This window comes from Dendropsophus ebraccatus, chromosome 9, assembly GCF_027789765.1.
Source record: "Dendropsophus ebraccatus isolate aDenEbr1 chromosome 9, aDenEbr1.pat, whole genome shotgun sequence".
NCBI lineage: Eukaryota > Metazoa > Chordata > Amphibia > Anura > Hylidae > Dendropsophus > Dendropsophus ebraccatus.
In genome coordinates, this window is record NC_091462.1 from 120,104,432 (window position 1) to 120,176,520 (window position 72,089).

The window sequence follows — 72,089 nt, forward strand, 5'->3', positions numbered from 1 at the left end:
GACGAGGGGCAAATACCCCGAAACTGCAGTCTGTGGATGGATGCCTAGCCTTGGTAACCCTTGTCTTATGTCGTTATACTCGCCACAGAGTTAGACTTTGACTCACAGGGGCCACCCTGGTGTTTCCCTATTTAGGTCCCAAAGCTCGCAACAGAGTGAGGACCTGAGGGACTACGTATCAGGGTGGTTTGGTGCTCTCCCCACTAGGAGGCGCCCCTTGGCAATGGGCTTCCTTCTCTGGAAAGAGGGATATCTGGCTTTTCCCGTGTTTTGAGACTCGTAACTGAGGCTCAATGGACCCCTTTTTTGCATATTCAATTTTGTATGGGACAATCAATGGAGACTCGTAAATGAATACTCCATTGGAATTTTTCACTGTTCTCCCTTAGTTCAGTGATTGTTGTGTTATTTTTGGTATATACTACAGGTATACAGGGCCCCTGAACTATACAGTACAGGTATACAGGACCTTCACCAACTATACACTTCAGGTATACAGGACTTCCCAAACTATACAGTACAGGTATACGCCCCCTCCCCCCACCATACACTACTGGTATACAGGACCTCCCTCAACTATACACTCCAGGTATACAGTCCCCCCCAACTACACACTACAGGTATACAAGACCCCCCAACTATACACTATAGGTATATAGCCCCCCCACCCCCAAACTATACACAACATATATACGGGACCCCTAAAAACTATACACTTTAGGTATACAGAACCCCTCCAACTATGCACTACAGGTATACAATAATTCAACTGATTAACTCAGATGAAACAATGCCTTTTAGAAGATTGCAGTTTCCTGTTAAGCACCATTTGCAATGGCAATAAACAAGGCCCAAGGCCGATCACTGCAGGTGGCGGCATAAATCTGAATTCTGCATGTTTTCCGCATGGACAATTGTATGTTGCTGCTCCAGAGTTGTATCAGGTAAAATCTTTATGTCTATGCACCTGGCAATAGCACTGCTAATGTTGTATATAACCAGGCTCTGTATAACACTGCCAATGTTGTATATAACCAGGCTGTATATAACACTGCCAATGTTGTATATAACCAGGCTCTGTATAACACTGCCAATGTTGTAAATAACCAGGCTGTATATAACACTGCCAATGTTGTATATAACCAGGCTCTGTATAACACTGCCAATGTTGTATATAACCAGGCTCTGTATAACACTGCCAATGTTGTATATAACCAGACTCTTTATATTACACTGCCAATGTTGTATATAACCAGGCTCTGTATATAACACTGCCAATGTTGTATATAACCAGGCTCTGTATAACACTGCCAATGTTGTATATAACCAGGCTCTGTATAACACTGCCAATGTTGTATATAACCAGGCTCTTTATATAACACTGCCAATGTTGTATATAACCAGGCTCTTTATATAACACTGCCAATGTTGTATATAACCAGGCTCTGTATATAACACTGTCAATGTTGTATATAACCAGACTATTTATATAACACTGCCAATGTTGTATATAACCAGGCTCAGCATAACACTGTCAATGTTGTATATAACCAAGCTGTATATAACACTGCCAATGTTGTATATAACCAGGCTCAGCATAACACTGCCAATGTTGTATATAACCAGGCTCAGCATAACACTGCCAATGTTGTATATAACCAAGCTGTATATAACACTGCCAATGTTGTACATAACCAGGCTGTATATAACACTGCCAATGTTGTATATAATCAGGCTGTATATAACACTGACAATGTTGTATATAACCAGGCTCTGTATATAACACTGACAATGTTGTATGTACAGTCTGATGTTGTATACAGTCTGATCACATGACATCTCAGTTTGACTATTAGGTATTTAGGATGTTTAAAGTTTTTAGTTTATTTCTAATGTGCATAAGCTACAATTTACATAAACAGTGCAGAACTGTCGGGGTATATAGCGTATAAAGGGGCATATAGGGCTCCTGGTGATTTCCCCTTAAACAAAAAAAAACAAGGACATAGCTTGGCCTCCTGGGCACCTTGGAACAAATGTAATTAATACCCTGACACTTTATACCTTTATACTTTTTTCTAGTGTCTGATAAATCTCCCCCGATGTATTGTTGAGCAAACAGTATTCTTCGGTGGGGGGATAGACCGTTCTGTCTGGAGGGGTGGGAGCAGTTGACTGGTGCTGTGGGAGGGGTGGGAGCAGTAGACTGGTGCTGTGGGAGGGGTGGGAGCAGTAGACTGGTGCTGTGGGAGAGGTGGGAGCAGTAGACTGGCGCTGTGGGAGGGGTGGGAGCAGTAGACTGGTGCTGTACGAGGGGTGGGAGCAGTAGACTGGTGTGTCTGGAGGGGTGGGAGCAGTAGACTGGTGTGTCTGGAGGGGTGGGAGCAGTAGACTGGCGCTGTAGGAGGGGTGGGAGCTGTAGACTGGCTCATCTGGAGGGGTGGTAGCAGTAGACTGGCGCTGTGGGAGGGGTGGGAGCAGTAGACTGGTGCTGTGGGGGGATGGGAGCAGTTGGTGTGTCTGGAGAGGTGGGAGCAGTAGACTGGTGTGTCTGGAGGGGTGTGAGCAGTAGACTGGTGCTGTGGGGGGGGGGAGCAGTAGACTGGTGCTGTGGGGGGGGGGAGCAGTAGACTGGTGCTGTACGAGGGGTGGGAGCAGTAGACTGGCGCTGTGGGAGGGGTGGGAGCAGTAGACTGGTGTGTCTGGAGGGGTGGGAGCAGTAGACTGGTGCTGTGGGAGGGGTGGGAGCAGTAGACTGGTGTGTCTGGAGAGGTGGGAGCAGTAGACTGGTGTGTCTGGAGGGGTGGGAGCAGTAGACTGGCGCTGTGGGGGGGGGGGGAGCAGTAGACTGGTGCTGTGGGAGGGGTGGGAGCAGTAGACTGGTGCTGTGGGGGGGTGGGAGCAGTTGGTGTGTCTGGAGAGGTGGGAGCAGTAGACTGGTGTGTCTGGAGAGGTGGGAGCAGTAGACTGGTGTGTCTGGAGGGGTGGGAGCAGTAGACTGGTGTGTCTGGAGGGGTGGTAGCAGTAGACTGGTGCTGTGGGGGGGGGGAGCAGTAGACTGGTGCTGTGCGGGGGTGGGAGCAGTTGGTGTGTCTGGAGAGGTGGGAGCAGTAGACTGGTGTGTCTGGAGGGGTGTGAGCAGTAGACTGGTGCTGTGGGAGGGGTAAGAACAGTAGACTGGCGCTGTGGGAGGGGTGGGAGCAGTAGACTGGTGTGTCTGGAGAGGTGGGAGCAGTAGACTGGTGTGTCTGGAGGGGTGGGAGCAGTAGACTGGTGTGTCTGGAGGGGTGGGAGCAGTAGACTGGTGCTGTGGGAGGGGTGGGAGCAGTAGACTGGTGCTGTAAGAGGGGTGGGAGCAGTAGACTGGTGCTGTGGGAGGGGTGGGAGCAGTAAAATGGTGTGTCTGGAGAGGTGGGAGCAGTAGACTGGTGCTGTGGGAGGGGTGGGAGCAGTAGACTGGTGCTGTGGGGGGGGGGAGCAGTAGACTGGTGCTGTGGGAGAGGTGGGAGCAGTAGACTGGCTCTGTGGGGGGGGGGGAGCAGTAGACTGGTGCTGTACGAGGGGTGGGAGCAGTAGACTGGCGCTGTGGAAGGGGTGGGAGCAGTAGACTGGTGCTGTGGGAGGGGTGGGAGCAGTAGACTGGTGCTGTGGGAGGGGTGGGAGCAGTAGACTGGTGCTGTGGGAGGGGTGGGAGCAGTAGAATGGTGTGTCTGGAGGGGTGGGAGCAGTAGACTGGCGCTGTAGGAGGGGTGGGAGCTGTAGACTGGCTCATCTGGAGGGGTGGTAGCAGTAGACTGGCGCTGTGGGAGGGGTGGGAGCAGTAGACTGGTGCTGTGGGGGGATGGGAGCAGTTGGTGTGTCTGGAGAGGTGGGAGCAGTAGACTGGTGTGTCTGGAGGGGTGTGAGCAGTAGACTGGTGCTGTGGGGGGGGGGGGAGCAGTAGACTGGTGTGTCTGTAGGGGTGGGAGCAGTAGACTGGTGTGTCTGTAGGGGTGGGAGCAGTAGACTGGTGCTGTGGGAGGGGTGGGAGCAGTAGACTGGCTCTGTGGGGGGGGGAGCAGTAGACTGGTGCTGTACGAGGGGTGGGAGCAGTAGACTGGCGCTGTGGGAGGGGTGGGAGCAGTAGACTGGTGTGTCTGGAGGGGTGGGAGCAGTAGACTGGTGCTGTGGGAGGGGTGGGAGCAGTAGACTGGTGCTGTGGGGGGGTGGGAGCAGTTGGTGTGTCTGGAGAGGTGGGAGCAGTAGACTGGTGTGTCTGGAGGGGTGGGAGCAGTAGACTGGTGTGTCTGGAGGGGTGGGAGCAGTAGACTGGTGTGTCTGGAGGGGTGGTAGCAGTAGACTGGTGCTGTGGGGGGGGAGCAGTAGACTGGTGCTGTGCGGGGGTGGGAGCAGTAGACTGGCGCTGTGGGAGGGGTGGGAGCAGTAGACTGGTGTGTCTGGAGAGGTGGGAGCAGTAGACTGGTGTGTCTGGAGGGGTGGGAGCAGTAGACTGGTGTGTCTGGAGGGGTGGGAGCAGTAGACTGGTGCTGTGGGAGGGGTGGGAGCAGTAGACTGGTGCTGTAAGAGGGGTGGGAGCAGTAGACTGGTGCTGTGGGAGGGGTGGGAGCAGTAAAATGGTGTGTCTGGAGAGGTGGGAGCAGTAGACTGGTGCTGTGGGAGGGGTGGGAGCAGTAGACTGGTGCTGTGGGGGGGGAGCAGTAGACTGGTGCTGTGGGAGAGGTGGGAGCAGTAGACTGGCTCTGTGGGGGGGGGAGCAGTAGACTGGTGCTGTACGAGGGGTGGGAGCAGTAGACTGGCGCTGTGGAAGGGGTGGGAGCAGTAGACTGGTGCTGTGGGAGGGGTGGGAGCAGTAGACTGGTGCTGTGGGAGGGGTGGGAGCAGTAGACTGGTGCTGTGGGAGGGGTGGGAGCAGTAGAATGGTGTGTCTGGAGGGGTGGGAGCAGTAGACTGGTGCTGTGGGAGGGGTGGGAGCAGTAGACTGGTGCTGTGGGGGGGTGGGAGCAGTTGGTGTGTCTGGAGGGGTGGGAGCAGTAGACTGGCTCTGTGGGAAGGGTGGGAGCAGTAGACTGGTGCTGTGGGAGGGGTGGGAGCAGTAGACTGGTGTGTCTGGAGGGGTGGGAGCAGTAGACTGGCGCTGTGGGGGGGGGAGCAGTAGACTGGTGCTGTGGGAGGGGTGGGAGCAGTAGACTGGTGCTGTGGGAGGGGTGGGAGCAGTAGACTGGTGTGTCTGGAGGGGTGGGAGCAGTAGACTGGCGCTGTGGGAGAGGTAGGAGCAGTAGACTGGCGCTGTGGGAGGGGTGGGAGCAGTAGACTGGCGCTGTGGGAGGGGTGGGAGCAGTAGACTGGTGCTGTGGGAGAGGTGGGAGCTGTAGACTGGTGCTGTGGGAGGGGTGGGAGCAGTAGACTGGTGCTGTGGGAGGGGTGGGAGCAGTAGAATGGTGTGTCTGGAGAGGTGGGTGCAGTAGACTGGCGCTGTGGGAGAGGTGGGAGCAGTAGACTGGTGCTGTGGGGGGTGGGAGCAGTAGACTGGTGCTGTGGGATGGGCGAGAGCAGTAGACTGGTGTGTATGGAGGGGTGGTAGCAGTAGACTGGTGTGTATGGAGGGGTGGTAGCAGTAGACTGGTGCTGTGGGGGGGGGGAGCAGTAGACTGGTGCTGTGGGGGGATGGGAGCAGTTGGTGTGTCTGGAGAGGTGGGAGCAGTAGACTGGTGTGTCTGGAGGGGTGGGAGCAGTAGACTGGTGCTGTGGGGGGGGGGAGCAGTAGACTGGTGCTGTGGGAGGGGTGGGAGCATTAGACTGGTGCTGTGGGAGGGGTGGGAGCAGTAGACTGGTGCTGTAAGAGGGGTGGGAGCAGTAGAATGGTGCTGTGGGAGAGGTAGGAGCAGTAGACTGGTGCTGTGGGAGAGGTGGGAGCTGTAGACTGGTGCTGTGGGAGGGGTGGGAGCAGTAGACTGGTGCGTCTGGAGAGGTGGGAGCTGTAGACTGGTGCTGTGGGAGGGGTGGGAGCAGTAGACTGGCGCTGTGGGAGGGGTGGGAGCAGTAGAATGGTGTGTCTGGAGAGGTGGGAGCAGTAGACTGGCGCTGTGGGAGGGGTGGGAGCAGTAGACTGGCGCTGTGGGAGGGGTGGGAGCAGTAGAATGGCGCTGTGGTGGGGGGGGGAGCAGTAGACTGGTGTGTCTGGAGAGGTGGGAGCAGTAGACTGGCTCTGTGGGGGGGGGGGGGGTGGGAGCAGTAGACTGGTGTGTCTGGAGAGGTGGGAGCAGTAGACTGGCTCTGTGGGGGGGGAGCAGTAGACTGGTGCTGTGGGGGGGGGGGAGCAGTAGACTGGTGTGTCTGGAGGGGTGGGAGCAGTAGACTGGCGTTGTGGGAGGGGTGGGAGCAGTAGACTGGTGCTGTGGGGGAGGGAGCAGTAGACTGGTGCTGTGGGGGTGGGAGCAGTAGACTGGTGCTGTGGGAGGGGTGGGAGCAGTAGACTGGCGTTGTGGGAGGGGTGGGAGCAGTAGACTGGTGCTGTGGGTGGGATGGGAGCAGTAGACTGGCGTTGTGGGAGAGGTGGGAGCAGTAGACTGGTGCTCTGGGGGGGTTGGAGCAGTTGGTGTGTCTGGAGGGGTGGGAGCAGTAGACTGGTGCTGTGGGAGGGGTGGGAGCAGTAGACTGGCGCTGTGGGGGGGTGGGAGCAGTAGACTGGCGCTGTGGGGGGGTTGGAGCAGTTGGTGTGTCTGGAGGGGTGGGAGCAGTAGACTGGTGCTGTGGGAGGGGTGGGAGCAGTAGACTGGCGCTGTGGGGGGGTGGGAGCAGTAGACTGGCGCTGTGGGGGGGTGGGAGCAGTAGACTGGCGCTGTGCGAGGGGTGGGAGCAGTAGACTGGTGCTGTACGAGGGGTGGGAGCAGTAGACTGGCGCTGTGGGAGGGGTGGGAGCAGTAGACTGGTGTGACTGGTGGCGCTGTCCCATCAGCTTACATTGCACTGACAGTAGGTGGCGCTGTCCCATCAGCTTACATTGTACTGACAGTAGATGGCGCTGTCCCATCCGCTTACATTGCACTGACAGTAGGTGGCGCTGTCCCATCAGCTTACATTATACTGACAGTAGGTGGCGCTGTCCCATCAGCTTACATTATACTGACAGTAGGTGGCGCTGTCCCATCAGCTTACATTATACTGACAGTAGGTGGCGCTGTCCCATCAGCTTACATTATACTGACAGTAGGTGGCGCTGTCCCATCAGCTTACATTGTACTGACAGTAGGTGGCGCTGTCCCATCAGCTTACATTGTACTGACAGTAGGTGGCGCTGTCCCATCAGCTTACATTGCACTGACAGTAGGTGGCGCTGTCCCATCAGCTTACATTGTGCTGACAGTAGGTGGCGCTGTCCCATCAGATTACATTGTGCTGACAGTAGGTGGCGCTGTCCCATCAGCTTATATTACACTGACAGTAGGTGGCGCTGTCCCATCAGCTTACATTATACTGACAGTAGGTGGCGCTGTCCCATCAGCTTACATTGTACTGACAGTAGGTGGCGCTGTCCCATCAGCTTACATTATACTGACAGTAGGTGGCGCTGTCCCATCAGCTTACATTGTGCTGACAGTAGGTGGCGCCGTCCCATCAGCTTACATTGTACTGACAGTAGGTGGCGCCGTCCCATCAGCTTACATTATACTGACAGTAGGTGACGCTGTCCCATCAGCTTACATTGTACTGACAGTAGGTGGCGCTGTCCCATCAGCTTACATTACACTGACAGTAGGTGGCGCTGTCCCATCAGCTTACATTATACTGACAGTAGGTGGCGCTGTCCCATCAGCTTACATTGTACTGACAGTAGGTGGCGCTGTCCTATCAGCTTACATTATACTGACAGTAGGTGGCGCTGTCCCATCAGCTTACATTATACTGACAGTAGGTGGCGCTGTCCCATCAGCTTACATTGTACTGACAGTAGGTGGCGCTGTCCCATCAGCTTACATTATACTGACAGTAGGTGGCGCTGTCCCATCAGGTTACATTATACTGACAGTAGGTGGCGCTGTCCCATCAGCTTACATTGTACTGACAGTAGGTGGCGCTGTCCTATCAGCTTACATTATACTGACAGTAGGTGGCGCTGTCCCATCAGCTTATATTGTACTGACAGTAGGTGGCGCTGTCCCATCAGGATACATTGTACTGACAGTAGGTGGCGCTGTCCCATCAGGTTACATTATACTGACAGTAGGTGGCGCTGTCCCATCAGCTTATATTGTACTGACAGTAGGTGGCGCTGTCCCATCAGCTTACATTGTACTGACAGTAGATGGCGCTGTCCCATCAGCTTACATTGCAGTGACAGTAGGTGGCGCTGTCCCATCAGCTTACATTATACTGACAGTAGGTGGCGCTGTCCCATCAGCTTACATTGCACTGACAGTAGGTGGCGCTGTCCCATCAGCTTACATTATACTGACAGTAGGTGGCGCTGTCCCATCAGCTTACATTGCAGTGACAGTAGGTGGCGCTGTCCCATCAGCTTACATTATACTGACAGTAGGTGGCGCTGTCCCATCAGCTTACATTGCACTGACAGTAGGTGGCGCTGTCCCATCAGCTTACATTATACTGACAGTAGGTGGCGCTGTCCCATCAGCTTACATTGCAGTGACAGTAGGTGGCGCTGTCCCATCAGCTTACATTGTACTGACAGTAGGTGGCGCTGTCCCATCAGCTTACATTGTACTGACAGTAGGTGGCGCTGTCCCATCAGGTTACATTATACTGACAGTAGGTGGCGCTGTCCCATCAGCTTACATTATACTGACAGTAGGTGACGCTGTCCTATCAGGTTACATTATACTGACAGTAGGTGGCGCTGTCCCATCAGCTTACATTGTACTGACAGTAGGTGGCGCTGTCCCATCAGCTTACATTATACTAACAGTAGGTGGCGCTGTCCCATCAGCTTACATTATACTGACAGTAGGTGGCGCTGTCCCATCAGCTTACATTATACTGACAGTAGGTGGCGCTGTCCCATCAGGTTACATTGTACTGACAGTAGGTGGCGCTGTCCCATCAGCTTACATTGTGCTGACAGTAGGTGGCGCTGTCCCATCAGCTTACATTGTGCTGACAGTAGGTGGCGCTGTCCCATCAGCTTACATTATACTGACAGTAGGTGGCGCTGTCCCATCAGCTTACATTGCACTGACAGTAGGTGGCGCTGTCCCATCAGCTTACATTATACTGACAGTAGGTGGCGCTGTCCCATCAGCTTACATTATACTGACAGTAGGTGGCGCTGTCCCATCAGCTTACATTATACTGACAGTAGGTGGCGCTGTCCCATCAGCTTACATTATACTGACAGTAGGTGGCGCTGTCCCATCAGCTTACATTGCACTGACAGTAGGTGGCGCTGTCCCATCAGCTTACATTATACTGACAGTAGGTGGCGCTGTCCCATCAGCTTACATTATACTGACAGTAGGTGGCGCTGTCCCATCAGCTTACATTATACTGACAGTAGGTGGCGCTGTCCCATCAGCTTACATTGTACTGACAGTAGGTTAGTTTTTATTCTGGAAGTTCATAGAAAAACTGATCAAAATTGAGGCACATACAGAGGCTTCCTTTTTTTCGGCCATTTTTAAAAAAACGGATGGGGAAAAAAAATAGTAATAACTGCAAAAACAGTGTGAACCAAGCCTAAAAGAGCTTGGCTACAAAGCTACGCTGGGGTAGGATTTTGTGCAAAGAAAACCTAAAAGATTTGCACATGATAAATCTAATGAAAAACAATTAATAGAACAACTCCCCCCCCCCCCCCCTGAAAACATTGAAAAAAGGCGCAGGCAATGGAGACTGATGTAAAATAGCGCAAAACCCTAAGAAGTCTGCACAGATATTATAAAGAGCACAAAATCTCCTTATTAGCCAAAAAAAAGTAGTGCAAACACAATGATACATGTCCCCTATGGGGCAGATTTCTCAGTTTTTCACCATATTGTTGGGGATTCGGCTTTGTCTGTGATATTAGTGAGAAGCTACTGATGGAAATCTTACACATCTAATCACATGGGGGGAGATTTATCAGACATGGTGTAAAGTGACACTGGCCTAGCTACCCCCGGCAACCAATCAGATTCCTCCTCTCATTCCTCACAGATAATCACTCACTGCTGCTGATATCATGGGGGTAGAAAATGGCTTTATGGGTATAGTCTAGGCTGGGGGTATATACACTGGGTATAGTCTGGGCTGGGGGTATATACACCGGGTATAGTCTGGGCTGGGGGTATATACACTGGGTATAGTCTGGGCTGGGGGTATATACACCGGGTATAGTCTGGGCTGGGGGTATATACACCGGGTATAGTCTGGGCTGGGGGTATATACACTGGGTATAGTCTGGGCTGGGGGTATATACACCGGGTATAGTCTGGGCTGGGGGTATATACACCGGGTATAGTCTGGGCTGGGGGTATATACACCGGGTATAGTCTGGGCTGGGGGTATATACACCGGATATAGTCTGGGCTGGGGGTATATACACCGGGTATAGTCTGGGCTGGGGGTATATACACTGGGTATAGTCTGGGCTGGGGGTATATACACCGGATATAGTCTGGGCTGGGGGTATATACACTGGGTATAGTCTGGGCTGGGGGTATATACACCGGGTATAGTCTGGGCTGGGGGTATATACACCGGATATAGTCTAGGCTGGGGGTATATACACTGGGTATAGTCTGGGCTGGGGGTATATACACCGGGTATAGTCTGGGCTGGGGGTATATACACCGGGTATAGTCTGGGCTGGGGGTATATACACCGGGTATAGTCTGGGCTGGGGGTATATACACCGGATATAGTCTGGGCTGGGGGTATATACACCGGGTATAGTCTGGGCTGGGGGTATATACACTGGGTATAGTCTGGGCTGGGGGTATATACACTGGGTATAGTCTGGGCTGGGGGTATATACACCGGATATAGTCTGGGCTGGGGGTATATACACTGGGTATAGTCTGGGCTGGGGGTATATACACCGGGTATAGTCTGGGCTGGGGGTATATACACTGGGTATAGTCTGGGCTGGGGGTATATACACTGGGTATAGTCTGGGCTGGGGGTATATACTCGGTTACACCGGGTATAGTCTGGGCTGGGGGTATATACACTGGGTATAGTCTGGGCTGGGGGTATATACTCGGTTACACCGGGTATAGTCTGGGCTGGGGGTATATACTCTGTTACACCGGGTATAGTCTGGGCTGGGGGTATATACTCTGTTACACCGGGTATAGTCTGGCCTGGGGGTATATACACCAGGTATAGTCTGGGCTGGGGGTATATACTCTGTTACACCGGGTATAGTCTGGGCTGGGGGTATATACTCTGTTACACCGGGTATAGTCTGGGCTGGGGGTATATACACCGGGTATAGTCTGGGCTGGGGGTATATACTCTGTTACACCGGGTATAGTCTGGGCTGGGGGTATATACTCTGTTACACCGGGTATAGTCTGGGCTGGGGTATATACTCTGTTACACCGGGTATAGTCTGGGCTGGGGGTATATACTCTGTTACACCGGGTATAGTCTGGGCTGGGGGTATATACTCTGTTACAACGGGTATAGTCTGGGCTGGGGGTATATACTCTGTTACACTGGGTATAGTCTGGGCTGGGGGTATATACTTTGTTACACCGGGTATAGTCTGGGCTGGGGGTATATACTCTGTTACACCGGGTATAGTCTGGGCTGGGGGTATATACTCTGTTACACCGGGTATAGTCTGGGCTGGGGGTATATACTCTGTTACACCGGGTAGAGTCCGGACTGGGGGTATATACTCTGTTACACCAGGTATAGTCTGGGCTGGGGGTATATACACCGGGTATAGTCCGGGCTGGGGGTATATACACCGGGTATAGTCTGGCCTGGGGGTATATACTCTGTTACACCTGGTATAGTCTGGGCTGGGAGTATATACTTTGTTACACCGGGTATAGTCGGGGCTGGGGGTATATACTCTGTTACACCGGGTATAGTCAGGGCTGGGGGTATATACTCTGTTACACCGGGTATAGTCTAGGCTGGGGGTATATACTCTGTTACACTGGGTATAGTCCGGACTGGGGGTATATACTCTGTTACACCTGGTATAGTCTGGGCTGGGGGTATATACTCTGTTACACTGGGTATAGTCTGGGCTGGGGGTATATACTCTGTTACACCGGGTATAGTCTGGGCTGGGGGTATATACACCGGGTATAGTCTGGGCCGGGTTATATACTCTGTTACACCAGGTATAGTCTGGGCTGGGGGTATATACACCGGGTATAGTCTGGGCTGGGGGTATATACTCTGTTACACCGGGTATAGTCTGGGCTGGGGGTATATACTCTGTTACACCGGGTATAGTCTGGGCTGGGGGTATATACTCTGTTACACCTGGTATAGTCTGGGCTGGGGGTATATACTCTGTTACACCGGGTATAGTCTGGGCTGGGGGTATATACACCGGGTATAGTCTGGGCTGGGGGTATATACACCGGGTATAGTCTGGGCTGGGGGTATATACTCTGTTACACCGGGTATAGTCTGGGCTGGGGGTATATACACCGGGTAGAGTCCGGGCTGGGGGTATATACTCTGTTACACCGGGTATAGTCTGGGCTGGGGGTATATACACCGGGTATAGTCTGGGCTGGGGGTATATACTCTGTTACACCGGGTATGGTCTGGGCTGGGGGTATATACACCGGGTATAGTCTGGGCTGGGGGTATATACTCTGTTACACCGGGTGTAGTCTGGGCGGGGGTATATACACCGGGTATAGTCTGGGCTGGGGGTATATACTCTGTTACACCGGGTATAGTCTGGGCTGGGGGTATATACTCTGTTACACCGGGTATAGTCTGGGCTGGGGGTATATACTCTGTTACACCGGGTATAGTCCGGGCTGGGGGTATATACTCTGTTACACCGGGTACAGTCTGGGCTGGGGGTATATACTCTGTTACACCGGGTATAGTCCGGGCTGGGGGTATATACACCGGGTATAGTCTGGGCTGGGGGTATATACACCGGGTATAGTCTGGGCTGGGGGTATATACACCGGGTATAGTCTGGGCTGGGGGTATATACATCGGGTATAGTCTGGGCTGGGGGTATATACACCGGGTATAGTCTGGGCTGGGGGTATATACTCTGTTACACTGGGTATAGTCTGGGCTGGGGGTATATACACCGGGTATAGTCTGGGCTGGGGGTATATACACCGGGTATAGTCTGGGCTGGGGGTATATACATCGGGTATAGTCTGGGCTGGGGGTATATACTCTGTTACACCGGGTATAGTCTGGGCTGGGGGTATATACACCGGGTATAGTCTGGGCTGGGGGTATATACTCTGTTACACCGGGTATAGTCTGGGCTGGGGGTATATACTATGTTACACCGGGTATAGTCTGGGCTGGTGGTATATACTCTGTTACACCGGGTATAGTCTGGGCTGGGGGTATATACTCTGTTACACCAGGTATAGTCTGGGCTGGGGGTATATACACCGGGTATAGTCTGGGCTGGGGGTATATACTCTGTTACACCGGGTATAGTCTGGGCTGGGGGTATATACACCAGGTATAGTCTGGGCTGGGGGTATATACACCGGGTATAGTCTGGGCTGGGGGTATATACTCTGTTACACCGGGTATAGTCTGGGCTGGGGGTATATACTCTGTTACACCGGGTATAGTCTCGGCTGGGGGTATATACACCGGGTATAGTCTGGGCTGGGGGTATATACACCGGGTATAGTCTGGGCTGGGGTATATACACCGGGTATAGTCTGGGCTGGGGGTATATACACCGGGTATAGTCTGGGCTGGGGGTATATACTCTGTTACACCGGGTATAGTCTGGGCTGGGGGTATATACACCGGGTATAGTCTGGGCTGGGGGTATATACACCGGGTATAGTCTGGGCTGGGGGTATATACACCGGGTATAGTCTGGGCTGGGGGTATATACTCTGTTACACCGGGTATAGTCTGGGCTTGGGGTATATACACCGGGTATAGTCTGGGCTGGGGGTATATACACCGGGTATAGTCTGGGCTGGGGGTATATACACCGGGTATAGTCTGGGCTGGGGGTATATACACCGGGTATAGTCTGGGCTGGGGGTATATACACCGGGTATAGTCTGGGGGTATATACACCGGGTATAGTCTGGGCTGGGGGTATATACACCGGGTATAGTCCGGGCTGGGGGTATATACACCGGGTATAGTCTGGGCTGGGGGTATATACACCGGGTATAGTCTGGGCTGGGGGTATATATACCGGGTATAGTCTGGGCTGGGGGTATATACACCGGGTATAGTCTGGGCTGGGGGTATATACACCGGGTATAGTCTGGGCTGGGGGTATATACACTGGGTATAGTCTGGGCTGGGGGTATATACACCGGGTATAGTCTGGGCTGGGGGTATATACACCGGGTATAGTCTGGGCTGGGGGTATATACACCGGGTATAGTCTGGGCTGGGGGTATATACACCGGGTATAGTCTGGGCTGGGGGTATATACACCGGGTATAGTCTGGGCTGGGGGTATATACACTGGGTATAGTCTGGGCTGGGGGTATATACACCGGGTATAGTCTGGGCTGGGGGTATATACACCGGGTATAGTCTGGGCTGGGGGTATATACACCGGGTATAGTCTGGGCTGGGTGTATATACACCGGGTATAGTCTGGGCTGGGTGTATATACACCGGGTATAGTCTGGGCTGGGGGTATATACACCGGGTATAGTCTGGGCTGGGTGTATATACACCGGGTATAGTCTGGGCTGGGTGTATATACACCGGGTATAGTCTGGGCTGGGTGTATATACACCGGGTATAGTCTGGGCTGGGGGTATATACACCGGATATAGTCTGGGCTGGGTGTATATACACCGGGTATAGTCTGGGCTGGGGGTATATACACCGGGTATAGTCTGGGCTGGGGGTATATACACCGGGTATAGTCTGGGCTGGGGGTATATACACCGGGTATAGTCTGGGCTGGGGGTATATACTCTGTTACACCGGGTATAGTCTGGGCTGGGGGTATATACACCGGGTATAGTCTGGGCTGGGGGTATATACTCTGTTACACCGGTCAGATGGATACAGATCTCTATAGAGAAACATGGCCGGTTATGTTACTAGAATCATCGTTTGAGGCCTTAGGGGGGCACTCCTGTTACATAGTGTAGAGGCCCCCACTGCAGCAGTCAGTCTACTGTCCCACAGGTCTAGAGACAGCTGCTGACAATGAGAGACAGCTGCCTGCAGGTAGAGATGAGACACAACTTCCTACAGGTGGAGGGGACAGGTCCAGACATGAGACGCCTGCAGCTGCTGCTCACAGTATAAGAGTGACTACAAGTGACTCACAAAGAAGGCAGTCTCCACACCGGGTCTCTTACTGGCAGTCTCCACACCGGGTCTCTTACTGGCAGTCTCCACACCGGGGTCTCTTACTGGCAGTCTCCACACCGGGGTCTCTTACTGGCAGTCTCCACACCGGGGTCTCTTACTGGCAGTCTCCACACCGGGGTCTCTTACTGGCAGTCTCCACACCGGGTCTCTTACTGACTGTCTCCACACCGGGTCTCTTACTGGCAGTCTCCACACCGGGGTCTCTTACTGGCAGTCTCCACACCGGGTCTCTAACTGACTGTCTCCACACCGGGTCTCTTACTGGCAGTCTCCACACCGGGGTCTCTTACTGACTGTCTCCACACCGGGTCTCTTACTGGCAGTCTCCACACCGGGGTCTCTTACTGGCAGTCTCCACACCGGGTCTCTTACTGACTGTCTCCACACCGGGTCTCTTACTGGCAGTCTCCACACCGGGTCTCTTACTGACTGTCTCCACACCGGGGTCTCTTACTGGCAGTCTCCACACCGGAGTCTCTTACTGGCAGTCTACACACCGGGGTCTCTTACTGGCAGTCTCCACACCGGAGTCTCTTACTGGCAGTCTACACACCGGGGTCTCTTACTGGCAGTCTCCACACCGGGGTCTCTTACTGTCTGTCTCCACACCGGGGTCTCTTACTGGCTGTCTCTTACTGGCAGTCTCCACACCGGGGTCTCTTACTGGCAGTCTACACACCGGGGTCTCTTACTGGCAGTCTCCACACCGGGGTCTCTTACTGGCAGTCTCCACACCGGGGTCTCTTACTGGCAGTCTCCACACCGGGGTCTCTTACTGGCAGTCTTCACACCGGGGTCTCTTACTGGCAGTCTCCACACCGGGGTCTCTTACTGGCAGTCTCCACACCGGGTCTCTTACTGGCTGTCTCTTACTGACTGTCTCCACACCGGGGTCTCTTACTGGCAGTCTCCATATTGGGGTTTCTTACTGGCAGTCTCCACACTGGAGTCTCTTACTGTCTGTCTCCACACCGGAGTCTCTTACTGGCAGTCTCTTACTGGCTGTCTCCACATCGGCGTCTCTTAATAGCCGTCAGACAGCTCCTCTATGTTGGTAATCAGGTTGGTAATCTAATGTATCTCTCCAGTCTCTTCAGTCTGGGGCTCACTTCTCCAGTCTGTCACTTTACAGCTGTCTCTCCATTCTGAGGGTCACTTCTTTAGTCATTCTCTTTATGGCTGTCTCTCGGGTCTAGGGTGACTCCTCCAGTCTGTCTCTCTCCGGCTGTCTCTCAGGTCTGGGGGATAACTTCTTCAGTCTGTATCTTTAAGGCTGTCTCTCTAGTCTGGGGGTCACTTCTTCAATCTTTCCATTTACGCCTGTCTCTCCAGTCTGTCTCTTTTGGTCTAATCCTCTTATGGGGTCTCTCTCACAGGAGTCTGTCTCTTGGAAGATGCTGTTGCTCCTGCTGGGATTTGTGGTTCCTGTTATCTCGGAGTCCTCTCTGCCAGGTGTGTGCTGGGGGGGGGAGGGGGATTTACCTGTCCCTGCCCCGGGGGTCTCTGCATGTTGGGGCAGTGGCTCCTCCCCCCCAGGACCCTTTCATGTGTGATTAGTGGTGGGGTCTGCGGGTTATACTGAGGCCTCAGACAGTGGGAAATGAGCTCACCTGGAGGAAGGAGCAGCTACTGCCCCCTCAGATGTGCCCAACCGGGATCTGACCCCAGAGATGTGCCCAACCAGGATGATCCGATTCCCAAGATCTGCCCAACCGGGATCCGACCCCCGAGATGTGCCCAACCGGGATGATCTGACCCCCGAGATGTGCCCAACCGGGATGATCTGACCCCCGAGATGTGCCCAACCGGGATGATCCGACCCCCAAGATCTGCCCAACCGGGATGATCCGACCCCCGAGATGTGCCCAACCGGGATGATCCGACCCCCGAGATGTGCCCAACCGGGATGATCCGACCCCCAAGATCTGCCCAACCGGGATGATCTGACCCCCGAGATGTGCCCAACCGGGATGATCTGACCCCCGAGATGTGCCCAACCGGGATGATCTGACCCCCGAGATGTGCCCAACCGGGATGATCTGACCCCCGAGATGTGCCCAACCGGGATGATCTGACCCCCGAGATGTGCCCAACCGGGATGATCTGACCCCCGAGATGTGCCCAACCGGGATCTGACCCCCGAGATGTGCCCAACCGGGATGATCTGACCCCCGAGATGTGCCCAACCGGGATGATCTGACTCCCGAGATGTGCCCAACCGGGATGATCTGACTCCCGAGATGTGCCCAACCGGGATGATCTGACCCCCGAGATGTGCCCAACCGGGATGATCCGATTCCCAAGATCTGCCCAACCGGGATGATCTGACCACCGAGATGTGCCCAACCGGGATCTGACCCCTGAGATGTGCCAAACTGGGATGATCCGACCCTAGATGTGCCCAACTGGGATTTGACTCCTGAGATGTGCCCAACCAGGATGATCCGACCCCCGAGATCCGACCTGGATGATCCAACCCCCAAGATGTGCCCAACAGGGATGATCTGACCCCCGAGATGTGCCCAACCAGGATGATCCGACCGCCAAGACGTGCCCAACCGGGATGATCCGACCCCCGAGATGTGCCCGACCGGGATGATCCGACCCCCCGAGACGTGCCCGACCGGGATGATCCGACCCCCGAGATGTGCCCAATTGGGATCCAACTCCCGAGATGTGCCCAACAGGAATCCGACCCCCGAGATGTGCCCAACTGGGATCCGACCCCCGAGATGTGCCAGACCGGGATGATCAGACCCCCGAGATGTTCCCAACCGGGATGATCCGACCCCCGAGATCCGACCGGGATGATCCAACCCCCGAGATGTGCCCAACCGGGATGATCTGACCCCCGAGATGTGCCCAACCGGGATGATCCGACCCCCCGAGATGTGCCCGACCGGGATGATCCGACCCCCCGAGATGTGCCCGACCGGGATGATCCGACCCCCCGAGACGTGCCCGACCGGGATGATCCGACCCCCGAGACGTGCCCAATTGGGATCCAACCCCCGAGATGTGCCCAACAGGAATCCGACCCCCGAGATGTGCCCAACTGGGATCCGACCCCCGAGATGTGCCAGACCGGGATGATCCGACCCCTGAGATGTGCCCAACTGGGATCCGACCCCCGGGATGATCAGACCCCCGAGATGTTCCCAAACCGGGATGATTTGACCTCCGAGATGTGCCCAACCGGGATGATTTGACCTCCGAGATGTGCCCAACCGGGATGATTTGACCTCCGAGATGTGCTGAACCAAGAACTGACCCATCACCCTCCACATCACCCTCTACATCAATCATCACCCATCACTCTCCACATCACCCATCACCCTTTAGATAACTTTAATCTTTTCCTCAGATCAGTCGGAATGTTTCTCGGTGAACGGTCAGGATTATCGGGGATCTGTTAGTGTTGCTGGAGCTGAGAAAATTCCCTGTCTGTACTGGAACCAGACAATACAGCATCGGTACAGCAGCCAATCAGATCCTACCGGGGAGCTGGGACTGGGAGACCACAACTACTGCAGGTACCAGGGGCTGTCCCCAGACACCAGGACTACCGTAGCCTCCCCCAGACACCAGGACTACCGCAGTCGTCCCCCAGACACCAGGGCTACCGCAGTCGCCCCCCCAGACACCAGGGCTACCGCAGTCGCCCCCCAGACACCAGGGCTACCGCAGTCGCCCCCCCAGACACCAGGGCTACCGCAGTCGCCCCCCCCAGACACCAGGGCTACCGCAGTCGCCCCCCCGGACACCAGGGCTACCGCAGTCGCCCCCCCGGACACCAGGGCTACCGCAGTCGCCCCCCCCAGACACCAGGGCTACCGCAGTCGCCCCCCCCAGACACCAGGGCTACCGCAGTCGCCCCCCCAGACACCAGGACTACCAGGACACCATAGTCACTCCAGTATTGTCCTTATCCTGCAGGAATCCCGACTCCGATGTCCAACCCTGGTGCTACGTGTCCGAGACAGAGGAGGGAATCTACTGGAAGTACTGCGACATCCCGTCCTGCCACAGTATGTGCACCCGCTATACATCACACATATTTCACACTATGCATCACATCTAACTCTATACATCACACTATACATCACACATATATCACACTATACATCACATGTATCTTACATCACATGTACATTACATCACACGTATATCACATATCATATATATCATAAAAATTAAAGTCTGTCTGTCCTCTATAGACTTCCAAACGTCTGAACCATTTACATAGTTACATAGTTAATACGGTTGAAAAAAGACACATGTCCATCAAGTTCAACCACGGAGGGGATGGATACAGGGAAGGGGGAGGGGTGATAGGTTCTATACATACAGGGAAGGGGGAGGGGTGATAGGTTCTATACATACATGGGAGGGGGAGGGGTGATAGTACTATACATACAGGGAAGGGGGAGGGGTGATAGGTTCTATACATACAGGGAAGGGGGAGGGGTGATAGGTTCTATACATATGCATTTATATTATTTTGGTCTAAGAACTTGTCTCTCCTGTTTTGAAGCTTCTACTGTTGTTGCTGTGACCAGATCCTGGGGTGACTGTTCCACAAATTCACAGTTCTGGTAAAGAAGGCTTGTCGCCTCCGGAGACTGAACCTTTTTTTTCTCCAGGTGGAGGCCGCGCCCCCTTGTCTCTCTGGGTGGAGGCAGCGCCCCCTTGTCTCTCTGGGTGGAGGCAGCGCCCCCTTGTCTCTCCGGGTGGAGGCATCGCCCCCTTGTCTCTCCAGGCGGAGGCAGCGCCCCCTTGTCTCTCCAGGTGGAGGCAACGCCCCCTTGTCTCTCCAGGTGGAGGCAGCGCCCCCTTGTCTCTCCAGGCGGAGGCAGCGCCCCCTTGTCTCTCCAGGTGGAGGCAGCGCCCCCTTGTCTCTCCAGGCGGAGGCAGCGCCCCCTTGTCTCTCCGGGCGGAGGCAGCGCCCCCTTGTCTCTCCGGGCGGAGGCAGCGCCCCCTTGTCTCTCCGGGTGGAGGCAGCGCCCCCTTGTCTCTCCGGGCGGAGGCCGCGCCCCCTTGTCTCTCCAGGCGGAGGCCGCGCCCCCTTGTCTCTCCAGGCGGAGGCCGCGCCCTCTTGTCTCTCCAGGCGGAGGCAGTGCCCTCTTGTCCTTTGAGGGGGTTTTTACCTGGAACATCTTTTCCCCATATCTCTTGTAGGGGCCATTTATATATGTAAATAAGTTAATCATATCTCCCCTTAAACGTCTCTTCTCCAGACTAAACAAATGTAATTCTATTATCTCTCCTCATAACTAAGATGCTCCATTCCCCTTATTGGTTTAGTGGCCGTCTTTGTACCCTCTCCAGCTCTAGAACGTCCTTTTTATGAATCGGGTTCCAAAACTGGACGGTGACTCCAGATGGGGCCGCACCAAAGCTTTATAAAGCGGTAATATTATATCCCTGTCCCCTGAGTCCAGGCCTGGTATATACATGACAATATCCTGCTGGCCTTAGACGCAGCTGACTGACATTGTGTACTGTTCTGTAGTCTATTATCTACAAGTACAACCAGATCCTTCTCCATCAGCGACTCTCCCAGAGTTACTCCCCCCAGGACATAGGATGCTGCAGGTTATTACTCCCCCCAGGACATATGATGCTGCAGGTTATTACTCCCCCCAGGACATAGGATGCTGCAGGTTATTACTCCCCCCAGGACATATGATGCATGCGGGTTATTAGTACCCAGGTGCATAACTTTACATTTATCCACATTGAACCTCATTTGCCAAGTGGACGCCCAAACACTCAGTGTGTCTAAGTCATCCTGTAACATCTGCACATCCTCCATAGACTGTACTCTACTACACATCCTGTAACATCTGCACATCCTCCATAGACTGTACTGTACTACAAATCCTGTAACATCTGCACATCCTCCATAGACTGTACTGTACTACACATCCTGTAACATCTGCACATCCTCCATAGACTGTACTACAAAGCTTGTAACATCTGCACATCCTCCATAGACTGTACTGTACTACACAGCCTGTAACATCTGCACATCTTCCATAGACTGTACTGTACTACAAAGCTTGTAACATCTGCACATCCTCCATAGACTGTACTGTACTACACAGCCTGTAATATCTGCACATCTTCCATAGACTGTACTGTACTACAAAGCCTGTAACATCTGCACATCCTCCATAGACTGTACTGTACTACAAAGCTTGTAACATCTGCACATCCTCCATAGACTGTACTGTACTACACAGCCTGTAACATCAGCACATCCTCCATAGACTGTACTGTACTACACAGCCTGTAACATCTGCACATCCTCCATAGACTGTACTGTACTACAAAGCCTGTAACATCTGCACATCTTCCATAGACTGTACTGTACTACAAAGCTTGTAACATCTGCACATCCTCCATAGACTGTACTGTACTACACATCCTGTAACATCTGCACATCTTCCATAGACTGTACTGTACTACAAAGCTTGTAACATCTGCACATCCTCCATAGACTGTACTGTACTACACAGCCTGTAATATCTGCACATCTTCCATAGACTGTACTGTACTACAAAGCTTGTAACATCTGCACATCCTCCATAGACTGTACTGTACTACACAGCCTGTAATATCTGCACATCTTCCATAGACTGTACTGTACTACAAAGCCTGTAACATCTGCACATCCTCCATAGACTGTACTGTACTACAAAGCCTGTAACATCTGCACATCTTCCATAGACTGTACTGTACTACAAAGCTTGTAACATCTGCACATCCTCCATAGACTGTACTGTACTACACAGCCTGTAACATCTGCACATCCTCCATAGACTGTACTGTACTACACAGCCTGTAACATCTGCACATCCTCCATAGACTGTACTGTACTACAAAGCCTGTAACATCTGCACATCTTCCATAGACTGTACTGTACTACAAAGCTTGTAACATCTGCACATCCTCCATAGACTGTACTGTACTACACATCCTGTAATATCTGCACATCCTCCATAGACTGTACTGTACTACACAGCCTGTAACATCTGCACATCCTCCATAGACTGTATTATACTACACAGCCTGTAACATCTGCACATCCTCCATAGACTGTACTGTACTACAAAGTCTGTAACATCTGCACATCCTCCATAGACTGTACTGTACTACAAAGCCTGTAACATCTGCACATTCTCCATAGACTGTACTGTACTACAAAGCCTGTAACATCTGCACATCCTCCAGAGACTGGACTGTACTACAAAGCCTGTAACATCTGCACATCCTCTATAGACTGGACTGTACTACAAAGCCTGTAACATCTGCACATCCTCCATAGACTGGACTGTACTACAAAGCCTGTAACATCTGCACATCCTCCATAGACTGTACTGTACTACAAAACCTGTAACATCTGCACATCCTCCATAGACTGTACTGTACTACAAAGCCTGTAACATCTGTACATCCTCCATAGACTGTACTGTACTACAAAGCCTGTAACATCTGCACATCCTCCATAGACTGTACTGTACTACAAAGCCTGTAACATCTGCACATCCCCCATAGACTGGACTGTACTACAAAGCCTGTAACATCTGCACATCCTCCATAGACTGGACTGTACTACAAAGCCTGTAACATCTGCACATCCTCCATAGACTGGACTGTACTACAAAGCCTGTAACATCTGCACATCCTCCATAGACTGGACTGTACTACACAGCCTGTAACATCTGCACATCCTCCATAGACTGTACTGTACTACAAAGCCTGTAACATCTGCACATCCTCCATAGACTGTACTGTACTACACATCCTGTAACATCTGCACATCCTCCATAGACTGTACTGTACTACACATCCTGTAACATCTGCACATCCTCCATAGACTGTACTGTACTACACATCCTGTAACATCTGCACATCCTCCATAGACTGTACTGTACTACACAGCCTGTAACATCTGCACAGCCTCCATAGACTGTACTGTAGTACACATCCTGTAACATCTGCACATCCTCCATAGACTGTATTGTACTACAAAGCCTGTAACATCTGCACATCCCCCATAGACTGTACTGTACTACACAGCCTGTAACATCTGCACATCCCCCATAGACTGTACTGTACTACAAAGCCTGTAACATCTGCACATCCTCCATAGACTGTACTGTACTACAAAGCCTGTAACATCTGCACATCCTCCATAGACTGTACTGTACTACACAGCCTGTAACATCTGCACATCCTCCATAGACTGTACTGTACTACACAGCCTGTAACATCTGCACATCCTCCATAGACTGTACTGTACTACACAGCCTGTAACATCTGCACATCCTCCATAGACTGTACTGTACTACAAAGCCTGTAACATCTGCACATCCTCCATAGACTGTACTGTACTACAAAGCCTGTAACATCTGCACATCCTCCATAGACTGTACTGTACTACACAGCCTGTAACATCTGCACATCCTCCATAGACTGTACTGTACTACAAAGCCTGTAACATCTGCACATCCTCCATAGACTGTACTGTACTACAAAGCCTGTAACATCTGCACATCCTCCATAGACTGTACTGTACTACAAAGCCTGTAACATCTGCACATCCTCCATAGACTGTACTGTACTACAAAGCCTGTAACATCTGCACATCCTCCATAGACTGTACTGTACTACAAAGCCTGTAACATCTGCACATCCTCCATAGACTGTACTGTACTACAAAGCCTGTAACATCTGCACATCCTCCATAGACTGTACTGTACTACAAAGCCTGTAACATCTGCACATCCTCCATAGACTGTACTGTACTACACAGCCTGTAACATCTGCACATCCTCCATAGACTGTACTGTACTACACAGCCTGTAACATCTGCACATTCTCCATAGACTGTACTGTACTACAAAGCCTGTAACATCTGCACATCCTCCATAGACTGTACTGTACTACACAGCCTGTAACATCTGCACATCCTCCATAGACTTACTGTACTACAAAGCCTGTAACATCTGCACATCCTCCATAGACTGTACTGTACTACAAAGCCTGTAACATCTGCACATCCTCCATAGACTGTACTGTACTACAAAGCCTGTAACATCTGCACATCCTCCATAGACTGTACTGTACTACAAAGCCTGTAACATCTGCACATCCTCCATAGACTGTACTGTACTACAAAGCTTGTAACATCTGCACATCCTCCATAGACTGTACTGTACTACAAAGCCTGTAACATCTGCACATCCTCCATAGACTGTACTGTACTACAAAGCTTGTAACATCTGCACATCCTCCAGAGACTGGACTGTACTACAAAGCCTGTAACATCTGCACATCTTCCATAGACTGTACTGTACTACAAAGCCTGTAACATCTGCACATCCTCCATAGACTGTACTGTACTACACAGCCTGTAACATCTGCACATCCTCCATAGACTGTACTGTACTACAAAGCCTGTAACATCTGCACATCCTCCATAGACTGTACTGTACTACACAGCCTGTAACATCTGCACATCCTCCATAGACTTACTGTACTACAAAGCCTGTAACATCTGCACATCCTCCATAGACTGTACTGTACTACAAAGCCTGTAACATCTGCACATCCTCCATAGACTGTACTGTACTACAAAGCTTGGTGTCATCTGCAAAGATAGAAACATTGCTGTTAATTCCATTCTCAATATCATTAATAAACAAGTTAAACAGAAGAGGGCCCAGTACTGACCCTTGGGGTACACCACTTATTACCGGGGACCATTCGGAGTAGGAATCATTGACCACCACTCTCTAGGTACCATTATTAAGCCAGTTTTCAATCCAGTTACACATTAAATTTTCCAAACCGATAGACTTTAACTTACCCATCAGACGTCCATGAGGAACTGTGTCAAAAGCTTTTGCAAAATCCAGGTACACGATATCCACAGTCGCCCCCCATCTAGGTACACGATATCCACAGCCGCGCCGCCATCCAGGCTTCTACTCACCTCTTCATAGAAACATATTAGGTTGGTTTGACAGCTTCTGTCCTTAGTAAAACCCTGCTGGTTATCACTTATAATACTATTACCCCTACATATTCCTGGATGTAATCCCTTATATACTATTACCCCTATATATTCCTGGATGTAGTCCCTTATAAGCCCCTCAAATAGTTTCCCCACAATGGACGTTAAGCTTACAGGTCTATAGTTACCTGGGGAAGTTCGAGAGCCCTTTTTGAAGATCGGCACTACATTTGCCTTACGCCAGTCCCTCGGCACAATACCAGTAAGCAAAGAATCACGGAATATTTCATACAAGGGTAGAGAAATTACAGAACTGAGTTCCCTAAGAACTCTGGGGTGCAATCCATCAGGCCATGGAGCTTTGGTTACATTGAGTTTGTTTAATTTATCTTGGACCATATCTATAGTAAACCAGTTCAGTACATTACATGTACATGACCCCAAATTTGGCCCACAGATACATTGGGTGCCCGGGAAGGTTATTGCAAAGGTCCCGTCCCCGCCAGATGTACAGGAGAGGAGGGGGAGGGGAAAGAGAGGCGCCCCATAGAGATGAATGGGAAAATCTCCTCACTGCACACACAGGTGATATAATTAGCTGCAGCAGACACGGCAATTGGAGCCTTAGCAACCAATAGGATTACTGCTTTCATTTTCATAGGGAGCTGTGGTTGCTAGGGAAGCTGCCTCACAACATCCACATTAATAACTGGTAGACCCCCTACTCCATCTATACAGTACATGTATACAGGACCCCCTACTCCAACTATACAGTACATGTATACAGGACCCCCTACTCCATCTATACAGTACATGTATATACAGGGCTCCCTACTCCATCTATACAGTACATGTATACAGGGCCCCCTACTCCATTTATACAGTACATGTATACAGGACCCCCTACTCCATCTATACAGTACATGTATATACAGGGCACTACAGGTATACCAAACTGTGACTGGGTAACACCGCCACACTAGACCTGACCAATACCGCCATACTGTGACTGGATAACACTGTCATACCAGACCTGACCAATACCGCCATACTGTGACTGGATAACACTGTCATACCAGACCTGACCAATACCGCCATACTGTGACTGGATAACACTGTCATACCAGACCTGACCAATACCGCCATACTGTGACTGCATAACACTGTCATAACACACCTGACCAATACCATCATACTATGACTGGAAAAAACTGCCACACCAGACCTGACCAATACCGCCATACTGTAACTGGATAACACTGCCATACCAGACCTGACCAATACTGTGACTGGATAACACCACTATACTAGACCTGACCAATACCGCCACACTGTGACTGGAGAACACCGCCACACCAGACCTGACCAATACCGCCATACTGTGACTGGATAACACCGCCATACCAGACCTGACCAAAACCAACACACTGTGACTGGATAACACTGCCATACCAGACCTGACCAATACCGCCATACTGTGACTGGATAACACAGCCACACCAGACCTGACCAATACTGCTATACTGTGACTGGATAACACCGCCATACCAGACCTGGCCAATACCGCTATACTGTGACTGGATAACACCACTATACCAGACCTTACCAATACCGCCATACCCCCCTCGAAAAGACAACAGATTTTCTGGCAAGTCTGAACTGGAGGGTACTGCCCCTCTGCAAGGTGCTACCCTACGGACCAGACCATGGGTGCCTAATGGTAAATACGACCCTGCAGGTATACAGGACACTACAGGTATACAGGACCCCAAAACTATACACTACAGGAGCACGGGACCTCCACCAACTATATACTACAGGTATACAGGACCCCAAACTTTACACTACAGGTATACAGGACCCCAAAACTATACACTACAGGTATACAGGACCTCCACCAACTATATAAATCAGGTATACATGACCTCCACCAACTATATACTACAGGTATACAGGATCCCAAACTATACACTACAGGTATACAGGACTCCAAAACTCCGCTGTGTGAGGAGCAGAAGTGTGTGTGTCTGTGTGTGTGTGTGTGTGTCTGTGTGTGTGTGTGTGTGTGTGTGTGTGTGTGTCTGTGTGTGTGTCTGTGTGTGTCTGTGTGTCTGTCTGTCTGTGTGTGTGTGTCTGTGTGTCTGTCTGTGTGTGTGTGTCTGTGTGTCTGTCTGTATGTGTCTGTCTGTCTGTCTGTGTGTGTGTGTCTGTGTGTCTGACTGGCTGTCTGTGTGTGTGTCTGTGCCCCCATCCTGGAATAGTATATAAATCTGCTTCTGCTGAACGAGTTCCTACCACACTGACAACTCAGCTCTGCTGTGCCTGCCTATAGCCCAATGTAATACAGCTCAATGTCCAGGTCATTATTACAGTGTATTGGGGGGCTCTGCTATGGTATATGAGGATATAGGGGGGATTATTACAGTATATGAGGGGGCTCTGCTATGGTATATGAGGATATAGGGGGGATTATTACAGTATATGGGGGCTCTGCTATGGTATATGAGGATATAGGGGGGATTATTACAGTATATGGGGGCTCTGCTATGGTATATGAGGATATAGGGGGGATTATTACAGTGTATGGGGGGGCTCTGCTATGGTATATGAGGATATAGGGGGGATTATTACAGTGTATGGGGGCTCTGCTATGGTATATGAGGATATAGGGGGATTATTACAGTGTATGGGGGGGCTCTGCTATGGTATATGAGGATATAGGGGGATTATTACAGTGTATGGGGGGGCTCTGCTATGGTATATGAGGATATAGGGGGGATTATTACAGTGTATGAGGGGGCTCTGCTATGGTATATGAGGATATAGGGGGGATTATTACAGTATATGGGGGCTCTGCTATGGTATATGAGGATATAGGGGGGGTTATTACAGTGTATGGGGGGGCTCTGCTATGGTATATGAAGATATAGGGGGATTATTACAGTGTATGGGGGGCTCTGCTATGGTATATGAGGATATAGGGGGGATTATTACAGTATATGGGGGCTCTGCTATGGTATATGAGGATATAAGGGGATTATTACAGTGTATGAGGGGGCTCTGCTATGGTATATGAGGATATAGGGGGATTATTACAGTGTATGGGGGGGCTCTGCTATGGTATATGAGGATATAGGGGGGATTATTACAGTATATGGGGGCTCTGCTATGGTATATGAGGATATAGGGGGATTATTACAGTATATGGGGGCTCTGCTATGGTATATGAGGATATAGGGGGGATTATTACAGTATATGGGGGCTCTGCTATGGTATATGAGGATATAGGGGGGATTATTACAGTGTATGGGGGGGCTCTGCTATGGTATATGAGGATATAGGGGGATTATTACAGTGTATGGGGGGGCTCTGCTATGGTATATGAGGATATAGGGGGGATTATTACAGTATATGGGGGGGCTCTGCTATGGTATATGAGGATATAGGGGGGATTATTACAGTATATGGGGGGCTCTGCTATGGTATATGAGGATATAGGGGGGATTATTACAGTATATGGGGGCTCTGCTATGGTATATGAGGATATAGGGGGGATTATTACAGTGTATGGGGGGGCTCTGCTATGGTATATGAGGATATAGGGGGATTATTACAGTATATGGGGGGCTCTGCTATGGTATATGAGGATATAGGGGGGATTATTACAGTGTATGGGGGGGCTCTGCTATGGTATATGAGGATATAGGGGGGATTATTACAGTGTATGGGGGGGCTCTGCTATGGTATATGAGGATATAAGGGGATTATTACAGTATATGGGGGCTCTGCTATGGTATATGAGGATATAGGGGGGTTATTACAGTGTATGGGGGGGCTCTGCTATGGTATATGAGGATATAGGGGGATTATTACAGTGTATGGGGGGGGCTCTGCTATGGTATATGAGGATATAGGGGGATTATTACAGTGTATGGGGGGGCTCTGCTATGGTATATGAGGATATAGGGGGATTATTACAGTGTATGGGGGGGCTCTGCTATGGTATATGAGGATATAGGGGGGATTATTACAGTATATGGGGGGCTCTGCTATGGTATATGAGGATATAGGGGGGATTATTACAGTGTATGGGGGGGCTCTGCTATGGTATATGAGGATATAGGGGGGGATTATTACAGTGTATGGGGGGGCTCTGCTATGGTATATGAGGATATAGGGGGATTATTACAGTATATGGGGGCTCTGCTATGGTATATGAGGATATAGGGGGATTATTACAGTATATGGGGGCTCTGCTATGGTATATGAGGATATAGGGGGGATTATTACAGTATATGGGGGCTCTGCTATGGTATGTGAGGATATAGGGGGATTATTACAGTATATGGGGGCTCTGCTATGGTATATGAGGATATAGGGGGATTATTACAGTGTATGAGGGGGCTCTGCTATGGTATATGAGGATATAGGGGGGATTATTACAGTGTATGGGGGGGCTCTGCTATGGTATATGAGGATATAGGGGGGATTATTACAGTGTATGGGGGGGCTCTGCTATGGTATATGAGGATATAGGGGGATTATTACAGTATATGGGGGCTCTGCTATGGTATATGAGGATATAGGGGGGATTATTACAGTATATGGGGGGCTCTGCTATGGTATATGAGGATATAGGGGGGATTATTACAGTGTATGGGGGGGCTCTGCTATGGTATATGAGGATATAGGGGGATTATTACAGTGTATGGGGGGGCTCTGCTATGGTATATGAGGATATAGGGGGGATTATTACAGTGTATGGGGGGGCTCTGCTATGGTATATGAGGATATAGGGGGGATTATTACAGTATATGGGGGGGCTCTGCTATGGTATATGAGGATATAGGGGGGATTATTACAGTATATGGGGGCTCTGCTATGGTATATGAGGATATAGGGGGGATTATTACAGTGTATGGGGGGCTCTGCTATGGTATATGAGGATATAGGGAGGATTATTACAGTATATGGGGGCTCTGCTATGGTATATGAGGATATAGGGGGGATTATTACAGTATATGGGGGGCTCTGCTATGGTATATGAGGATATAGGGGGGATTATTACAGTGTATTGGGGGGCTCTGCTATGGTATATGAGGATATAGGGGGGATTATTACAGTGTATGGGGGGCTCTGCTATGGTATATGAGGATATAGGGGGATTATTACAGTGTATGGGGGGCTCTGCTATGGTATATGAGGATATAGGGGGGATTATTACAGTATATGGGGGCTCTGCTATGGTATATGAGGATATAGGGGGATTATTACAGTGTATGGGGGGGCTCTGCTATGGTATATGAGGATATAGGGGGATTATTACAGTATATGGGGGCTCTGCTATGGTATATGAGGATATAGGAGGATTATTACAGTGTATGGGGGGGCTCTGCTATGGTATATGAGGATATAGGGGGGATTATTACAGTATATGGGGGCTCTGCTATGGTATATGAGGATATAGGGGGATTATTACAGTGTATTGGGGGGCTCTGCTATGGTATATGAGGATATAGGAGGATTATTACAGTATATGGGGGCTCTGCTATGGTATATGAGGATATAGGGGGGATTATTACAGTGTATGAGGGGGCTCTGCTATGGTATATGAGGATATAGAGGGATTATTACAGTATATGGGGGCTCTGCTATGGTATATGAGGATATAGGGGGGATTATTACAGTGTATGAGGGGGCTCTGCTATGGTATATGAGGATATAGGGGGATTATTACAGTATATGGGGGGCTCTGCTATGGTATATGAGGATATAGGGGGGATTATTACAGTATATGGGGGCTCTGCTATGGTATATGAGGATATAGGGGGGATTATTACAGTGTATGGGGGGGCTCTGCTATGGTATATGAGGATATAGGGGGGGATTATTACAGTATATGGGGGCTCTGCTATGGTATATGAGGATATAGGGGGATTATTACAGTATATGGGGGGGCTCTGCTATGGTATATGAGGATATAGGGGGGATTATTACAGTGTATGAGGGGGCTCTGCTATGGTATATGAGGATATAGGGGGGATTATTACAGTGTATGAGGGGGCTCTGCTATGGTATATGAGGATATAGGGGGGATTATTACAGTATATGGGGGCTCTGCTATGGTATATGAGGATATAGGGGGGATTATTACAGTGTATGAGGGGGCTCTGCTATGGTATATGAGGATATAGGGGGGATTATTACAGTATATGGGGGCTCTGCTATGGTATATGAGGATATAGGGGGGATTATTACAGTGTTTGGGGGGCTCTGCTATGGTATATAAGGATATAGGGGGGATTATTACAGTATATGGGGGCTCTGCTATGGTATATGAGGATATAGGGGGATTATTACAGTATATGGGGGGGCTCTGCTATGGTATATGAGGATATAGGGGGGATTATTACAGTGTATGGGGGGGGCTCTGCTATGGTATATGAGGATATAGGGGATTATTACAGTGTATGGGGGGGCTCTGCTATGGTATATGAGGATATAGGGGGATTATTACAGTGTATGGGGGGGCTCTGCTATGGTATATGAGGATATAGGGGGGATTATTACAGTATATGAGGGGGCACTGCTATGGTATATGAGGATATAGGGGGATTATTACAGTGTATGGGGGGGCTCTGCTTGGTATATGAGGATATAGGGGGGATTATTACAGTGTATGGGGGGGGCTCTGCTATGGTATATGAGGATATAGGGGGATTATTACAGTGTATGGGGGGGCTCTGCTATGGTATATGAGGATATAGGGGGATTATTACAGTGTATGGGGGGGCTCTGCTATGGTATATGAGGATATAGGGGGGATTATTACAGTGTATGGGGGGGCTCTGCTATGGTATATGAGGATATAGGGGGGATTATTACAGTGTATGGGGGGGCTCTGCTATGGTATATGAGGATATAGGGGGATTATTACAGTGTATGGGGGGGCTCTGCTATGGTATATGAGGATATAGGAGGGATTATTACAGTGTATGGGGGGGCTCTGCTATGGTATATGAGGATATAGGAGGATTATTACAGTGTATGAGGGGGCTCTGCTATGGTATATGAGGATATAGGGGGATTATTACAGTATATGGGGGCTCTGCTATGGTATATGAGGATATAGGAGGGATTATTACAGTGTATGGGGGGGGCTCTGCTATGGTATATGAGGATATAGGAGGATTATTACAGTGTATGAGGGGGCTCTGCTATGGTATATGAGGATATAGGGGGATTATTACAGTGTATGGGGGCTCTGCTATGGTATATGAGGATATAGGGGGATTATTACAGTGTATGAGGGGCTCTGCTATGGTATATGAGGATATAGGGGGGATTATTACAGTGTATGGGGGGGCTCTGCTATGGTATATGAGGATATAGGGGGATTATTACAGTGTATATGGGGGGCTCTGCTATGGTATATGAGGATATAGGGGGGATTATTACAGTATATGGGGGGGCTCTGCTATGGTATATGAGGATATAGGGGGGATTATTACAGTGTATGGGGGGGCTCTGCTATGGTATATGAGGATATAGGGGGGATTATTACAGTATATGGGGGGGCTCTGCTATGGTATATGAGGATATAGGGGGATTATTACAGTGTATGGGGGGCTCTGCTATGGTATATGAGGATATAGGGGGGATTATTACAGTGTATGGGGGGCTCTGCTATGGTATATGAGGATATAGGGGGGATTATTACAGTGTATGGGGGGGCTCTGCTATGGTATATGAGGATATAGGGGGGATTATTACAGTATATGGGGGCTCTGCTATGGTATATAAGGATATAGGGGGGATTATTACAGTGTATGAGGGCTCTGCTATGGTATATGAAGATATAGGGGGATTATTACAGTGTATGAGGGGGCTCTGCTATGGTATATGAAGATATAGGGGGGATTATTACAGTGTATGGGGGGGGCTCTGCTATGGTATATGAGGATATAGGGGGGATTATTACAGTATATGGGGGCTCTGCTATGGTATATGAGGATATAGGGGGATTATTACAGTGTATTGGGGGGCTCTGCTATGGTATATGAGGATATAGGAGGATTATTACAGTATATGGGGGCTCTGCTATGGTATATGAGGATATAGGGGGGATTATTACAGTGTATGAGGGGGCTCTGCTATGGTATATGAGGATATAGAGGGATTATTACAGTATATGGGGGCTCTGCTATGGTATATGAGGATATAGGGGGGATTATTACAGTGTATGAGGGGGCTCTGCTATGGTATATGAGGATATAGGGGGGATTATTACAGTATATGGGGGGCTCTGCTATGGTATATGAGGATATAGGGGGGATTATTACAGTATATGGGGGCTCTGCTATGGTATATGAGGATATAGGGGGGATTATTACAGTGTATGGGGGGGCTCTGCTATGGTATATGAGGATATAGGAGGGATTATTACAGTGTATGGGGGGGCTCTGCTATGGTATATGAGGATATAGGGGGATTATTACAGTGTATGAGGGGGCTCTGCTATGGTATATGAGGATATAGGGGGATTATTACAGTGTATGGGGGGGCTCTGCTATGGTATATGAGGATATAGGGGGGATTATTACAGTGTATGAGGGGGGCTCTGCTATGGTATATGAGGATATAGGGGGATTATTACAGTGTATGGGGGGCTCTGCTATGGTATATGAGGATATAGGGGGGATTATTACAGTGTATGAGGGGGCTCTGCTATGGTATATGAGGATATAGGGGGGATTATTACAGTGTATGGGGGGGCTCTGCTATGGTATATGAGGATATAGGGGGATTATTACAGTGTATGGGGGGCTCTGCTATGGTATATGAGGATATAGGGGGGATTATTACAGTATATGGGGGGCTCTGCTATGGTATATGAGGATATAGGGGGGATTATTACAGTGTATGGGGGGGCTCTGCTATGGTATATGAGGATATAGGGGGATTATTACAGTATATGGGGGGCTCTGCTATGGTATATGAGGATATAGGGGGGATTATTACAGTATATGGGGGCTCTGCTATGGTATATGAGGATATAGGGGGATTATTACAGTATATGGGGGGGGCTCTGCTATGGTATATGAGGATATAGGGGGGATTATTACAGTGTATGAGGGCTCTGCTATGGTATATGAGGATATAGGGGGGATTATTACAGTGTATGGGGGGGCTCTGCTATGGTATATGAGGATATAGGGGGGATTATTACAGTGTATGAGGGGGCTCTGCTATGGTATATGAGGATATAGGGGGGATTATTACAGTGTATGAGGGGGCTCTGCTATGGTATATGAGGATATAGGGGGGATTATTACAGTGTATGAGGGCTCTGCTATGGTATATGAGGATATAGGGGGGATTATTACAGTATATGGGGGCTCTGCTATGGTATATGAGGATATAGGGGGGTTATTACAGTATATGGGGGGGCTCTGCTATGGTATATGAGGATATAGAGGGATTATTACAGTATATGGGGGGCTCTGCTATGGTATATGAGGATATAGGGGGGATTATTACAGTGTATGGGGGGGCTCTGCTATGGTATATGAGGATATAGGGAGGATTATTACAGTGTATGGGGGGCTCTGCTATGGTATATGAGGATATAGGGGGGGATTATTACAGTATATGGGGGGGCTCTGCTATGGTATATGAGGATATAGGGGGGATTATTACAGTATATGGGGGGGCTCTGCTATGGTATATGAGGATACAGGGGGGATTATTACAGTATATGGGGGGCTCTGCTATGGTATATGAGGATACAGGGGGGATTATTACAGTGTATGAGGGGGCTCTGCTATGGTATATGAGGATATAGGGAGGATTATTACAGTGTATGGGGGCTCTGCTATGGTATATGAGGATATAGGGGGGATTATTACAGTGTATGAGGGGGCTCTGCTATGGTATATGAGGATATAGGGGGATTATTACATTGTATGGGGGGGCTCTGCTATGGTATATGAGGATATAGGGGGGATTATTACAGTGTTTGGGGGGCTCTGCTATGGTATATAAGGATATAGGGGGGATTATTACAGTATATGGGGGGCTCTGCTATGGTATATGAGGATATAGGGGGATTATTACAGTATATGGGGGGGCTCTGCTATGGTATATGAGGATATAGGGGGGATTATTACAGTGTATGGGGGGGGCTCTGCTATGGTATATGAGGATATAGGGGATTATTACAGTGTATGGGGGGGCTCTGCTATGGTATATGAGGATATAGGGGGATATTACAGTGTATGGGGGGCTCTGCTATGGTATATGAGGATATAGGGGGGATTATTACAGTATATGGGGGGGGCACTGCTATGGTATATGAGGATATAGGGGGGATTATTACAGTGTATGGGGGGGCTCTGCTTGGTATATGAGGATATAGGGGGGATTATTACAGTGTATGGGGGGGCTCTGCTACGGTATATGAGGATATAGGGGGATTATTACAGTGTATGGGGGGGCTCTGCTATGGTATATGAGGATATAGGGGGATTATTACAGTGTATGAGGGGGCTCTGCTATGGTATATGAGGATATAGGGGGGATTATTACAGTATATGGGGGGCTCTGCTATGGTATATGAGGATATAGGGGGATTATTACAGTATATGAGGGGGCTCTGCTATGGTATATGAGGATATAGGGGGGATTATTACAGTATATGGGGGCTCTGCTATGGTATATGAGGATATAGGGGGGATTATTACAGTGTATGGGGGCTCTGCTATGGTATATGAGGATATAGGGGGATTATTACAGTGTATGAGGGGGCTCTGCTATGGTATATGAGGATATAGGGGGGATTATTACAGTATATGGGGGGCTCTGCTATGGTATATGAGGATATAGGGGGGATTATTACAGTATATGGGGCTCTGCTATGGTATAATGAGGATATAGGGGGGATTATTACAGTGTATGGGGGGGCTCTGCTATGGTATATGAGGATATAGGGGGGATTATTACAGTATATGGGGGCTCTGCTATGGTATATGAGGATATAGGGGGGATTATTACAGTATATGGGGGGGCTCTGCTATGGTATATGAGGATATAGGGGGGATTATTACAGTATATGGGGGCTCTGCTATGGTATATGAGGATATAGGGGGATTATTACAGTGTATGGGGGGGCTCTGCTATGGTATATGAGGATATAGGGGGATTATTACAGTGTATGGGGGGCTCTGCTATGGTATATGAGGATATAGGGGGGATTATTACAGTATATGGGGGGGCTCTGCTATGGTATATGAGGATATAGGGGGGATTATTACAGTATATGGGGGCTCTGCTATGGTATATGAGGATATAGGGGGGATATTACAGTATATGGGGGCTCTGCTATGGTATATGAGGATATAGGGGGATTATTACAGTGTATGGGGGGGCTCTGCTATGGTATATGAGGATATAGGGGGATTATTACAGTGTATGGGGGGGCTCTGCTATGGTATATGAGGATATAGGAGGGATTATTACAGTGTATGGGGGGGGCTCTGCTATGGTATATGAGGATATAGGGGGGATTATTACAGTGTATGGGGGGGCTCTGCTATGGTATATGAGGATATAGGGGGATTATTACAGTGTATGGGGGGCTCTGCTATGGTATATGAGGATATAGGGGGGATTATTACAGTATATGGGGGGGCTCTGCTATGTTATATGAGGATATAGGGGGATTATTACAGTATATGGGGGCTCTGCTATGGTATATGAGGATATAGGGGGGATTATTACAGTGTATGGGGGGCTCTGCTATGGTATATGAGGATATAGGGGGGATTATTACAGTATATGGGGGGGCTCTGCTATGGTATATGAGGATATAGGGGGGATTATTACAGTATATGGGGGGGCTCTGCTATGGTATATGAGGATATAGGGGGATTATTACAGTATATGGGGGCTCTGCTATGGTATATGAGGATATAGGGGGGATTATTACAGTATATGGGGGCTCTGCTATGGTATATGAGGATATAGGGGGGATTATTACAGTATATGGGGGCTCTGCTATGGTATATGAGGATATAGGGGGGATTATTACATTGTATGGGGGGGCTCTGCTATGGTATATGAGGATATAGGGGGATTATTACAGTGTATGGGGGGCTCTGCTATGGTATATGAGGATATAGGGGGATTATTACAGTGTATGGGGGGGGCTCTGCTATGGTATATGAGGATATAGGGGGATTATTACAGTATATGGGGGCTCTGCTATGGTATATGAGGATATAGGGGGGATTATTACAGTGTATGAGGGGGCTCTGCTATGGTATATGAGGATATAGGGGGGATTATTACAGTATATGGGGGCTCTGCTATGGTATATGAGGATATAGGGGGGATTATTACAGTGTATGGGGGGGGCTCTGCTATGTTATATGAGGATATAGGGGGGTTATTACAGTGTATGGGGGGCTCTGCTATGGTATATGAGGATATAGGGGGGATTATTACAGTGTATGGGGGGCTCTGCTATGGTATATGAGGATATAGGGGGGATTATTACAGTGTATGGGGGGGCTCTGCTATGGTATATGAGGATATAGGGGGGATTATTACAGTGTATGGGGGGCTCTGCTATGGTATATGAGGATATAGGGGGATTATTACAGTATATGGGGGCACTGCTATGGTATATGAGGATATAGGGGGGATTATTACAGTATATGGGGGCTCTGCTATGGTATATGAGGATATAGGGGGGATTATTACAGTGTATGGGGGGGCTCTGCTATGGTATATGAGGATATAGGGGGGATTATTACAGTGTATGGGGGGGCTCTGCTATGGTATATGAGGATATAGGGGGGATTATTACAGTGTATGGGGGGGCTCTGCTATGGTATATGAGGATATAGGGGGATTATTACAGTATATGGGGGGCTCTGCTATGGTATATGAGGATATAGGGGGGTTATTACAGTGTATGGGGGGGCTCTGCTATGGTATATGAGGATATAGGGGGGATTATTACAGTGTATGGGGGCTCTGCTATGGTATATGAGGATATAGGGGGGATTATTACAGTGTATGGGGGGGCTCTGCTATGGTATATGAGGATATAGGGGGGATTATTACAGTGTATGAGGGGGCTCTGCTATGGTATATGAGGATATAGGGGGGATTATTACAGTATATGGGGCTCTGCTATGGTATATGAGGATATAGGGGGGATTATTACAGTGTATGGGGGGGCTCTGCTATGGTATATGAGGATATAGGGGGGATTATTACAGTGTATGGGGGGGCTCTGCTATGGTATATGAGGATATAGGGGGATTATTACAGTGTATGGGGGGGCTCTGCTATGGTATATGAGGATATAGGGGGATTATTACAGTATATGGGGGCTCTGCTATGGTATATGAGGATATAGGGGGGATTATTACAGTGTATGGGGGGGCTCTGCTATGGTATATGAGGATATAGGGGGGATTATTACAGTATATGGGGGGCTCTGCTATGGTATATGAGGATATAGGGGGGATTATTACAGTATATGGGGGGCTCTGCTATGGTATATGAGGATATAGGAGGGATTATTACAGTATATGGGGGGGCTCTGCTATGGTATATGAGGATATAGGGGGATTATTACAGTGTATGGGGGGGCTCTGCTATGGTATATGAGGATATAGGGGGGATTATTACAGTATATGGGGGCTCTGCTATGGTATATAAGGATATAGGGGGGATTATTACAGTATATGGGGGGGCTCTGCTATGGTATATGAGGATATAGGGGGATTATTACAGTGTATGGGGGGCTCTGCTATGGTATATGAGGATATAGGGGGGATTATTACAGTGTATGGGGGGCTCTGCTATGGTATATGAGGATATAGGGGGGATTATTACAGTGTATGGGGGGGCTCTGCTATGGTATATGAGGATATAGGGGGGATTATTACAGTATATGGGGGCTCTGCTATGGTATATGAGGATATAGGGGGGATTATTACAGTATATGGGGGCTCTGCTATGGTATATGAGGATATAGGGGGGATTATTACAGTGTATGAGGGGGCTCTGCTATGGTATATGAGGATATAGGGGGGATTATTACAGTGTATGGGGGCTCTGCTATGGTATATGAGGATATAGGGGGGATTATTACAGTGTATGGGGGGGCTCTGCTATGGTATATGAGGATATAGGAGGGATTATTACAGTATATGGGGGCTCTGCTATGGTATATGAGGATATAGGGGGGATTATTACAGTATATGGGGGCTCTGCTATGGTATATGAGGATATAGGGGGGATTATTACAGTGTATGGGGGGGCTCTGCTATGGTATATGAGGATATAGGGGGGATTATTACAGTGTATGGGGGGGCTCTGCTATGGTATATGAGGATATAGGGGGGATTATTACAGTATATGAGGGGGCTCTGCTATGGTATATGAGGATATAGGGGGGATTATTACAGTATATGGGGGGGCTCTGCTATGGTATATGAGGATATAGGGGGGATTATTACAGTATATGGGGGGGCTCTGCTATGGTATATGAGGATATAGGGGGGATTATTACAGTGTATGGGGGCTCTGCTATGGTATATGAGGATATAGGGGGGATTATTACAGTGTATGGGGGGGCTCTGTTATGGTATATGAGGATATAGGGGGGATTATTACAGTATATGGGGGCTCTTCTATGGTATATGAGGATATAGGGGGGATTATTACAGTATATGGGGGCTCTGCTATGGTATATGAGGATATAGGGGGGATTATTACAGTATATGGGGGCTCTGCTATGGTATATGAGGATATAGGGGGGATTATTACAGTGTATGGGGGGGCTCTGCTATGGTATATGAGGATATAGGGGGGATTATTACAGTATATGGGGGCTCTGCTATGGTATATGAGGATATAGGAGCAGGGCCGCCGATAGGGCAGTACAACTGGTACTGCCGTATGGAGCCCGGACCCTAAGAGTCATGGGGGGGGGGCCGCCGCCCCCCGTCCGCTACGCTAGGGGGGCCCGCCCGGCCCCCCTTGCCACCTGTTTTTGAGCATCCCGAGAAGCTGCTTCCGCGCAGTGAGCACAATGAGCGGGCGGAACATTAAAGCGATAAGAATACAGGAGCAGGACCTGTCAGCATCCTGCTCCTACATTCCCTCCCATAGGCTGCCGGCACTTCATACCAGCAGCCTATGGGAGGCCGGGCCGTGATCATGTGCCCCTCCGGCAGGCGTGATCATGTGACGTCATCACGTCTGCCGGAAGTCCCGTCCCTGCGGCTCGCAAGATGGAGCCCGAAGAGGAGGAGGAAGAGCTGCTGCCTGCACAGCGCGGATTAGGTGAGTAGGATGTTTGTTTTTTTAGGGGAACCTCTGGGGCATTATTAGTATATGGGGGCACCTCTGGGGGCGTTATTAGTATATGGGGGTACCTCTGGGGGCATTATTAGTTCATGGGGGCACCTCTGGGGGCATTATTAGTATATGGGGGCACCTCTGGGGGCATTATTAGTTCATGGGGGCACCTCTGGGGGCATTATTAGTATATGGGGGCACCTCTGGGGGCATTATTAGTATATGGGGGCACCTCTGGGGGCATTATTAGTATATGGGGGCACCTCTGGGGCATTATTAGTATATGGGGGCACCTCTGGAGGCATTATTAGTATATGGGGGCACCTCTGGGGGCATTATTAGTATATGGGGGCACCTCTGGGGGCATTATTAGTGTATGGGGGGCACCTCTGGGGGCATTATTAGTATATGGGGGGGCACCTCTGGGGGCATTATTAGTATATGGGGGGCACCTCTGGGGGCATTATTAGTATATGGGGGCACCTCCGGGGGCATTATTAGCTCATGGGGCACCTCTGGGGGCATTATAAGTATATGGGGGCACCTCTGGGGGCATTATTAATATATGGGAGCACCTCTGGGGGCATTATTAGTTCATGGGGGGCACCTCTGGGGGCATTATTAGTATATGGGGGCACCTCTGGGGGCATTATTAGTATATGGGGGCACCTCTGGGGGCATTATTAGCTCATGGGGGCACCTCTGGGGGCATTATTAGTATATGGGGGCACCTCTGGGGGCATTATTAGTGTATGGGGGTACCTCTAGGGGCATTATTAGCTTATGGGGGCACCTCTGGGGGCATTATTAGTGTATGGGGGTACCTCTGGGGGCATTTTTAGTGTATGGGGGCACCTCTGGGGGCATTATTAGTATATGGGGGCACCTCTGGGGGCATTAGTATATGGGGGCACCTCTGGGGGCATTATTAGTATATGGGGGCACCTCTGGGGGCATTATTAGTATATGGGGGCACCTCTGGGGGCATTATTAGTATATGGGGGTACCTCTGGGGGCATTATTAGTTCATGGCGGCATTATTAGTATATGGGGCACCTCCGGGGGCATTATTAATATATGGGAGCACCTCTGGGGGCATTATTAGTTCATGGGGGGCACCTCTGGGGGCATTATTAGTATATGGGGGCACCTCTGGGGACATTTTTAGTATATGGGGGCACCTCTGGGGGCATTATTAGCTCATGGGGGGCACCTCTGGGGGCATTATTAGTATATGGGGGCACCTCTGGGGGCATTATTAGTATATGGGGGCACCTCCGGGGGCATTATTAGCTCATGGGGGCACCTCTGGGGGCATTGTTAGTATATGGGGGCACCTCTGGGGGTATTATTAGTATATGGAGGTACCTCTGGGGGCATTATTAGCTCATGGGGGCATCTCTGGGGGCATTATTAGCTCATGGGGGCATCTCTGGGGGCATTATTAGTATATGGGGGCACCTCTGGGGGCATTATTAGTTCATGGGGGCACCTCTGGGGGCATTATTAGTATATGGGGGCACCTCTGGGGGCATTATTAGTTCATGGGGGCACCTCTGGGGGCATTATTATCTCATGGGGGCATCTCTGGGGGCATTATTAGCTCATGGGGGTACCTCTAGGGGCATTATTAGCTCATGGGGGCACCTCTGGGGGCATTATTAGTTCATGGGGGCACAGCTGGGAATCCTACATACAGGGGGCACAGCTGGGAATCCTACATACAGGGGGCACAGCAGGGGATCCTACATACAGGAGGCACAGCAGGGGATCCAACATACAGGGGGCACAGCAGGAGCCATTATTAGTTTATGGGGGCACAGCTGGGAATCCTACATACAGGGGGCACAGCAGGGAATCCTACATACAGGGGGCACAGCGGGGAATCCTACATACAGGGGGCACAGCAGGAGCCATTATTAGCTCATGGGGGCACAGCAGGGGATCCTACATACAGGGGGCATCCCACATTCCTACTCGCTTTACTGCACATAACACCAAACAGCGCAGTTACTATGGGAGCCGACAGGAGGGAGAAAGGGAAGGAAGTTGCTAGAAATGGGCGGAGCCTAAATTGTTTGTCTCGCAGGTTCTGAAAAGGTGAAACGTATCTGGAAGGAATCATCATGGAGGTCTGGGCCGGATGGAGAGGAAAAGGGAAAGTGACGCCTCAGATCAAAGAAGACGTCACCTGTCAGTCACTGTATGACACTTTTCTTATTTTGTAGAACATCATTTAGTAGGGGCTCCCCGAGGTGACAGCTACTACATTATCTGTACTCAGAGATATCACTGTGTTATCTGTGCTGTTACATAGGACTGCAGGTGACATCTACTACATGATCTATACTCGGAGATATCACTGTGTTATCTGTGCTGTTACATAGGACTGCAGGTGAAATCTACTACATTATCTGTACTCAGAGATACCACTGTGTTATGTGGTGTTACATAGGACTGCAGGTGATATCAGGTGATTTCTCCAGGTTGCAGAAGTTCATACTTCATCGTGCCCTGGTGTGCTTGTGTCTGTATACATGTGTGCTGGTGTCTGTATGTGTGTATACATGTGTGCTGGTGTCTGTATACATGTGTGCTGGGGTCTGTATACATGTGTGCTGGTGTCTGTATACATGTGTGCTGGGGTCTGTATGTGTGTATACATGTGTGCTGGTGTCTGTATACATGTGTGCTGGTGTCTGTGTGTGAGATCAATTCTAGAGAACTGGCACATATACCCCATTTTCCCCAGTGGCTTAAAATGTAACATCTGTTATACAGTTATAAAATTGTAGAAATTAAATGTGAACAAGGTGCAATTCAAATAGACACTTACTTGTATAGCTGCCTCTTGTGCTCTGTATGCAGTGCGTTATATTCACCCCTGCAACGTACAATTTATAGCGTGTCTACAAGCCCAGCGGGGCTCATTATGATGGAGACTAAAACTTACACAAGAGTGGGGTAGGGGTTCCCCTGTATTCAGAATGCTGTTGAGTGCTCGGCAATGCCCCGTCTGGGATTATTGAATTTCGAGGGTCTATGCAGAGCAGGATAAAGACACCTCTGCTGCACAAACAGGATCTCCTAGAAAGCGTTCTCACCGCCATGTATTCCCTATCACTGGCTTGGGTGAGCTAAACTAGTCTGCCTAGGGGTGTGTGGGATTTGTATATGCTCACTAACATGGAACAGCCTCATTATATTATCCTTATCAACATATTCTATGTTAGTGAGCATACCGGGGGGGATATTGGTGAACATATACAAATCACACAGCCCCCCAGACCCTCAAAATTCAATAACCCCAGACGGGGCATTGCCTAGCACTCACCAGCATTCTGAATACAGGGGAACCCCTACCCCACTCTTGTGTAAGTTTTAGTCTCCATCATAATGAGCCCCGCTGGGCTTGTAGACACGCTATAAATTGTACGTTGCAGGGGTGAGTATAACGCACTGCATACAGAGCACAAGAGACTGCTATACAAGTAAGTGTCTGTATGGGGACATTTACATTGCACCTTGTTCACATTTAGTTTCTACAATTGTATAACTGTATAACAGAGGTTACATTTTAAGCCACTGGGAAAATGGGGAATATGAGCCAGTTCTGTAGAATTGATCGGAACCAAATTATACCTCCCAGCAAGGCGTGGGGCCAACACACTATTTTTTTTTATTAATGTGGGGGGCCCAGACACTTTGGTTGTATGGGGCCCCGAAATTCCTGATGGCGGCCCTGCTGCTGAGTGACAGATCTCTCCTGGATTCACCATCTCACCATATGCAGTAGCCTGGGTGAGATGTACCTCCCCTCCAACACTTTTCCAGTGACATGTCTACATTAGACAGATCACACTGACATATTCCTGTGTCCATCGGTTATTACATAGATCACACTGACATATTCCTGTGTCCATCGGTTATTAGATAGATCACACTGACATATTCCTGTGTCTATCGGTTATTACATAGATCACACTGACATATTCCTGTGTCCATCGGTTATTACATAGATCACACTGACATATTCCTGTGTCCATCGGTTATTACATAGATCACACTGACATATTCCTGTGTCTATCGGTTATTACATAGATCACACTGACATATTCCTGTGTCCATCAGTTATTACATAGATCACACTGACATATTACATAGATCACACTGACATATTCCTGTGTCCATCGGTTATTACATAGATCACACTGACATATTCCTGTGTCTATCGGTTATTACATAGATCACACTGACATATTCCTGTGTCCATCAGTTATTACATAGATCACACTGACATATTCCTGTGTCTATCGGTTATTACATAGATCACACTGACATATTCCTGTGTCCATCGGTTATTACATAGATCACACTGACATATTCCTGTGTCCATCGGTTATTAGATAGATCACACTGACATATTCCTGTGTCCATCGGTTATTAGATAGATCACACTGACATATTCCTGTGTCCATCGGTTATTAGATAGATCACACTGACATATTCCTGTGTCCATCGGTTATTAGATAGATCACACTGACATATTCCTGTGTCTATCGGTTATTAGATAGATCACACTGACATATTCCTGTGTCCATCGGTTATTAGATCACACTGACATATTCCTGTGTCCATCGGTTATTAGATAGATCACACTGACATATTCCTGTGTCCATCGGTTATTAGATCACACTGAAATAGCTGCTGCAAAAACCCAAGATTTTTAGGGAGGCCCAAACTTTTCCATATTACTGTATGTATGATGCAGGATTGTGTATGCACTTATTATAAGTTGCAGGTTTTCTGCACACACACCTTACTTATGGTCCACAGTCCATACAGGTATACAGGACCCCAGAACTACACACTACAGGTACACAGGACCTTCACCAACTATATACTACAAGTATACAGGACCTCCACTAACACTACCAATGTTGTATTTAACCATGCTCAGTATAACACTGCCAATAGATCACACTGACATATTCCTGTGTCTATCGGTTATTACATAGATCACACTGACATATTCCTGTGTCCATCGGTTATTACATAGATCACACTGACATATTCCTGTGTCCATCGGTTATTACATAGATCACACTGACATATTCCTGTGTCTATCGGTTATTACATAGATCACACTGACATATTCCTGTGTCCATCAGTTATTACATAGATCACACTGACATATTACATAGATCACACTGACATATTCCTGTGTCCATCGGTTATTACATAGATCACACTGACATATTCCTGTGTCTATCGGTTATTACATAGATCACACTGACATATTCCTGTGTCCATCAGTTATTACATAGATCACACTGACATATTCCTGTGTCTATCGGTTATTACATAGATCACACTGACATATTCCTGTGTCCATCGGTTATTACATAGATCACACTGACATATTCCTGTGTCCATCGGTTATTAGATAGATCACACTGACATATTCCTGTGTCCATCGGTTATTAGATAGATCACACTGACATATTCCTGTGTCCATCGGTTATTAGATAGATCACACTGACATATTCCTGTGTCCATCGGTTATTAGATAGATCACACTGACATATTCCTGTGTCTATCGGTTATTAGATAGATCACACTGACATATTCCTGTGTCCATCGGTTATTAGATCACACTGACATATTCCTGTGTCCATCGGTTATTAGATAGATCACACTGACATATTCCTGTGTCCATCGGTTATTAGATAGATCACACTGACATATTCCTGTGTCCATCGGTTATTAGATAGATCACACTGACATATTCCTGTGTCTATCGGTTATTAGATAGATCACACTGACATATTCCTGTGTCCATCGGTTATTAGATCACACTGACATATTCCTGTGTCCATCGGTTATTAGATAGATCATACTGACATATTCCTGTGTCCATCGGTTATTAGATCACACTGAAATAGCTGCTGCAAAAACCCAAGATTTTTAGGGAGGCCCAAACTTTTCCATATTACTGTATGTATGATGCAGGATTGTGTATGCACTTATTATAAGTTGCAGGTTTTCTGCACACACACCTTACTTATGGTCCACAGTCCATACAGGTATACAGGACCCCAGAACTACACACTACAGGTACACAGGACCTTCACCAACTATATACTACAAGTATACAGGACCTCCACTAACACTACCAATGTTGTATTTAACCATGCTCAGTATAACACTGCCAATGTTATACATTACCAGGCTGTATATAACACTGCCAATGTTGTATATAACCAGGCTGTATATAACACTACCAATGTTGTATATAACCAGGCTCTGTATAACACTACCAATGTTGTATATAACCAGGCTCTGTATACAACACTGCCAATGTTGTATATAACCAGGCTGTATCTAATACTGACAATTTTGCATATAACCAGGCTCTGTATATAACACTGCCAATGTTGTACATAACCAGGCTATATCTAATACTGACAATGTTGTATATAACCAGGCTGTATATGACACTGCCAATGTTGTATATAACCAGGCTCAGCATAACACTACCAATGTTATACATTACCAGGCTGAATATAACACTGCCAATGTTATACATTACCAGGCTGAATATAACACTGCCAATGTTGTATATAACAAGGCTCTGTACATAACACTGCCAATGTTGTATATAACAAGGCTCTGTATATAACACTGCCAATGTTGCATATAACCAGGCTGTATATAACACTGCTAATGCTGTATAAAACCCGGCTGTATATAACACTGCCAGTGTTGTACATAACCAAGCTGAATATAACACTGCCAATGTTGTATATAACCAGGCTGTATATAACACTGCCAATGTTGTATATAACCAGGCTGTATATATCACTGCCAATGTTGTATATAACCAGGCTTTATATAACACTGTCAATGTTGTATATAACCAGGCTGTATATAACACTGCCAATGTTGTATATAACCAGTCTGTATATAACACTGACAATGTTGTTTGTACCCAGGCTGTATATAACACTGACAAGGTTTTATATAACCAGGCTGTATATAACACTTACAATGTTGTATATAACCAGGCTGTGTATAACACTGACAATGTTGTATATAACCAGGCTGTATATAACACTGACAATGTTGTATATAACCAGGCTGTATATAACACTGACAATGTTGTATATAACCAGGCTCTGTATGTAACACTGCCGATGTTGTATATAACCAGGCTGTATATAACACTGACAATGTTGTATATAACCAGGTTCTGTATAGAACACTGCCAATGTTGTATATAACCAGGCTGTATATAACACTGCCAATGTTGTATATAACCAGGCTGTATATAACACTGCCAATGTTGTACATAACCAGGCTGTATGTAACACTGTCTATGTTGTTTATTACCAGGCTGTATATAACACTGCCAATGTTGTATATAACCAGGCTCTGTATACAGTCTGATCACATGACATCTCAGTTTGGCTATTAGGTATTTAGGTTGTTTAAAGTTTTTAGTTTATTTCTAATGTGCATAAGCTACAATTTACATAAACAGTGCAGAACTGTCGGGGTATATAGCGTATAAAGGGGTATATAGGGCTCCTGGCCATTTCCACAGGTCCTCCTGGGCACCTTGGAACAAATCTAATTAACACCCTGACACTTTGTACCCGGGCAGCGACGGGTACATTTTCTAGTCTCACATATATCACACTATACATAACACGAATATCACACAAATATCACACATACATCACATATATCACACTATACATCTCACATTTATCACACATACATCACATATATCACACTATACATCACACGTATATCACACATACATCACATATATCACACTATACATCACACACATATCACACTATACATCACATATATATCACACATATATCACACTATACATCACATATATCACACTATACATCACATGTATATCACACAAATATTACACATACATCACATATCACACTATACATCACATATATATCACACAAATATTACACATACATCACATATAACACTATACATCACACGTACATCACACTTACATCACACATACATCACACATACATCACACATACATCACACATACATCACACTTATATCACACATATATCACACATACATCACACATACATCACACTTATATCACACATACATCACACATACATCACACATACATCACACTTATATCACACTTATATCACACTTATATCACACATACATCACACATACATCACACTTATATCACACATACATCACACATACATCACACATACATCACACTTACATCACACTTATATCACACTTATATCACACTTATATCACACATACATCACACAAGCTCCTCTGTATATCGCTCCCCTGTGGCAGGGTCGGTGCTGAGCCTCCTCTCTCTCTCTTTAGTGCCTGGATATGTTGGCTGTTTTGTGGATCGGGGGATTCCTCCTGCCCTCAGCGGGGCAAGCGGCACATCCAAGAAACTCACAATCCAGACCTGCATCCAATTTTGCCGGAGAAAGGGCCACAAGGTACACAACACCCTACATCATCCACATCCCGTCACATCATCAGCACCGCATCCATCGTCCATCTACTCCACATCCCGTCACATCATCCATCCTCACAACGTCCCGTCACATCATCCATCCTCACAACGTCCCGTCATATCATCCATCCTTACAACGTCCCGTCACATCATCCTCACAACGTCCCGTCACATCATCTATCCTAGCCAAATCCTGTCACATCATCCATCCTAGCCAAATCCTGTCACATTATCCATCCTAGCCAAATCCTGTCACATCATCCATCCTAGCCAAATCCTGTCACATCATCAATTCACTCCGCGTCCCATCACATCGTCGGCGCCACGTCCAATCATCCATCCTCACCACATCCCATCACATCATCGGCACCACGTCCCATCATATCATCGGCACCACGTCCCATCACATCATCGGCGCCACGTCCAATCACATCATCCATCCTCGCCACGTCCCATCACATCATGGCTGCCACGTCCAATCACATCATGGCTGCCACGTCCAATCACATCATCCATCCTCACCACATCCCATCACATCATCGGCACCACGTCCCATCACATCATCGGCACCACGTCCCATCACATCATCGGCACCACGTCCCATCACATCATCAGCGCCACGTCCAATCACATCATCCATCCTCGCCACGTCCCATCACATCATGGCTGCCACGTCCAATCACATCATCCATCCTCGCCACGTCCCATCACATCATCGGCGCCACGTCCCATCACATCATCGGCGCCACGTCCAATCACATCATCCATCCTCGCCACGTCCCATCACATCATCGGCGCCACGTCCCATCACATCATCCATTCTCGCTGTGTCCCATCACATCATCCATCTACACCGCGTCCTGTTCCATCACATCATCGGCGCCGCGTCCCATCACATCATCCATCCTCGCCGCGTCCCATCACATTATCCATCCGCGCCGCGTCCCATCACATCCTCCATCCTCACGTCCCATCACATCATCCATCCTCACCACATCCCATCACATCATCGGCACCACGTCCCATCACATCATCGGCACCACGTCCCATCACATCATCGGCACCACGTCCCATCACATCATCGGCGCCACGTCCAATCACATCATCCATCCTCGCCACGTCCCATCACATCATGGCTGCCACGTCCAATCACATCATCCATCCTCACCACATCCCATCACATCATCGGCGCCACGTCCCATCACATCATCGGCGCCACGTCCCATCACATCATCCATTCTCGCTGTGTCCCATCACATCATCCATCTACACCGCGTCCTGTTCCATCACATCATCCATCCTCGCCGCGTCCCATCACATCATCCATCCTCGCCGCGTCCCATCACATCATCCATCCTCGCTGCGTCCCATCACATCATCCATCCGTGCCGCAACCCATCACATCATCCATCCTCACCACGTCTTATCACATCATTTATCCTTGCCGCATCCCATCGCATCATCCATCCGCACCGCGTCCCTTCACATCTTCCATCCGCACCGCGTCCCATCACATCATCCATCCGCACCGTGTTCCATCACATTATCCATTCGCGCCGCGTCCCATCACATCCTCCATCCTCACGTCCCATCACATCATCCATCCTTGCCACATCCCATCACATCCTCCATCCGCGACGCATCCCATCACATCATCCATCCTTGCCGCGTCCCATCACATCATCCATCCTCACCACGTCTTATCACATCATCCATTCTCGCTGTGTCCTGTCACATCATCCATCTACACCGCGTCCTGTTCCATCACATCATCGGCGCCGCGTCCCATCACATCATCTGTTCTCGCTGTGTTCCATCACATCATCCATCTACTCTGCTTCCCATCACATCATCCATCTACTCTGCTTCCCATCACATCATCCATCTACTCTGCTTCCCGTCACGCCATCTGAGCCCTCTTTCCTCATCATCTATGATCCCGTCTCTCCCTGGCAGTATGCGGGTGCGGAGGCTGGCTATGCCTGTTTCTGTGGCGGCTCCTCGGAGGTGGACGCTCTGCAGATGGTTGGCTCCTCCCAGTGTGACCAGGTCTGCTTTGGCCGGAGCAGTGAGCTGTGTGGTGGTGATGGGCGGCTCAGTGTGTACAGTGGTGAGTAGTGCAGGGAGTTTGTCGCCTGGTGTAGTGTTGGTTCTGTGTCATGTCTTGTCTTCTCCGCAGTTTGGGTGGGATCCTGTCATGGGAACCTCTCCTCCCCCGTTGGGGTCCTCTACTCTCCTGACTTCCCGGATGAGTATGGCGCTGACCGATCCTGCTCCTGGGAAGTCTCAATTCCTAACGCAGCTGTACAGATCCAATTCAGATCCTTTCACATCTTTGACCCCAATGATGTCTTAGAGTTGAGGGATGGAGACAGCGGAAATCTCCTGCTTCAAGTTCGGGGGGGACAGAAACCCCCAAACACAGTCACTTTCCAGACCTCTCACCTCCAGATCACTTTCGAATCTGATCACCAGATCAGTGGAGCTGGATATGTGCTGCTTTACAGAGGTGAGTACAGAGCTGTGCAGTACAGAGGTGTGTGTGTAGTGGTGGAGTACATCCTCGGGGGTGGGTACAGCACTCTGCTGTGTGTGAAGGGGTGGAGTACATACTCAGGGTGGGTACGGCACTCTGCTGTGTGTGTAGTGGTGGGTACTGCACTCTGCTGTGTGTGAAGGGGTGGAGTACATCCTCTGGGGTGTGTACAGCACTCTGCTGTGTGTGTAGTGGTGGAGTGCATCCTCGGGGGTGGGTACAGCACTCTGCTGTGTGTGAAGGGGTGGAGTGCATCCTCGGGGGTGTGTACTGCACTCTGCTGTGTGTGTAGTGGTGGAGTACATCCTCTGGGGTGTGTACTGCACTCTGCTGTGTGTGTAGTGGTGGAGTGCATCCTCGGGGGTGGGTACCGCACTCTGCTGTGTGTGTAGTGGTGGGTACTGCACTCTGCTGTGTGTGTAGTGGTGGAGTACATCCTCGGGGGTGGGTACTGCACTCTGCTGTGTGTGTAGTGGTGGAGTACATCCTCTGGGGTGGGTACAGCACTCTGCTGTGTGTGTAGTGGTGGAGTACATCCTCTGGGGTGGGTACAGCACTCTGCTGTGTGTGTAGTGGTGGGTACTGCACTCTGCTGTGTGTGTAGTGGTGGAGTACATCCTCCGGGGTGTGTACTGCACTCTGCTGTGTGTGTAGTGGTGGAGTACATCCTCTGAGGTGGGTACTGCACTCTGCTGTGTGTGTAGTGGTGGAGTACATCCTCTGGGGTGGGTACAGCACTCTGCTGTGTGTGTAGTGGTGGAGTACATCCTCTGGGGTGGGTACAGCACTCTGCTGTGTGTGTAGTGGTGGAGTACATCCTCTGGGGTGGGTACAGCACTCTGCTGTGTGTGTAGTGGTGGAGTACATCCTTGGAGGTGTGTACCGCACTCTGCTGTGTGTGTAGTGGTGGAATACATCCTCCGGGGTGTGTACTGCACTCTGCTGTGTGTGTAGTGGTGGAGTACATCCTCGGGGGTGGGTACGGCACTCTGCTGTGTGTGTAGTGGTGGAGTACATCCTTCAGGGTAGGTACAGCACTCTGCTGTGTGTGTAGTAGTGGAGTACATCCTCCGGGGTGTGTACTGCACTCTGCTGTGTGTGTAGAGGTGGAGTACATCCTCTGAGGTGGGTACTGCACTCTCCTGTGTGTGTAGTGGTGGAGTACATCCTCCGGGGTGTGTACTGCACTCTGCTGTGTGTGTAGTGGTGGAGTACATCCTCTGAGGTGGGTACTGCACTCTCCTGTGTGTGTAGTGGTGGAGTACATCCTCGGGAGTGTGTACTGCACTCTGCTGTGTGTGTAGTGGTGGGTACAGTACTCTGCTGTGTGTGTAGTGGTGGAGTACATCCTCGGGGGTGGGTACGGCACTCTGCTGTGTGTGTAGTGGTGGAGTACATCCTCGGGGGTGGGTACTGCACTCTGCTGTGTGTGTAGTGGTGGAGTACATCCATGGAGGTGGGTACAGCACTCTGCTGTGTGTAGCAGTGGAGTACATCCTCCGGGGTGGGTACAGTACTCTGCTGTGTGTGTAGTGGTGGAGTACATCCTCCGGGGTGGGTACCGCACTCTGCTGTGTGTGTAGTGGTGGAGTACATCCTCGGGGGTGTGTACTGCATTCTGCTGTGTGTGTAGTGGTGGGTACTGCACTCTGCTGTGTGTGTAGTGGTGGAGTACATCCTCGGGGTGGGTACCGCATTCTGCTGTGTGTGTAGTGGTGGAGTACATCCTCCGGGGTGGGTACAGTACTCTGCCGTGTGTGTAGAGGTGGAGTACATCCTCCAGGGTGGGTACAGCACTCTGCTGTGTGTGTAGTGGTGGAGTACATCCTCGGGGGTGTGTACTGCACTCTGCTGTGTGTGTAGTGGTGAAGTACATCCTCGGGGGTGGTTACCGCACTCTGCTGTGTGTAGTGGTGGAGTACATCCTTAGGGGTGGGTATTGCACTCTGCTGTGTGTGTAGAGGTGGAGTACATCCTCCAGGGTGGGTACAGCACTCTGCTGTGTGTGTAGTGGTGGAGTACATCCTCTGAGGTGGGTACCGCACTCTGCTGTGTGTGTAGTGGTGGAGTACATCCTTGGGGTGGGTATTGCACTCTGCTGTGTGTGTGTAGTGGTGGAGTACATCCTCTGAGGTGGGTACAGCACTCTGCTGTGTGTAGTGGTGAAGTACATCCTCGAGGGGTGTACAGCACTCTGGTGTGTGTTTAGTGGTGGAGTACATCCTCGGGGGGTGGGTACAGCACTCTGCTGTATGTGTAGTGGTGAAGTACATCCTCGGGGGGTGTACAGCACTCTGCTGTGTGTGTAGTGGTGGAGTACATCCTCGGGGGGTGTACAGCACTCTGCTGTGTGTGTAGTGGTGGAGTACATCCTCGGGGGGTGTACAGCACTCTGCTGTGTGTGTAGTGGTGGAGTACATCCTCCGTAGTGGGTACTGCACTCTGCTGTGTGTGTAGTGGTGGAGTACATCCATGGAGGTGGGTACTGCACTCTGCTGTGTGTGTAGAGGTGGAGTACATCCATGGAGGTGGGTACTGCACTCTGCTGTGTGTGTAGAGGTTGAGTACATCCTCCGGGGTGGGTACTGCACTCTGCTGTGTGTGTGTAGTGGTGAAGTACATCCTCGGGGGGTGGGTACTGCACTCTGCTGTGTGTGTAGAGGTGGAGTACATCCTCTGAGGTGGGTACAGCACTCTGCTATGTGTGTAGTGGTGGAGTACATCCTCCGGGGTGTGTACTGCATTCTGCTGTGTGTGTAGTGGTGGAGTACATCCTCGGGGGGTGTACAGTACTCTGCTGTGTGTGTAGTGGTGGAGTACATCCATGGAGGTGGGTACAGCACTCTGCTGTGTGTGTAGTGGTGGAGTACATCCTCTGAGGTGGGTACAGCACTCTGCTGTGTGTGTAGTGGTGGAGTACATCCATGGAGGTGGGTACAGCACTCTGCTGTGTGTGTAGTGGTGGAGTACATCCATGGAGGTGGGTACAGCACTCTGCTGTGTGTGTAGTGGTGGAGTACATCCATGGAGGTGGGTACAGCACTCTGCTGTGTGTGTAGTGGTGGAGTACATCCTCGGGGGTGGGTACCGCACTCTGCTGTGTGTGTAGTGGTGGAGTACATCCTCGGGGGGTGTACAGTACTCTGCTGTGTGTGTAGTGGTGGAGTACATCCTCTGAGGTGGGTACAGCACTCTGCTGTGTGTGTAGTGGTGGAGTACATCCTCGGGGGGGTACAGCACTCTGCTGTGTGTGTAGTGGTGGAGTACATCCTCGGGGGTGGGTACTGCACTCTGCTGTGTGTGTAGTGGTGGAGTACATCCTCGGGGGGGTACAGCACTCTGCTGTGTGTGTAGTGGTGGAGTACATCCTCGGGGGGTGTACAGCACTCTGCTGTGTGTGTAGTGGTGGAGTACATCCTCCGTAGTGGGTACTGCACTCTGCTGTGTGTGTAGTGGTGGAGTACATCCTCCCGGGTGGGTACTGCACTCTGCTGTGTGTGTAGTGGTGAAGTACATCCTCGGGGGGTGGGTACTGCACTCTGCTGTGTGTGTAGAGGTGGAGTACATCCTCTGAGGTGGGTACAGCACTCTGCTATGTGTGTAGTGGTGGAGTACATCCTCCGGGGTGTGTACTGCACTCTGCTGTGTGTGTAGTGGTGAAGTACATCCTCTGAGGTGGGTACAGCACTCTGCTATGTGTGTAGTGGTGGAGTACATCCTCGGGGGTGTGTACTGCATTCTGCTGTGTGTGTAGTGGTGGAGTACATCCTCGGGGGGTGTACAGTACTCTGCTGTGTGTGTAGTGGTGGAGTACATCCATGGAGGTGGGTACAGCACTCTGCTGTGTGTGTAGTGGTGGAGTACATCCTCTGAGGTGGGTACAGCACTCTGCTGTGTGTGTAGTGGTGGAGTACATCCTCTGAGGTGGGTACAGCACTCTGCTGTGTGTGTAGTGGTGGAGTACATCCATGGAGGTGGGTACAGCACTCTGCTGTGTGTGTAGTGGTGGAGTACATCCATGGAGGTGGGTACAGCACTCTGCTGTGTGTGTAGTGGTGGAGTACATCCATGGAGGTGGGTACAGCACTCTGCTGTGTGTGTAGTGGTGGAGTACATCCTCGGGGGGGTACAGTACTCTGCTGTGTGTGTAGTGGTGGAGTACATCCTCGGGGGTGGGTACCGCACTCTGCTGTGTGTGTAGTGGTGGAGTACATCCTCGGGGGGTGTACAGTACTCTGCTGTGTGTGTAGTGGTGGAGTACATCCTCTGAGGTGGGTACAGCACTCTGCTGTGTGTGTAGTGGTGGAGTACATCCATGGAGGTGGGTACAGCACTCTGCTGTGTGTGTAGTGGTGGAGTACATCCTCGGGGGGTGTACAGTACTCTGCTGTGTGTGTAGTGGTGGAGTACATCCTCCGTAGTGGGTCCTGCACTCTGCTGTGTGTGTAGTGGTGGAGTACATCCTCCCGGGTGGGTACTGCACTCTGCTGTGTGTGTAGTGGTGAAGTACATCCTCGGGGGGTGGGTACTGCACTCTGCTGTGTGTGTAGAGGTGGAGTACATCCTCTGAGGTGGGTACAGCACTCTGCTGTGTGTGTAGTGGTGGAGTACATCCTCGGGGGTGTGTACTGCATTCTGCTGTGTGTAGTGGTGGGTACTGCACTCTGCTGTGTGTGTAGTGGTGGAGTACATCCTCTGAGGTGGGTACAGCACTCTGCTGTGTGTGTAGTGGTGGAGTACATCCATGGAGGTGGGTACAGCACTCTGCTGTGTGTGTAGTGGTGGAGTACATCCTCGGGGGTGGGTACCGCACTCTGCTGTGTGTGTAGTGGTGGAGTACATCCTCGGGGGGTGTACAGTACTCTGCTGTGTGTGTAGTGGTGGAGTACATCCTCGGGGGGTGGGTACAGCACTCTGCTGTGTGTGTAGTGGTGGAGTACATCCATGGAGGTGGGTACAGCACTCTGCTGTGTGTGTAGTGGTGGAGTACATCCTCGGGGGTGGGTACCGCACTCTGCTGTGTGTGTAGTGGTGGAGTACATCCTCGGGGGTGTACAGCACTGTGCTGTGTGTGTAGTGGTGGAGTACATCCTTGGAGGTGTGTACCGCACTCTGCTGTGTGTGTAGTGGTGGAGTACATCCTTGGAGGTGTGTACCGCACTCTGCTGTGTGTGTAGTAGTGGAGTACATCCTCGGGGGTGGGTACAGCACTCTGCTGTGTGTGTAGTGGTGGAGTACATCCTCTGAGGTGGGTACAGCACTCTGCTGTGTGTGTAGAGGTGGAGTACATCCTCCGGGGTGGGTACTGCACTCTGCTGTGTGTGTAGTGGTGGAGTACATCCTTGGAGGTGTATACCGCACTCTGCTGTGTGTGTAGTGGTGGAGTACATCCTCGGGGTGGGTACCGCACTCTGCTGTGTGTGTAGTGGGGGAGTACATCCTCGGGGCTGTAGGTGGGTGGAGTTTATCCTTTGGGACTGTAGGTGGGTGGAGTTTATCCTCAGGGGGCCGTGGGTGAAGCATATCATCGGGGGGCTGTAGGTGGGTGGAGCATATCCTCGGGGGGGGGCTATAGGTGGGTGGAACATATCCTCACGGGGCTGTAGGTGGAGAATATCCTCGGGGGCCTGTAGATGGGTGGAGCTTATCTTTAGGGGGTTGTAGGTGTGTGGAGCTTTATTATCTGGGGGCTGTGGGTGGGTGGAGCTTTATCAACTGGGGGCTGTAGGTGGGTGGTGCTTTATCATCTGGGGCTGTAGGTGGGTGGTGCTTTATCATCTGGGGCTGTAGGTGGGTGGAGCTTTATCAACTGGGGGCTGTAGGTGGTAGAGTTTATCCTTGGGCACTGTGAGTGGAGCTTATACTTTTGGGGCTGTAGTTGGGTGAAGTTTATCCTTAGGGGGCTGTAGGTGGGTGGAGGTTTATCATCTTGGGGCTGTAGGTGGGTGGAGGTTTATCATCTTGGGGCTGTAGCTGGGTGTAGCGTTATCAACTGTGGGCTGTAGGTGGGTGGAGCTTTATCATCTGGGGCTATAGGTGGGTGGAGCTTTATCATCTGGGGCTGTAGGTGGGTGGAGCTTTATCATCTGGGGCTGTAGGTGGGTGGAGCTTTATCATCTGGGGCTGTAGGTGGGTGGAGCTTTATCATCTGGGGTTGTAGGTGGATGGAGCTTTATCATCTGGGGGCTGTAGGTAGGTGGAGCTTTATCATCTGGGGCTGTAGGTGGGTGGAGCTTTATCATCTGGGGCTGTAGGTGGGTGGAGCTTTATCATCTGGGGCTGTAGGTGGGTGGAGCTTTATCATCTGGGGCTGTAGGTGGGTGGAGCTTGTCACATGTGGCTTTCTCCAGGTGATGCAGTCTTACTACATTTCAGGTCTGGGACTGCCGGGGACATCATTGGCTCCGTCATCTTCTTCCCCTAATGTAGATGACAGTGGTGTGGTTGGGGGCGCTTCCAGGAATGGTGAGTGACACAGACCTGCCCACGGGATGGGGTGACAGCTGTCTGTAGGTGGGTGGAGCTTTATTATCTGGGGGCTGTAGGTGGGTGGAGCTTTATCATCTGGGGGCTGTAGGTGGATGGAGCTTTATCATCTTGGGGCTGTAGGTGGGTGGAGCTTTATCATCTGGGGGCTGTGGGTGGGTGGAGCTTTATCATCTGGGGGCTGTAGGTGGATGGAGCTTTATCATCTGGAGCTGTAGGTGGGTGGAGCTTTATCGTCTGGGGCTGTAGGTGGGTGGAGCTTTATCATCTGGGGCTGTAGGTGGGTGGAGCTTTATCATCTGGGGGCTGTAGGTGGATGGAGCTTTATCAACTGGGGGCTGTAGGTGGGTGGAGCTTTATCATCTGGGGGCTGTAGGTGGGTGGAGCTTTATCATCGGGGGCTGTAGGTGGGTGGAGCTTTATCATCGGGGACTTAGGTGGGTGGAGCTTTATCATCTGGGGCTGTAGGTGGGTGGAGCTTTATAAACTGGGGGCTGTAGGTGGTGGAGTTTATCCTTAGGTGGGCTGTAGGTGGGTGGAGCTTTATCATCTTGGGGCTGTAGGTGGGTGGAGCTTTATCAACTGGGGGCTGTAGGTGGGTGGAGCTTTATAAACTGGGGGCTGTAGGTGGATGGAGCTTTATTATCTTGGGGCTGTAGGTGGGTGGAGCTTTATCAACTGGGGGCTGTAGGTAGGTGGAGCTTTATAAACTGGGGCTGTAGGTGGATGGAGCTTTATCATCTGGTGGCTGTAGGTGGATGGAGATTTATCATCTGGGTCTGTAGGTGGGTGGAGCTTTATCATCTGGGGCTGTAGGTGGGTGGAGATTTATCATCTGGGGCTGTAGGTGGGTGGAGATTTATCATCTGGGTCTGTAGGTGGGTGGAGCTTTATCATCTGGGGTTGTAGGTGGGTGGAGCTTTATCATCTGGGGCTGTAGGTGGGTGGAGCTTTATCAACAGGGGGCTGTAGGTGGGTGGAGCTTTATCAACAGGGGCTGTAGGTGGGTGGAGCTTTATCATCTGGGGCTGTAGGTGGGTGGAGCTTTATCATCTGGGGCTGTAGGTGGGTGGAGCTTTATCATCGGGGGCTGTAGGTGGGTGGAGCTTTATAATCTGGGGCTGTAGGTGGGTGGAGCTTTATAAACTGGGGGCTGTAGGTGGTGGAGTTTATCCTTGGGCACTGTGAGTGGAGCGCTTCCAGGAATGGTGAGTGACACAGACCTGCCCACGGGATGGGGTGACAGCTGTCTGGCAGCCACGTTGTACTCACCTGTCTCTTCTTTCCAGCGTGGCTCTTCCTGATGGCTGGCTTGCCTCTTCTGCTTCTCGGGATTGGATACATGATGTGGAGGTAAGATCCCAGACGTGCCGTCACCTTCTCCCCATAGATTGCTGAGGATCTGCTGACCACTCCCCAGATATGGCTGTGCCTGGGGGAAGGGCGTAGCTGCCCACAGCTGATCCTGCTTGCAGTGGGTGTGGCCTGTATTCACCCTTCTCTCATTGGCAGGTACCTGCCCTGCGGTCGGGGACCTCCTGATCATCAGCGCTGCTCCATATTGTACAGACACAAGAAGACGCAGAGCGGTGACCTCACCACAGTCAACCAATCATCCATGAAATCCCTGCTATGACCACGCCCCTGAGCTACCATGGATCCCGCCCCCGAGCTACCTGAGGGACACATGAACTAGGACTGTGCCATTATAAAGCATGAGCTGTGAAAGAAGAGACAGGAGGCGTCACCCCCCCGGGCACCTCCCACTTCTACAGAGACAATTCAGAGACATTGCTGGAAATATTTATCTGTACAATGTGATAGCAAGATAAAGCTTAATGTGAATGTATTCCAGTCTTCTCCAGAGCTGCACTCACTATTCTGCTGTTACATCCTGTCTCATCCTCCAGAGCTGCACTCACTATTTTGCTGTTACATCGTGTTTCATCCTCAAGAGCTGCACTCACTATTCTGCTGTTACATCCTGTCTCATCCTCCAGAGCTGCACTCACTATTCTGCTGTTACATCCTGTCTCCTCCTCCTCCAGAGCTGCACTCACTATTCTGCTGTTACATCCTGTCTCATCCTCCAGAGCTGCACTCACTATTCTGCTGTTACATCCTGTCTCATCCTCCAGAGAGAGCTGCACTCACTATTTTGCTGTTACATCCTGTCTCATCCTCCAGAGCTGCACTCACTATTCTGCTGTTACATCATGTCTCATCCTCCAGAGTTGCACTCACTATTTTGCTGTAACATTGTGTTTCATCCTGCAGAGCTGCACTCACTATTCTGCCAATACATCGTGTTTCATCCTCCAGAGCTGCACTCACTATTCTGCTGTTTTATCAGGTCTCATCCTCCAGAGCTGCACTCACTATTCTGCTGTTACATCCTGTCTCATCCTCCAGAGCTGCACTCACTATTCTACTGTTACATCATGTCTCATCCTCCAGAGCTGTACTCACTATTCTGCTGTTACATCATGTCTCATCCTCCAGAGCTGCACTCACTATTCTGCTGTTACATCTTGTCTCATCCTCCAGAGATGCACTCACTATTCTGCTGTTACATCCTGTCTCATCCTCCAGAGCTGCACTCACTATTCTGCTGTTACATCATGTCTCATCCCCCAGAGCTGCACTCACTATTCTGCTGTTACATCATGTCTCATCCTCCAGAGCTGCACTCACTATTCTGCTGTTACATCATGTCTCATCCCCCAGAGCTGCACTCACTATTCTGCTGTTACATCATGTCTCACCCTCCAGAGCTGAGCTCACTATTCTGCTGTTACATCATGTCTCATCCCCCAGAGCTGCACTCACTATTCTGCTGTTACATCATGTCTCATCCCCCAGAGCTGCACTCACTATTCTGCTGTTACATCATGTCTCATCCCCCAGAGCTGCACTCACTATTCTGCTGTTACATCATGTCTCATCCTCCAGAGCTGCACTCACTATTCTGCTGTTACATCCTGTCTCATCCTTCAGAGCCCCCGTGGTTGTTGGGGAGGAGCCCCCCTGGTTGTTGGCCATGAGCTCCCCGGTTGTTGGGGGAGGAGCCCCCCCCCCCTGGTTGTTGGGGAGGAGCCCCCCTGGTTGTTGGGGAGGAGCCCCCCTGGTTGTTGGCCATGAGCCCCCTGGTTGTTGGGGAGAAGCCCCCCTGGTTGTTGGCCATGAACCCCCTGGTTGTTGGGGAGGAGCCCCCCTGGTTGTTGGGGAGAAGCCCCCCTGGTTGTTGGGGAGGAGCCCCCCTGGTTGTTGGGGAGGAGCCCCCCTGGTTGTTGGGGAGGAGCCCCCCTGGTTGTTGGCCATGAGCCCCCTGGTTGTTGGGGAGGAGCCCCCCTGGTTGTTGGCCATGAGCCTCCTGGTTGTTGGGGAGGAGGTGGCAGTTTCCACAAAAGTGACAATGAGATGCACCGTCCTCTCCTCGGCTGCAACAATCTCAGGGTCGGGGAGATAAATGACTTTTTTTCAATGTTATACAGAGATTAAAAGATAAATGAAAGGAAAACTGAGAAGTAATAGTTACATTTACATCAACGTCCATAATAGATAATGTGATAGTGATTAGTATGTGTAGTATCTAGGAGTATAGTGATAGTGATTAGTATGTATAGTATCTAGGAGTATAGTGATAGTGATTAGTATGTGGTGACATCTAGGAGTATAGTGATAGTGATTAGTATGTATAGTATCTAGGAGTATAGTGATAGTGATTAGTATGTATAGTACCTAGGAGTATAGTGATAGTGATTAGTATGTATAGTATCTAGGAGTATAGTGATAGTGATTAGTATGTGGTGACATCTAGGAGTATAGTGATAGTGATTAGTATGTATAGTATCTAGGAGTATAGTGATAGTGATTAGTATGTATAGTACCTAGGAGTATAGTGATAGTGATTAGTATGTATAGTATCTAGGAGTATAGTGATAGTGATTAGTGTGTATAGTATCTAGGAGTATAGTGATAGTGATTAGTATGTGTAGTATCTAGGAGTATAGTGATAGTGATTAGTATGTATAGTATCTAGGAGTATAGTGATAGTGATTAGTATGTATAGTATCTAGGAGTATAGTGATAGTGATTAGTATGTGTAGTATCTAGGAGTATAGTGATAGTGATTAGTATGTGTAGTATCTAGGAGTATAGTGATAGTGATTAGTATGTACAGTATCTAGGAGTATAGTGATAGTGATTAGTATGTATAGTATCTAGGAGTATAGTGATAGTGATTAGTATGTGTAGTATCTAGGAGTATAGTGATAGTGATTAGTATGTATAGTATCTAGGAGTATAGTGATAGTGATTAGTATGTATAGTATCTAGGAGTATAGTGATAGTGATTAGTATGTATAGTATCTAGGAGTATAGTGATTAGTATGTATAGTATCTAGGAGTATAGTGATAGTGATTAGTATGTGGTGACATCTAGGAGTATAGTGATAGTGATTAGTATGTATAGTATCTAGGAGTATAGTGATAGTGATTAGTATGTGTAGTATCTAGGAGTATAGTGATAGTGATTAGTATGTATAGTATCTAGGAGTATAGTGATAGTGATTAGTATGTGGTGACATCTAGGAGTATAGTGATAGTGATTAGTATGTATAGTATCTAGGAGTATAGTGATAGTGATTAGTATGTGTAGTATCTAGGAGTATAGTGATAGTGATTAGTATGTACAGTATCTAGGAGTATAGTGATAGTGATTAGTATGTATAGTATCTAGGAGTATAGTGATAGTGATTAGTATGTGTAGTATCTAGGAGTATAGTGATTAGTATGTATAGTATCTAGGAGTATAGTGATAGTGATTAGTATGTATAGTATCTAGGAGTATAGTGATAGTGATTAGTATGTATAGTATCTAGGAGTATAGTGATAGTGATTAGTATGTATAAACATCTAGGAGTATAGTGATAGTGATTAGTATGTATAGTATCTAGGAGTATAGTGATAGTGATTAGTATGTGTAGTATCTAGGAGTATAGTGATAGTGATTAGTATGTATAGTATCTAGGAGTATAGTGATAGTGATTAGTATGTGGTGACATCTAGGAGTATAGTGATAGTGATTAGTATGTATAGTATCTAGGAGTATAGTGATAGTGATTAGTATGTATAGTATCTAGGAGTATAGTGATAGTGATTAGTATGTACAGTATCTAGGAGTATAGTGATAGTGATTAGTATGTATAGTATCTAGGAGTATAGTGATAGTGATTAGTATGTATAGTATCTAGGAGTATAGTGATAGTGATTAGTATGTATAAACATCTAGGAGTATAGTGATAGTGATTAGTGTGTATAGTATCTAGGAGTATAGTGATAGTGATTAGTATGTGTAGTATCTAGGAGTATAGTGATAGTGATTAGTATGTATAGTATCTAGGAGTATAGTGATAGTGATTAGTATGTGGTGACATCTAGGAGTATAGTGATAGTGATTAGTATGTGTAGTATCTAGGAGTATAGTGATAGTGATTAGTATGTATAGTATCTAGGAGTATAGTGATAGTGATTAGTATGTGGTGACATCTAGGAGTATAGTGATAGTGATTAGTATGTATAGTATCTAGGAGTATAGTGATAGTGATTAGTATGTGTAGTATCTAGGAGTATAGTGATAGTGATTAGTATGTACAGTATCTAGGAGTATAGTGATAGTGATTAGTATGTATAGTATCTAGGAGTATAGTGATAGTGATTAGTGTGTATAGTATCTAGGAGTATAGTGATAGTGATTAGTATGTGTAGTATCTAGGAGTATAGTGATAGTGATTAGTATGTATAGTATCTAGGAGTATAGTGATAGTGATTAGTATGTATAGTATCTAGGAGTATAGTGATAGTGATTAGTATGTATAGTATCTAGGAGTATAGTGATAGTGATTAGTATGTATAGTATCTAGGAGTATAGTGATAGTGATTAGTATGTATAGTATCTAGGAGTATAGTGATTAGTATGTATAGTATCTAGGAGTATAGTGATAGTGATTAGTATGTATAGTATCTAGGAGTATAGTGATAGTGATTAGTATGTGGTGACATCTAGGAGTATAGTGATAGTGATTAGTATGTATAGTATCTAGGAGTATAGTGATAGTGATTAGTATGTATAGTATCTAGGAGTATAGTGATAGTGATTAGTATGTATAGTATCTAGGAGTATAGTGATAGTGATTAGTATGTATAGTATCTAGGAGTATAGTGATAGTGATTAGTATGTATAGTATCTAGGAGTATAGTGATAGTGATTAGTATGTATAGTATCTAGGAGTATAGTGATAGTGATTAGTATGTATAGTATCTAGGAGTATAGTGATAGTGATTAGTATGTGTAGTATCTAGGAGTATAGTGATAGTGATTAGTATGTATAGTATCTAGGAGTATAGTGATAGTGATTAGTATGTATAGTATCTAGGAGTATAGTGATAGTGATTAGTATGTATAGTATCTAGGAGTACAGTGATAGTGATTAGTATGTATAGTATCTAGGAGTATAGTGATAGTGATTAGTATGTGGTGACATCTAGGAGTATAGTGATAGTGATTAGTATGTATAGTATCTAGGAGTATAGTGATAGTGATTAGTATGTATAGTATCTAGGAGTATAGTGATAGTGATTAGTATGTATAGCATCTAGGAGTATAGTGATAGTGATTAGTATGTATAGTATCTAGGAGTATAGTGATAGTGATTAGTATGTATAGTATCTAGGAGTATAGTGATAGTGATTAGTATGTATAGTATCTAGGAGTATAGTGATAGTGATTAGTATGTATAGTATCTAGGAGTATAGTGATAGTGATTAGTATGTGTAGTATCTAGGAGTATAGTGATAGTGATTAGTATGTATAGTATCTAGGAGTATAGTGATAGTGATTAGTATGTGGTGACATCTAGGAGTATAGTGATAGTGATTAGTATGTATAGTATCTAGGAGTATAGTGATAGTGATTAGTATGTATAGTATCTAGGAGTATAGTGATAGTGATTAGTATGTATAGTGTAAGGAATATGGACAGCCCTGTCCTTATTCATGAATATGTAAAGTGGTTTAGGTGTGGTGTGGTTTATATGTATTCATGCAGTAGATATTTTATAGATTGTGATTGATATTTTATAGATTTAGTCTAATGGCAATAACCCATAGCTGACGCAAGTTAATCATATGGACTTATTGATTAGCTTGGAGTCAGGCCGTCTGATTACCTTGTGTAAAAGACCAAAAGTCTCTCTGCATGGGGGAATAAGCATGGAGCTGTAAAGAAGATGGTGGAGTAGATTGTGACTAGAGTGTTGACTTCGCACCTCTGAGGCAGGCTCACTGACTCCATGCCAGCAGGGGGTGAACTCTCTTTGAGGAAAGGAATAGGAATATGAAATCTTCCATAACTTTCTTCAGATAAAACATAGAGCCACAGAACCAATTTCCTAGTGTCGGTTATGATGAGGACATCGCGGGGAGTCCAAACATGGCCGGTCTACCTGTCCTCATCATGCCATAAGGGGTATCTCACCTTCTGAGTGTCCGAGGCATATGATGTTTGATATGCCAGGAATCAGGATGACGAGATATAAATTATGAACAAGGGCTGGGGCCCGTACCATTGATATGGTGCCTGGGAAAGTATCTTTTTTGATATGTCCAAGTGTGTTCCCTTGAGGGCTGAGGGGGGCAGCTGAAGCGCTGCCCAAAGGGGCTGAGTTAGAGATGTCAGGTGACGCCCTCAGCCCAACCCTTTCAGGTCTTACATAAAAGTGAGACCTAGGGAACATGTAATTGTCACAAAGTTGGGGATCCAATCGAATTGGTTTGTGCACCACTTTCTAAGCCCAAATCCCCTGGGAAGGAAGAACCTATACAACGCATCCTGTGCTAAGTATTAGAACTTTCTTATTTTATCCCTTTTGTTTTCATTGTTTGCAGTGTCTGTATGTCTTTTTGTAACCATCTTTCTGTAACCAAGTACTGTCCATTTTAATGCATTAAACCTAAAAGTTTGATGGTTTGTCTTGTAGCCTAAACGAACCTAGTTAGCTCCAGGAAGAGTGCATGTGCGGTGTGTGACCGTATAGTGTATGACCGGGTGGCTTACTCTACCGTGTGGGTGTGTCTGCTTGCGAGTGGAACACTCTTGGGGTTCCCTGTCTCCCCAGTAAGGTAATAGATAGGGTGGTGGCAGCAAAGTTGTGTATGTATGTTGTGTTTGGGTGTCTGGCAGCGGCTGGAAGGTTACGTGTATGACGACAGCCGGTGGGTCCCAACATAGCAAGGTTCTGTGTGCGTGCTTCGTGGATGTGTGTCTGGCTGCGGTCAGTGGGTCACGTGTATGACAGCGACTGGTGGGTCCAGATACAGCGAAGTGTCGTGTTTGTGTTGGCCAACGAGCAGGCAGTGTTCGTGGCCAAGTGGGTGTCTGGTGTCGGGGTGTGCGGAAGGCGGCAGGTGGCGATTTACACTCGAGTTACGGCCCGGGAGCAGGGCGTAAAGCGTGAGTGCGTGAGGTGAATCGACCTGTAGGGCTAGAGCAACCCAGGGGAGTCCAGAGCCCCAAGTTCCTTTGATTCCCTTGTCTTCTCCCCCCCCCCCTTTTGATCTTTGTGTTAGATCCTTTCCGCCTGGTGTGGTTAGGACTCCCCTCCCCCGTGTCAGGGCCGGCGCAGGTTGGCGCGCGTGGTCGTGACAAATTGGTTAGCAGCGGTGGGATATCACTTTTTTGTGTGATTAGGCTTTAGTGTCTGGTTTACGGAATTATTCCTAACACTAAAGGCTGGTAGATACCTTGCGAGGTGGACCAGTATACAAGACAAACACAGTGCTTGATTTTTGTTCTATAGACATACGTGCAAACAATTCCCCTCCCCTATCTTGTTTTTCTTTTCTATCTTTTTATTTGTAAACCATGAGGATCATGGATATCTGCCTGCGAAAGTACCTGCGGAATCTAAGTATATATGAGCCCCTGATACGCCTGAAATACGTCCAACCCGAGATAGAAGCTATGAGAGAAATCCAGAGGAAGTTGACAAAACTGCTTGGGAGCCATGTGGGGGCAATGCTGTATGGGCCTGATCCTGACTATTTGCCCATCATGGAGACAGATGAGGACCTACACACCCTGGGGCCTCTGTTTGAAGAGATTTGTCTACAATTCTATGTGGCGGCGGAAAAATGGGCACACAACTTCATCTGCTGCCTTAGGGGAAACCTGCTGGAAACTTTGGTTTGCTTACCTGTGGAGGCTTACCAGGACTATAACACCATTAAACGTGCACTCATCCAAGAGTGTGGAAAAAGGAGTGCCAAGATGCTAAACCCCAAGGACACTGTTATTACAAGGACTGTGCCAGAACAAGAGGTGGCTACTAGTGTGTGGCTGGGAACCAATGTGGAGCCGAGGACACTCCAGCATGTGGAGACCCCAGTTATGGAAAACACAGCAGCACCTGAGGAGGAGATCAGCAGAACCAGCCAGGTACTGTGTGATACCGATGGCAAGGACTGTAATATTACAACATGTGGGCCTGTGGGAAATGGTGGAGGATTGTTGGACTGTTCCAAGGACCTGGGAAGTGCTGCAACCACTAGCATCTGGTGTAACCCCTCCCTGGAGACACCACTTTATCTAAATGGACTGTCGAAGGAGGATATTGCTTGTGAACCCACTGATGCTGAGGTGGTGGGTACCCAAGAGGCTGACTGTCCTTTTGAGATGTTTTGCATGGTGGAGGTGGTGCAAGGAACCCTGATGTCTGTAACAGGAGATGGGGTGGTCAGCCCGGAAGCCCCCATAAGTTTGAAAATGGACTGTGTTCCTGCCACTATGGATTCTGTGTCTCAGCAGTGTGAAGAGTCCAAATCTGTGCAAGGGACAGCCTCCCACCCTGGGATTAGGGAGCTGTCCCCAAAAAGCTGTGTGGAGTCGGAGGACTCCAATGTCCAGGAACCTGATGGAGGTATGGACATTAGCGTGGAGTATCCCATTGATAAAGCAGATACTGATGTGGGAGACTGTGATATATGTAAAGGGCCCTGTGATGCCGGGGCTGAAGATTTTTCTTGTGTTGCCATACAGGAGGGACATCCTGCAGCGGAGGCTGTTGTCCATAAGCCAACTGAGGAAGGCATGGACGGTGTTCCTATAGCTAAATGCAGCCTGAAGTACAAGAACATTTCTAAAGAGTTCCCAGATGCAGAGACTAGGAACTGTGTGGAGGAAACCATGGAGGTGATGGGAACCGTTGGAGTCCTTATTAAAATGGACTATCCAAATGGATTACAAGGTGGAAAAAGTTCAGTGGATCCATCTGGATCATTGGGGTCCTTGGTCAATGAACTTGTTGTCTCTCTAACTACAAGAGGAGTCAAAGATGAGAGGCCCTTCAACATCAAAACTGACCCCCCAGATATCAACAGTTTGTGGGTGGCCGGGACGAGACCTCTTCATGAGATGCCTTGGGATTCTAGGAAGGTAGAGGACTTTCTTAAGATTGGAGGATGTTTCCTGTACCATTGCTATGTAAACTCTGTAATTGTGGCCACCAGTGGTTATGATATACTTGATATCTGTGTGAGAGGTCGGCTGACCTCCACTCATAATTCTGGGGCTTGGTCAGAAAGGATGTGCTTCCCCCTGCTAATGGGTTGTCCCATCAGAGAAAAGGAGCATGGAGATGGCCGGGAGATGATCTGTGAATCGATCTCCCTTGCCATCTCATAAAAGGGGGAGGTGTAAGGAATATGGACAGCCCTGTCCTTATTCATGAATATGTAAAGTGGTTTTAGGTGTGGTGTGGTTTATATGTATTCATGCAGTAGATATTTTATAGATTGTGATTGATATTTTATAGATTTAGTCTAATGGCAATAACCCATAGCTGACGCAAGTTAATCATATGGACTTATTGATTAGCTTGGAGTCAGGCCGTCTGATTACCTTGTGTAAAAGACCAAAAGTCTCTCTGCATGGGGGAATAAGCATGGAGCTGTAAAGAAGATGGTGGAGTAGATTGTGACTAGAGTGTTGACTTCGCACCTCTGAGGCAGGCTCACTGACTCCATGCCAGCAGGGGGTGAACTCTCTTTGAGGAAAGGAATAGGAATATGAAATCTTCCATAACTTTCTTCAGATAAAACATAGAGCCACAGAACCAATTTCCTAGTGTCGGTTATGATGAGGACATCGCGGGGAGTCCAAACATGGCCTGTCTACCTGTCCTCATCATGCCATAAGGGGTATCTCACCTTCTGAGTGTCCGAGGCATATGATGTTTGATATGCCAGGAATCAGGATGACGAGATATAAATTATGAACAAGGGCTGGGGCCCGTACCATTGATATGGTGCCTGGGAAAGTATCTTTTTTGATATGTCCAAGTGTGTTCCCTTGAGGGCTGAGGGGGGCAGCTGAAGCGCTGCCCAAAGGGGCTGAGTTACAGATGTCAGGTGACGCCCTCAGCCCAACCCTTTCAGGTCTTACATAAAAGTGAGACCTAGGGAACATGTAATTGTCACAAAGTTGGGGATCCAATCGAATTGGTTTGTGCACCACTTTCTAAGCCCAAATCCCCTGGGAAGGAAGAACCTATACAACGCATCCTGTGCTAAGTATTAGAACTTTCTTATTTTATCCCTTTTGTTTTCATTGTTTGCAGTGTCTGTATGTCTTTTTGTAACCATCTTTCTGTAACCAAGTACTGTCCATTTTAATGCATTAAACCTAAAAGTTTGATGGTTTGTCTTGTAGCCTAAACGAACCTAGTTAGCTCCAGGAAGAGTGCATGTGCGGTGTGCGACCGTATAGTGTATGACCGGGTGGCTTACTCTACCGTGTGGGTGTGTCTGCTTGCGAGTGGAACACTCTTGGGGTTCCCTGTCTCCCCAGTAAGGTAATAGATAGGGTGGTGGCAGCAAAGTTGTGTATGTATGTTGTGTTTGGGTGTCTGGCAGCGGCTGGAAGGTTACGTGTATGACGACAGCCGGTGGGTCCCAACATAGCAAGGTTCTGTGTGCGTGCTTCGTGGATGTGTGTCTGGCTGCGGTCAGTGGGTCACGTGTATGACAGCGACTGGTGGGTCCAGATACAGCGAAGTGTCGTGTTTGTGTTGGCCAACGAGCAGGCAGTGTTCGTGGCCAAGTGGGTGTCTGGTGTCGGGGTGTGCGGAAGGCGGCAGGTGGCGATTTACACTCGAGTTACGGCCCGGGAGCAGGGCGTAAAGCGTGAGTGCGTGAGGTGAATCGACCTGTAGGGCTAGAGCAACCCAGGGGAGTCCAGAGCCCCAAGTTCCTTTGATTCCCTTGTCTTCTCCCCCCCCCCCCCTTTTGATCTTTGTGTTAGATCCTTTCCGCCTGGTGTGGTTAGGACTCCCCTCCCCCGTGTCAGGGCCGGCGCAGGTTGGCGCGCGTGGTCGTGACATATAGTATCTAGGAGTATAGTGATAGTGATTAGTATGTATAGTATCTAGGAGTATAGTGATAGTGATTAGTATGTATAGTATCTAGGAGTATAGTGATAGTGATTAGTATGTATAGTATCTAGGAGTATAGTGATAGTGATTAGTATGTATAGTATCTAGGAGTATAGTGATAGTGATTAGTATGTATAGTATCTAGGAGTATAGTGATAGTGATTAGTATGTGGTGACATCTAGGAGTATAGTGATAGTGATTAGTATGTGGTGACATCTAGGAGTATAGTGATAGTGATTAGTATGTGTAGTATCTAGGAGTATAGTGATAGTGATTAGTATGTATAGTATCTAGGAGTATAGTGATAGTGATTAGTATGTGGTGACATCTAGGAGTATAGTGATAGTGATTAGTATGTGGTGACATCTAGGAGTATAGTGATAGTGATTAGTATGTGTAGTATCTAGGAGTATAGTGATAGTGATTAGTATGTATAGTATCTAGGAGTATAGTGATAGTGATTAGTATGTGGTGACATCTAGGAGTATAGTGATAGTGATTAGTATGTATAGTATCTAGGAGTATAGTGATAGTGATTAGTATGTGGTGACATCTAGGAGTATAGTGATAGTGATTAGTATGTATAGTATCTAGGAGTATAGTGATAGTGATTAGTATGTATAGTATCTAGGAGTATAGTGATAGTGATTAGTATGTATAGTATCTAGGAGTATAGTGATAGTGATTAGTATGTGGTGACATCTAGGAGTATAGTGATAGTGATTAGTATGTATAGTATTGTTATCGCACTAATAGCGATGTCTTCCTCTTTGTGCGGTATCCAAATTATATCAAATAATAGTATGAGCGCTCATACAGATTCACACAGACACCAATAGCAATTGGTATCAATGCAAAAGGATTCTGCTTTATTACACAAACAACAGTTCTTATACTAGTTATGACGTACAGGAAAAGGGTGGTTACATCATGGGTTAATACTGGCACAATTGGCTATTTGCCTACTCGGGAGGGTCTTATGCTGATGAGTTCCTAAGTTATGTGACACCCAGACAACTCGCTCCCCCCCTCCCAACTCTTAAGAGAACAAAGACACATTCAAACATATATATATAATGAATACCATATGGCAGTACGAGCTATACCTGAGTATACATATAGATATATAGATATTTGTC

At 48.6% G+C, this 72,089-nt stretch overlaps 1 protein-coding gene across 1 annotated transcript; it reads left to right on the top strand.

The window, feature by feature from the left end:
- Positions 1-16,465: 16,465 nt before the first annotated feature.
- Positions 16,466-60,310, top strand: KREMEN2 (kringle containing transmembrane protein 2). Its single transcript, XM_069984742.1, has 10 exons — positions 16,466-16,548; positions 16,863-16,938; positions 18,851-19,019; positions 19,423-19,514; positions 49,298-49,422; positions 51,396-51,549; positions 51,619-51,948; positions 58,351-58,440; positions 59,751-59,814; positions 59,974-60,310. Exons 2-10 carry the CDS (start codon positions 16,881-16,883, stop codon positions 60,095-60,097), a joined length of 1,206 nt encoding a protein of 401 aa, XP_069840843.1. The 5' UTR covers positions 16,466-16,548; positions 16,863-16,880; the 3' UTR covers positions 60,098-60,310.
- Positions 60,311-72,089: the final 11,779 nt, after the last annotated feature.

Coding starts and splice junctions, on each gene's coding strand:
- KREMEN2 (XM_069984742.1), top strand. CDS start 16,881: ATGCTGTTGCTCCTGCTGGGATTTGTGGTTCCTGTTATCTCGGAGTCC. Junction 19,515..49,297: donor CGACATCCCGTCCTGCCACA/GTATGTGCACCC, acceptor CTCTCTCTTTAG/TGCCTGGATATGTTGGCTGT. Junction 49,423..51,395: donor GCCGGAGAAAGGGCCACAAG/GTACACAACACC, acceptor TCTCCCTGGCAG/TATGCGGGTGCGGAGGCTGG.